We start from the raw sequence: 72,089 nt of genomic DNA, 5'->3' as shown, positions 1-72,089 counted from the left end.
ATTGATAATTATGCACATCACTATCACTTGTCTATTTAGAAACAAATATGGCCTGTTTGAATCCACTGAATTGCAATAGTATATATACATATCAGGAGGCACATGCTTTGATCCTGGTGTAATTGATTGTTTATAGTTTATATTCGTAGCCATTAATAACTTGACTCGGGCCTTAAAGGGCCACTGAAACTTGACCCCGGCCTCTTCAGTATGGCAAATCCCACCCTGAGCACAATTTAAGAGGGTTATTATTTGTTTCCAGGTCGTGTTACTTTGCGAACGTACCTAGCTATTAGAAGCTTAACAACTGCCTTTTCAAATCACTGTGCTGTTCTTGAGCCATGTTAAAACCCTAAAAGTGACAGGCCAGGCCCAGATTGAGCGCCTGAAGGGACGCGGGATTGCACTCACACATACACACACACACACACACACAGGCTGGAGGACTTTGCGAAGTCACGTCTCCCAGGCGTGTCTGTAATCCTCCGAGGCTGCGTGACATAATGCGGTGAGGAGATTATCTCTTCTGCCAGCTTTGCAGTAAAAGCGGGTGTACGGTTACCTGCAACGCTGCTTCAGCAGTCTCCTGTCTGTCCTGACGTCCGCCTTGTTACTCTTCCAACACTGGCCCAGCAAGACTAAGCTATGGTTTTATATGCTAACTCTGACAGTTGACTGTTATACTGCTGAGCTAGAACCACACGCGCCTAGGACGAGAGTGTGTACGATGCACACTGCGATTGTCAAACACTTTATGATACCACACAAGCACCTTTTTTTAAAATTTCGCATACGATTCACGCTGTTTAACTTATGTGAAACGCTTTATTCATCTCAGATGTTAGCTACGACATATGCCTTATTTTACGTTATTGCTTCGTTATCGCTTCATACATAAATCATTTGTTAATTGTTATGAAAAGTACAAGCTTTACGCATTCAGCATCAGGGATTGCGGTTGGCTTTTTTATCACATTGTTTAGGTTTGAAGGAACACTCCACTTTGGAAACAGGCTTATTTTACAAGTCCCTTAGGGCTAAACAGTTGAGTGTTAGTGTTTTTGAATGCATTCAGACGAGCTCTGCATCTGGCAGGATCACTTTTAGCTTAGCATAGCATAAGTCATTGAATCAGATTAGACCATTAGCATCACACTCAAAAAATGTTTTTAATTTTTTTATTCAAAGCATGACTATTCTGCAGTTGCGCGGTGAACTAAGATGTAAAATAAAAATGTAATAGATTGATTTGAGCTATACTCACATATACTCTCATTCCAGCGTAATAATCAAGGGACTTTGTTGCCATACCATAGCCATATCAGCCTAGAAAATAGAAACTTTTCCTTTTCCGTTGGACTTAGTATACGGTATAGAGTCAAGGTTTAAATAGAAAAATTATCAAATTCTGAGAGGCTAATGGTCGAATCCAAATCAATGATTTATGCTAAGCTAAGCTAAAAGTGCTCCTGGCAGTCCCAGACATCAGATGAACAAATTCAGAAATGGTAAAAGACAACTGTTTAACTCTAGCGGCCTATTTCCAAAAAAGTGGAGTGTTCCTTTACGTCACAATTTACAGTCTGCAAGTTAGACAAGGATGCCTGAATACGAAGTATATTCTAACTGGAATACGCAAGTGTGAAAGCGGATTCGCTCCGTCCAAATCAAGCTCAGTCAAAGGGTTTGGATGATGCTTATTTTCATCAGACTTGTGCTGTTGTGTGGCTCACATTTTATGACACGCCAAACGTGCATGTGAAATATTACCTTCCCTTCCATGCATTGTACCGTTTTGTGAAATTGGTGACTGTAGAGATTATTTCATCTGTGTGTTTGGCTCATATGCAGCTTTGTCTATTAGAAACATGCAAACAGTCACGCTCTTTTTAAGTATGTGAAGCCTAAAGAGAGGTAGTAGATCTAACACTGTATTAAACACCATCTATTACTATATAAATGTGGTGCGCTCCAAAACAGAATGAAGATGTTGTGCATAAAGTGCATATTATGCATATTCCCTCTCAACATGTACCAGTGTGAAATATTTTTAGCTTATATCGTGTTTTCATTTTTATGTCACAAATGTCTTTTTATAAAGAGTATATATTACAGTATTAAATTAAGGATGTCTACTGTTGTCTTTTCTCACTATTGATATGTCAAAATGTTTTTTTTTTCTTAGATTATAGATATATTTCTTTAGATTATTCATACTACACATTAAAAGAAAATTGGCTAACATCTGCATTACAAAATATGAATTTGAAACTTATATGTTATAGATACATTTTATTACATACATTATTAATTGTAACTGATTATTTTACAGCACTAATTATTTAAAGACAAACCCTCTAGTTTTCATTTAGTTCTGTGCATTTAGTTCTGACCTCTGCTGTAGTTTATAGTATAAACTAAAATCTGTCAATGCTTTGCAAGTTAAAGAGTAAAATTGGGCTCGTCCGGGATTTGAACCCGGGACCTCTCGCACCCTAAGCGAGAATCATACCCCTAGACCAACGAGCCTTGAAAATTGAAGGTTTTACAGTCTGCCACGTTGCACATGGACCACAGGACCAAGCATTAAAAACGTTGTAAGTTTGTGGTGTTTATTTTGGTGGAATCTGGCTCCATCTGGTGGCAGAATTATGCACATACTGATGTCAGCTTATTGAGTTTATAATTTTCTGAATATGGCACAAATTTATCTTTATATTGTGCTGATATGGCAACTAGTAAATACCATTTACTTTGATATGCTAGAATGTCTGAAAATATTTAAACCATTTATAGCCTACAGCTAACCGCAAACCTTAGTAAATTTTCTGAACGTTTAAACTAGTGCTTAAATACAAACGCTATTGTATCGTACAGTATTTCCTTTTTTAAACATAAATAATTACTATGGGACTACCTTAAATGTTAAGTTCGACACAAACATTAAAAAACATTAAATTATGTTTCTGTTAGAATGTTAATCCACATGTTATTCACATCCCCCTGGCCCTGTGACCTTTGTTCATCTTTGGAACACATTAAGATATTGGAGATAAAATTTTAATTTGTGTTCCGAACATGGACAAATATCTCAGGGAACATAAGGGTGAGCAATTTAACATGTTTTTTGGGGGTTGTAGACTTTTAAAACCGATAGAGATATCTTAATGCTCTTGTCCAGGGCCCGGTTTTTCAAAAGTAATCCACTAAGATTTTGGATAAAGGATCAAATCTTGAAAATGGGTTTTTCAAAAGAAAAAACGGATTACCTAATCGGATTAGATCACGTAATCTAGTCTTGGTTTTGATATGGATCAAACCTTTACTTTGGGTTTTCAGACCTTTTTTGTAGGATTTGGATCACTTTGATCTAAAAAAACTGGATTAAACTGATCCCATCAGAAGGGTGGATTTAGTGTGGATTTCATGACCAAAATGTAATAAAAACTTAAAAAATGTATTAAATAATACTACTTTTGGATCATGCAGTATCTTACGAGATGTACTATTTATTCATAAGGTTTTAATTATATTTGTTCATCTGTCAGGCTATAGTGATTATTGGCTTCAACGTATTTAGCCTTTCAGTATAGGCCTACAGCAAAGTAGAAATAGCTTGGCCTCATAAAAAAATCCCCCAAACAGCTGTCAAAATTGACCAAAAACAATACATTTTATTCTGTCAATAATTGATATATACATTCAACACAATGGAAATAATTTTTTGTTTTTAAAATATTTATTAGTGATGCATGCAATGATTACAGAGATGGCAATCACTGATTTTTGAAATCACCTTCAACAATTGCAAAAAGTGACTGGTCAGAAGCACTGCTTCATCTGGCAGAGGAACAACTGACTCTGACCACACTGCAACAAACCAAGGCCAGACTTGAGATTTGCTCAGACAAGCTGCTCTCTCCACATCAGATGAGGAAGTTTGAACTTATTGTTGAATTTTTAACATTAAGTCTTTTTTTTTTTAAATTTACATCTATATTTGAAACTTATTATAAATACCTCAATGTACCGTGTTTGTGTTGTAGGTCTCAGATGAGCGGACTGCTGGTAGAGGATGGGGTGGTGTTTTTATTGTTTTTAGATTTTTTTTTTTCAAATGTGTGTTTTCATTAAAAAAAAAAAATAAAGTTATATTGACCCCACACTGGCTATTCTACTTGTTGCTCTTTACATAGGCCTATCTATCCATCTACATTGTGATTGAGCACTGGTAAAACCAGATTTAGTGATCCTGAAAGGTCCTATCCGAATCAGATTGACCCAATCCAATGTTGCTTTGAAAAACTGGCTCAAAAAGTAAGCTGGATTACGTGATCAGGATTACTAAATCCGGATAAATTTAATACGGATTAAACCTTTTGAAAAACCAGGCCCAGGTCCTAACAATTCATCAGTGTAGGTCGCAGGCTCGCAGTGCCCTCTTTTGGTTTAAAAACTATAGACTAATTGCTTTGTGAGAGAGTTGGACTGACTAAACCAGGGGTGGGCAAACTCGGTCCTGGAGGGCTGGTGTCCTGCACAGTTTAGCTCCAGCTCTAATCACACACACCTGCTTATAGATTTCTAGTGATCTTGAAGACACTGATTAGTTTGTTCAGGTGTGTTTGACTAGTGTTGGAACAACTCTGCAGGGACACCAGACCTCGAGGATCAAGTTTGCCCATCCCTGGACTAAACCATACTTCTGAATAGATATTGTGTTTAATCTGAAACTGTAAACAATGTATTGTATAGGTCTTTAGAAAATATATTTTATTTTAATATTGCAATCATGTATCACAATTACAGATTCAATATTCAGTGTTTATATCTATAAATGATTTTAGTGAAATGTGCATAACATACTTGCAGTTTGCTACATAGCCAAATGTCTGCAAATGAAGCATTTAAAAAGTTTACATTTGCTTTTTTAATACTGTGTAATTACCTGGATGATATTTGAATGTTTTTTTAATTTTATTTTTAATAAATATATTTATTATTTTAATGTCATTGTGATATTAATAATAATAATAAATAATTATTATTATTGTTGTTGTTGTTGTTGTCGTTGTCGTTGTTGTTGTTGTTATTTTTGCTATTTTAAATTATTATTATTTGTACAAGGCTATTTTCAAAAAGTCATATTTGTACAGTATGGACATGAGCCTACTCTGTAAATTTCAAAGTGATACAGGAATATTCTAATTGTGCTTGGTTTATTGTTGTGAAAATCTCTCAATAGGCAGAGAAAAAAAATCTCTCCCTGGACAGTACAATTCACTGTATTGTTCTGGTTGGAGCCATACAATATGTCTTTCATGTAGATGTGTCCGTATACCATCTCTGCCGCAGATTTTTAAAACTAACTAATTACAGTAAAAGGGTTTTTCAAGCACAATGTAAACACATAAATATCAATATCAAGAAAGACACAAAACATCACCACATCAAGTTATGAGCTCAAAAAAAAAAAACAAAAAAAAAAACAATTATCCTTGATTTACAGTAACAAAAAAAAACCTAATTCAAATATTTACTGCATTCTAAGATGCTAGGGCTAAAAAAGGCCTTAAACAACAATCAATTATTATACAAAAGTGGTATTTATCATAATCAACTTCTATTTAAATCTTTAATGACATTTATATCCTGTCACAGATAAAATACGTTGGTGTAAAGATCCCCAATAAAGTAAATATGAATCAAAGAGAGAAGAAAGATACCATTTTATAATGTGTACTTTATCTTTATTCTAGCAGTTATCATCCATTTTGTTATTATTCCAGTATTTATTGTACCCGCACCCATTTTTTTTTTCTCTCTCTCTCTGGTTGACTTAGCTGACCCACAAAATTCAATAAACACAGTTTCATACTTTTCAAAAAATTATATATTTGACCACTATTTTTATATATATATTGACATAAGCAATGTGTATTTTTATAAAGCCCTCATTGATAATCTGAGATTATTATTATACAGATCTAATTCTGCCTAGAATTTTTTTTTTTTTTTTTAAGTTTATCTGGTTGTAATTATCAGTTAAAATGTGTTTCTTGGCAGTGTGGGAGTTTCTTGTCCATCATTTACATTGTGAAGACACTTTGCATAGAAGCACATGCTTCAGTGCTCTGGAGGTCTTTATAGATCTGTGACTGTAATAATTAATGACTGACAGCTCTTTTTCATCATAACAGATTCAAAAGCAGACATGACTGTAATAGCCATCATTATTTGGACACTCTCAGTCTGCACCTGGAGTAAGTAGCCTAGAAATTCATATCATTAAAGATCTAGAAATATAGCAATCCACAGAAGCTGAAATCCACATAAGCTGAAATCAAGTATTTACTAAGTTTCTGTGAACGTTTATCATGAACATGAGCATGTGAAGTCAACAAAATCTCAGAATTAAATGTCTTAGTATTTGTAGTGCAAAAGTAAGAAATATTGTGCTCAGTCTGTAAAGTTTAATTTTGTTTTACAGTGCTATCTTTCTCCTTTTCAGGTTGTGTAGGGCAGATTCTGACTCAATCTGAAGATCAAACTGTGCTGCCTGATCAGACTGTCACTATTCACTGTATTCAAAAACCAGCAGTGAATTGTTGGTATTCAACATATATTAAACACCTCTCAGTACTGCATGTCATGGTTTCATCAGATTCCTGGAGAAACCCCTAAACTCCTGATCTATTACACATCAAACAGAGCTTCAGGTGTTTCTTCTAGATTTAGTGGTAGTGAAAGTGGTAAACACACAGAGTCCAGCCTGGAGATTCAGGAGTTTATTACTGTCAGAGTCTACACAGCAAGGGAGTCTCTGCGTCTGGGATACACGACTGGTTGTTCACACACTGAAAAAGCCTCATACAATAACTCCCTTGGTTGAGATTTCAGAGCTTCTGCAGTTGTTGAGTTTGAAAATCATTATTCACCTCACTGACTTTACACAGACTCTTCACTGCACTGAACTGTTGATGTTCATTATTGACACACTAAAACATTTTATTGATAATTTATCGCAATGTCACAATTATGACTTACCGTATGCTTTAGTTACAATCCAATATACTATATAGATCTTAAAGGGCACCAATTTTACCCCTTTTCAAGATTTAAGATGTTGAAAATGTCTAACCTCTTTTGTGTGTCCAGAATGTGTCTGTAAAGTTTCAGCTCAGAACACCCATCAGATTACTTATTATACCTTTTTAAACCTGTGAAATATGAGCTGTTTTAACATTGTAGCTGTTTTTGTTGTCTGTGCCTTTAATGCTAATGAACTGATTCTCTTCGTCCACCGTTCCCTTGTGTGTGTCAGCCTTAAGCTGCAGTCACAATGGACTTTTCTCCCCATAGACTTCCATTCATATGTACGCGAATGCGTCAGACCGGAAACACAGGGTCATATGTCAAGATTTGCAGGTCGCTGTGGTGCAAAAATCAAGCTTGGTGAACTTTGACCTGCAAAATCGCATCACTTGACTGCGTGAGACCAACCAAGGATCAAAACATGACCTCTCTGGACAGAAATTTAAAACATGGAGCAATTGCTTGCTTTTTTTAATGCCTAATAATCTTGTTTAATCCCTCCTCTTTTCGCAGCGCTGTATGACATAAATTCGCATGATCAAACTCTAGTTTGACTGTAGCTATAACCTTCACGTAGACAAACAGCTCAGTGACAGACAAGAATGAAGCAGATCTCCATAACAACAGTTAGAACTTTCACAACGGTTATTTGATATATTTGTTGTGGAGTTAATTTATGCCTTTCTTTAGCGATGAGTCACACGCAACGTGCACACACACACATACACACACACATACACATTAGCTTTGCACTGTTTTGGCATGGCAAATGTGACAGGATACATGTATATCCACTGCTGTATGGACATTTGTCACATCCCTGGCTTGTTCCTGCTGCTCAAATCATTGCTCACCTTCACCAGCCACCTCTCACCATACCTGTACACATTCCTATTCTAATTAGACTCACCTGCACTAGTAATCACAGTCTTCTATAAAGCCTCATTGATTCCAGTCATTCATTGGCTGGAACCGAAGTCAGATGGTACACCGCACCTCACCATGGATGTTTCTCCTAAACCTGTGGATGCTCAAGCTGTGATTAAGGAAAGTGGCTTCATACTGATGGTTGAATGAAGATCCTTGTTTACATTGTGAACAGCACTTTATCTGCTCTCCATCTAAGAATATCACTTACCTGCTTCTCATGTTGATCAATCCATTGTGTGTTTTGAATAAATTGATGAAAAGAGATAACCATCCCTCTCTTTATTGTGTGACCGTGACAACATTGTTATGTTAATGTACAAAATGAACCTGATTTAAATCCACAAATCTTTATTACAAACATTTACTGTTTTAAACTTGTGAAACTCATTCTTGATCACATTTGATGATGATGATTGATGATCATAGTGAGCTGAACAGATCTTTTTATCCCAGTTACTTTGGGCACATCCTGTCTTGTTGATATGATTATACAAAATTCTAAAGAGACATTTTAATACATGGCTGTCAATTAATTCAGTGGGTGGGGAAACCGCACTCTTACGTGAAGTTGTGGTTGGACTCAAATTGAGAGTGATTTTAATCCTATTTTAATGTCAGAAAATGTGCCCTTTAAATTTTAGATACAAAAGCTCAGCTAAGCAACATCTAATTTAATAAAAATGATCAGTTCCTCATAAAACCAGGGCTGCCAACTCTCACGCATTTGGCGTAAGAGTCACGCAATTGATGGTATGCTCACCGATTGTCACTCCACTCATCCATTTTCTCACGCAGAAAACTCATCCCATGAAATATTTTTTTCCTTTGTGTTCAAGACGGTTTTAAAGACTTTTATCACTCTATAAAGATGTTATTCTCTCTATGTGCAACCGATCCAACGCTGTTGAAAGCAATGTAATCAAAAACAAACTGAAGCATGCATGCAGAAAAGATACCACGCATACCGTGGGCCTCTCGCACTGCTTCTGCTTGACACTGATGCGCTACTCATGTTCCCGCTCCAGATGTAGACACTGCTCATGTGCCGCTCATGTGTTTTGCAACAGATGTTGAGCCAAGAAATGCACCCCTGCCGTAAAATGTACCCCTTTCATAGACTTTTATTGGGGTTCTTAGACTACATAAAAACCAACAGCCATAAACGTAATGTAATTATTGTCTTGATGGATTAAGCAAAAACAATAAGTGAAACGCATTTTAAAATGCACTAGGTTTACAGATAAATGTAAAATAAAATTGTTATCTTCTGTAAGGGAAAGGTTCACTCTCATTAGTGTCAATGATGTTATTACAAAATTATCAATTTAAGTTAATAGATAGTTAATAGTGGGGGTGCATTTTATAATAGGGGTAACAGCCTTTAGTACAGGTGTCAGTGCGCAGTGAGTTTTAAAAGTCGACAAAGCTAAAGTTAAACTAATATAATGATGATCTTATTTTGACTAGCAAATCTCTTGATTGTTTTTTTTTTTTTTTGTATGAAGCAGAAAGGAGGGATAAAGTCAGGGAGTTTAAGCTTATTCCTGGCTATACGTCATGTCTAAGACAACAAACAACATAATTCTATAAAACATATATTTTTTGTGTTCTATACAATTTATATTTCATTCTAATGAAATTAATATTCATCCATTCATTTTCCATCAGCTTAGTCTCTATTTCAGAGGTTGACACAGCAGAATGAACCGCCAACTGTTCCGGCATATGTTTTACGGTGTGGATGCCCTTCCAGCCGCAACCCAGTACTGGGAAACACCCCTACACAGTCATTCATGCACACACTGATGCACTACACCCAATTTAGTTGATCAATTCCCCTATAGCTTATGTGTTTGGATTGTGGGGTAAACCAGAGAACCCAGAGAAAACCCATATCAACACGGGGAGAACATGCAAACTCCACACATAAATGCCAACTGGCCCAGCCAGGACTCAAACGAGTGACCTTTTTATTGTGAGGTGACAGTGCTATTTACTGAGCCACCGTGCTTTCCTGAAATTAATATATTTATGCAAAAGACTTGTTAAATGATCTTAGCATATCAGTTGTATCTTTACATTGTTTTCCAGTTACATTTAGAATTGGATTTTTTTCTTTTATTCATTCATAATAGAATTGTCTAATAGTAATAATACTAATATGTAAATATTTTATAAAAGTATTTAATATAATAATATATTTATCATTTTATATATTGTCAAATAAACGGGGCATGGCTTGGTGTGTGGGTATGACTTGGGATGTGAGGCTTAAATTCTCTCTCAAAGCTGAAGCCAAAAGTTGGCAGCCATGTAAAATATGTATTACAGTATTTCATTCTAATTGGATATCTTTTTTACTGGTTTATATAAATGTGGTAAAAAAAAATGTTTTATGACAATAAAAGATTTGGAGATTTGGTGTGTGCTTCTGCTGTAAAGATTTTAAGTTGAAAAAAAAGAAAAGAAAAAAAAAGCAAATAAATAATTTAGTTTGTTCCATGCTAAATTCCAACTAATCTAGTTCACATTGCAGAATGTTTTGCATATTATCTGAACATTTATGATTGTTAGTGTGACATTATTATAGTGATATTTAATCTTTAATTTGGATTAAAGTGAGGGTGTGAGGGGTAAATGTACAGCTGTATTATGGTGTGATTTGGTGTAAAAATGTACGTGTGTTATGTAATGCATGCGGTGACACATTAGGTTAAAATAGAAAATTCAGAATGGCTCAACATCTACTTTTCCTGAACTCTGAAAGAATTTATGAATCCACTTTTTATTCCTGTACCTCCTCTGTTAGAACATATATTATCCAGTATGCCATATAATTGATTGTAATCTATGAAACAAATAACAAATGCAAATAATGAAACAAATAATGCACTCCCAATTAATGATTCAAAAAGCTTTTATTTTGCAAAATAATTGTTTAATACAACTAAATCAAAGAATGTGTACAAATGTGGGAAGAAAAACTTTAAAATGGAACAAGAAAAATAGAACATAGAGCAAACTTGAAAACAATGTGGACAAACATTTGATTGAGTGTGTGAATTAATATTAAGGCATGTCTATAACCTGTGTGTGCGTGCATGCTTGCGTATGTTCAGTGCTGCTAATCATGGCACTGCTGTGTGTGTATCCTCTGGCTCACTGTGTGCTGGGACGGGTGTGTGGCGTCACAGCTGATGCTTGTTGCTCTGCTCCACTCACTCTCAGTGATGCTCAGGCTGCTGCTCCAGCTGTACAGTCCATCCTCCTGCAGCTCACTGGGACTCATATTCACACCAGAGCTCCTGCTGCTGTCGCCCACCTTCCAGCTCAGCGTCCAGTCAGAGGGAAATCCCTTACTGGCCACACACATCACTGTAGCCTGACCCTTCTGCAGCTCATCTCTGGAGGGCCAAAGCACCGCCACAGTGGGACGAGCCGCAGCTAGACAGTGAAAGAGATGAAGATGGAGAGAGTTTGATTGTGCAGAAAAAAACAGCTCTGTCAGTCATTCTGAGAGTCTTTCACTTCCCTTTAAAAGATTCAGAGTTAATCAAGCACATCTCCAGTGCAACAGCCCGTAATGACAGATTTTTTGACAGGAAATTTGTATTTTTAGCCTTAAATCAGATTTACATTTTTATATTCAGTACACATAGTTTTATATGCAGTATCTACAAAATCAAATAAAACTCTATTTTTAAGGTCTATGTGCTCACTAATCTTTGAAGTATTAGTAGATAATCTGATTTTGATCTTAACACTATTTTGATTTTCCTCCAACATACATTACTATAAGTGTATGAGTGTATGTATACATAGTGTACGAGTGTGAATTTGAGTTTGTATGGGAATTTCCAAGTGCTGGGTTGCAGCTGAAAGTGCATCTGCTGTGTAAAACATATGATGGAAAAGTTGGTGGTTCATTCCACTGTGGTGACCTCTGATAAATAAATGGACTAAGCGGGAGGAAAATAAATAAATAAAAGGAACTTTGCAAATACATGAAAATTTACACTATCAGTAACCCGAACACTAATCAGCCTACTAATACTCAACCAATGATTTATTAATAATTAATAATAATAATAATTCCTTACATTTTTATAGCGCTTTTCTGGGCACTCAAAACGCTTTACTCATAGGGGGGAATCTCCTCATTCACCACCAGTGTGCAGCATACACCTGGATGACAGGATGTCAGGCATTTCACGCCAGACCGCACACCACACACCAGCTGATTGGTGGAGAGGAGACAGAGTGATTAAGCCAATTATGGTATGGGGACGGATAGCAGGCCATGATGGACAGAGGCCAGTGGGCAGATTTGGCCAGGATGCCTGGGTTAAAAACCTACTCTTTTTCGAAGGACATCCTGGGATTTTTAATGATCACAGAGAGTCAGGACTTCGGTTTAACGTCTCATCCGAAAGACGGCGCTCACTGAGCAGTATAAAGTCCCCGTCACTATACTGGGGCATTAGGACCCACACAGACCGAAGGTTGGGCATCCCTGCTGGCCTCACTAACACCCCTTCCAGCAGCAACCTAGCTTTCCCATGAGGTCTCCCATCCAGGTACTGACCGGGGGCAGCCCTGCTAAGCTTCAGTGGCGACCATGTAAGAGTTACAGAGAGCTAGCTGACGGCAGTTAATGAGAGCTAGTTGATTTGTTCTTGCGAAGTTATCCATATAAGAAACAGAATATCTAAATTAATTAATGTTAATAAATATAAACTGTGAATCTCTATTTCTATTATTTAATTATGTTCAAATTCATGATAAAAATTGGTTTCAACCCTTTAACTACCCCACCAAGAACACATTTTTGGATTGCATTAGTTTACACACTTAATGCATTTTTTTTCAACACATCCCATAATTTCTAAAATATCAACCTCTACCAAATTGTTGATATGTCTATGATAAAAGTACCAGAATTAATACACTGAAAAACCCAACAGTCAACGTTATCAAATGAAATGAGTGTAGTAATTCAGAATTTACTGAAGATTAATTCTATTCATGTGAAAAGAGTTTCGAACTCAGTGTTGAAGATAATGAGTTAATTAAATACTTCATTACTTCAACTTAAATGGAGTAAGTTCACAGTACTAATATAAATTAGTTTTTTTTAAGTGTACATATAAAATAGAAAATCTAAAAATAAGAAAAAAAATTAGAACAATTTATTTAAAAAATATATTAAAATAAAACATTTTTAAATACTAAATCATCTTTATTTTCTGAAGTATGCCTAAAAATAAAATAAAAATGTGATAGTGCAACAGGATTGTGCTTTTTTGAGTTTTTTCTTGTAAACCAACAATGCTGTGTTAGTAAACCATTATTTAAAACAGCCATTCTTTAAATGTCTTAAAAAGTCATTATTTAAAACTGTCAAAATGGTCAACCATTTGGTAGAGCTGGCAGTTAAAGGGTTCAAATGTATCTGTGAGCTAAAAATGCATTTAATTGTTCTGTAAATAAGGGACAAATGTAAGAATGTGTTTAAATTTATAGAAATCTAAACATATTTGCAATAATGTATTCAAAATTTACTTGTTCTCAGAATTTTTATATTTAAAAATAGACTTTTTTGTCAGACATCTTATTAATGTTAGTTCATATGTTTATTAACATAGGAATGAACAATACTTGTACTTTATTAATCACAATCCAACATTTAGTGACGCGTTATTAAAATACAAAGTCGCTCTTGTTTACATCAGTTAATGCTCAGTGAGTTAACAAGAAATAAAAATGAATTTGATTTTTATTAACTAATTTGAACAAATATGACCAAGTGCTGTAATAAATGGATTGTATGTTGTATGTTAATTTTAGTAAATACATTAACTAATAGAATCTTATTGTGACTTTCTAATTAAATATGCTATTCTAAAAGTATTTGAATATACAAATAACTAACATGACTTTAAACTGATTTGAAACATGACTTTGATATTTCATTAAATAATATTTGTAAAATATAAATATAAAGCCAACAAATATCAGCCTCTCAGGCAAAAGCTTAATTCATTTAACCTTTTACACATGAGTTCAGCATAAATGTTTGGAGCTGAAACTCAAATTCTGCAAACACACTAAAAGTACAAATCTAATATTTTTATTTTTTTGTTTACTTTTAAGATAATTTTACATTTCTAAACACAACATAGAAAGAGATTTACTTACTTCCAACTGAGAGTCGAGTGCCTCCACCAAATGTGTACCACAGTGATACAAAGCCAATCATCAGCTGTACAAAAACCTCCTGCACTAAATCATGCTGACAGAACACTAACATTCATAATAACACTGATTCTGTATCATAGTTTAGTTTTGCTCAGTCTGATGAAAGTAATAATAATGATAACAAAAATGTTATGTAGTTACTAATAAAATGTTGCAAATCAATTTTTAATTTTTTCCCCAGGCTAAATTACAAGATACATCTGAATGCAATTTTGAGTTTGGAGTGTTTTGCATATGAACAGAACACTGAGTCCTTATAAGTGTGCTGATGATTATTAGTGTGTGACATCTACAGACACACAACAATGATTTATTTTATTCTACTGTTGGAGACACTTTTTCTGCTCACTCAAGGTTTGGATCATTTTTATTGAGATGACACATTTTTTAAAATATACATTTTTGCAGAAATGTTAAGCTTTTAGTTATATTTTTATGGATTCATTTCAATTTCATTTCTTGTTATTAATTTTTTGTTCTCTCTCAGTCTCTCATCAAGAGGTTCAGTCTCCTGAGTCTCTGTCTGTTAAAGCAGGGGATTCTGCCTCTATCAGCTGTACTGGGACCAGTGGAGTTGGTTATGACATGAGCTGGTATTTGCAGAAACCTGGAAAAGCTCCTAAACTCCTGATCTATGGAGTAAGTTACCTTGAATCTGGAGTTTCAGATCGATTCAGTGGAAATGGATCTGAACCTGCTTTTACACTGAACATACGTGGAGTCCAGCCTGAAGATGCAGGAGTTTATTACTGTATGGGGTACTATGGTGGTGGAAGGTGCACACAGTGAAACAACATCAAACAAAAACCTCCATCAGTTAACTTGTGGACTGAGCTTGTGGATATATACATATACATATATATATATATATATATATATATATATATACAGCTGTATATGTGTATATATATATATATATATATATATATATATATATATATATATATATATATATATATATTTTTTTTTTTTTTTATAAAATGTGAAGTTAATATTCATGTTATTCAGATCACACATGTACATCTGAGCTCAACGACCATTTAAAACAGACTTTAAAGAAAACTTTCATACATAGGCCTAAAAAAAATCATACAAAAACCTCCATTAGTCTGACGGCACAATAAAAACGTGTCCTGAAATATTGCTTCAAAGATCATTTCATTTAGATTAGAAACTAATTCCTTATTATGAACATAACATTTAATCGATCTTTACATTCTGTATGTAATTCTGTATTGACCAGTTTGTTATTTTTGAGTTATACTGTTTAAATCAATTAGCAATTCGACTATTGGCTCAGGCTGCTGCTCCAGCTATACAGTCCATCCTCCTGCAGCTCACTGGGACTCACATTCACACCAGAGCTCCTGCTGCTGTCGTCCACCTTCCAGCTCAGCGTCCAGTCAGAGGGGAACCCCTTACTGGCCACACACACCACTGTAGACAAACCCTTCTGCAGCTGATCTCTGGTGGGCCAAAGCACCGCCACAGTGGGACGAGTCGCAGCTAGAGAGAGAGAGAGGGAACTTGAACTTTCACTTCTCTTTAACAGGTTCACAGTTAATCAAGCACATCTCCAATGCAACAGCCTGTAACAACAGATTCATTTTACTGACAGAAATTTGCATGTTTATTTAAAATCTCAGTATTTATAATTAATATCAAAATCAATATTTATCAACATGATGTAAATAGTAATGTATTTCTTAAAATGCTGCGACACTTTTTTAAATAACATAAGCTTTGCTTTTGAACTTAATTTGTCAATAAATTATATCTGAAAATTACATTTCTGAATGTATTTACATATTTATAGCAATAACATATTCAGAATTTAAACACTTTATTCATCTTAAACAAGCATATTACAGAAATCTGATGTTGCATTTTGTTCTAATTCATTGAAAGAAAAGTTTTTATCCTTTTTGTTACTATTATAAAACATCTAAAAATAAAATGCTTGAAACTTTATATTTTTATATTCCTGTCTAATGTGAAAACTTAATATCAATAATAAAACTTAATTCATCAATTCAATAAATGACAGTGAATATAAATTTAAAGTAAAATGTTAGCCCTCCTGTGAAACTAAGTACTTCCTACTTAAACTAAATATGAAACTAAATATTTTCCAAGATTTCTTCATCATATTTTAGTATACATTTCCCCATATGATAGTTTTAAAAGCTTATTTCTAATAGCTAACTTATTTTGTATTTGCCATGACTACAATATATATTTTCCTGCTTATTTTTGCAAGATACTCATATTCAGCTTAATGTGACAATTAGTCTTACCCAAGTTATTTAAATTGGGTAGAGAGGGTAAAATAATAAGGCAAGTTATTGGACAACAGTGATTTGTTCTGTAGACAATTGAAAAAAAAATCTTAAGGGACCTAATAATTTTGACTTTAAAAATGTTTTAAGTATATTTAAAACTTTTATTTATTCAGTCAAACCGAATGAAATAGGAATAGGTAATATTGTGAAACACTCCTTGCTGTAACAACGGGGGATGACACACAACTGGAGGTAGGATCCAAATGCAGGTTTAATCGTGGTCAGGCAAGCAGTGGTCAATACAGGTGCAAACGGGTATGGCAGTGCAGAATCTTAATCAGTACACTGGCTATAGGTCGTAAGGCTAAACAGGAGAACAAGCAGGGGCGGACTGGGACAAAAATTCAGCCCTGGCACTGTAGCCACACCAGCCCACATGACCACACCGACACAGCCCCACCGACAGAAACGCACATTTACTACTTATATTGGTGTACAGATAGTGAAATAATATAAGCAGTACCATATATGTAATAGATATTTAAACATTTACTGTAATGTATGTGACTGGAAGAAAAACAACCCATTTATAACAAATTCATACATACAGTAAAACGAAATTAAAATAATTTAAAGTCAGTGTGCTGTCTGTTTACCATTTGTCTGCTATTTATGATAGGAGTAACCTGTGAATGTGTATCACACACACACACACACACACACACACACACACACACACACACACACACACGCGCACACACACACACACACACACACACACACACACACACCTTTACACACAAATGGACATGCAGCACTACATTCAGCATACTTTTATTCACAAATAACTATACTTGGCATTCTCTGAAGTGTTGTTCTTTATTGCCAAGGTCCATAGACTATGTTAGCGTCTCCTTGTTTCTATGTTGACAGTAAACACATTGTCTGATTCTACATCTTCTCATCCATTTTAACTCTGTAACTCTGCAATTTTAATATGCCTGTATGGCTGTCTGAGAGTATACTTGTTTCTCACCCTTGCCTGACTCTTATTGTGTCAATGCTTTTTGCTGGTCTCTGGAGTCACTGTGTCATCATTATTTGAATCACTGCTTTTGCTAGGCTTGACTCATTCTAGTTTTTAATAAATATGTGCTTATAAAACAATTACAGGTGACCTAAAGAATAAATATTAACAATTATGGCCTATTCTACAGTTAAGTTTAAATGTAACTATGTAGACTTAACTACATTTTTTGTCATGTGTTCACCTCTACTGTAGAGTTAACTACTAACCAAAAGTACAGTGTGTAATGTTTTTTTTTTTTTTTTTCTACCTCTACGACACTCCTCCCTGTCTCTGCTAGGCCTACCGTAGCATCCTTTCTCACAGCACTGGTATTGGCAACACCCTAGTTAATAAACACAGTATAGGATGTAAAGATTGCAGCACAATGTTCTTACTGACTGCTCTGAACATTTGAATACCAGGGTTTCTGCAGGTTTATTCAAATCAAATTTAAAACATTTCAAGACCCTTTTAAGACCATTTTAAATAAAATTGTAGACTTATAGAGGGCTAAACACAAAGGATTTTTTCTAATGGTCTGGTAACTTTAGTAAATAGATTTTGTATTAATTGAAGATAATGTAAAGGGATGTGTTGCTTTATTTTTTCTTCCATGATTAGGGAATTTAATTTGGAGATTTTGCTGAAAATAATGTAACAGCTTTTTTAAACTGAATCTCTTTGCAATAAAATAACTGATTTGGCCAGATTGGGTAGCTTTACTTGGATAGAGGGAAATTAAGAACAGTTTAAAATGATTTAAGACCTACAACACAATATTTCAGTGAACTTAAGACTATTTAAGGCCTAATATTTTGTTTTTCAAAATTTAAGACTTTTTAAGACCCTGCGGAAACCCTGTATACAAATTAATACAATTAAGTAATAACAGTAGCACCACAAGCAATAGAATATAAAGCAAAAATTAAAAAAAGCAGCAATATTTGTGTGCACTAGCAGATTTGTTCATTTTTAACCCTTCATGATATATAGTTATTTGTGAAATTATGCTGAAGTGTTGCTAGTGCTGCACCTCCATTTGTGTGTAAAGGTGTGGTTGTGTGTGTGATATACATTCACAGGCTCCTATCATAAGGGTTAATTTATTTTTAAATAGAGCCACAGTGTTAAAAAGGCTCCCATGAGCTTCTATTTTGAAGTGTTTCTGGCAATCAGTGATCTCATACACCTTGTTGATTGTACATGGAAGTGTTTTAGTATCTTTATTTTTATTTATTTTTTTTCTGATTCCTTAATTTGTTTATTTTAATTTGTTGTAGACTACACCAACCCACAAGGATACCCAAAGTGATTGCTAGCACTTGCATACTCAGTGCTTGTTGGAAACTTTGTGGAAAGAATAAAGAGTCAAAATAATTCTGGATAGATTGAATCTCATTTTCCCTGACAATGAGATGATTATGTACTGTAACCTATGCATGTATTTAATGTATTAGTTGAAAGACTAGCTATGTATTCAGAGTTTACAACAAATGCATACAGTACTGTGGCTATAGCTTTAGGTTCTTTTGCATGTTAGAATATATTCCTAGTAGCATACAGCAGTCTGTATACCAGAAATCACGTTATCTGCTGACAATGACATTAAAATGTGCGGGAGTTCTAGGCTAAGCTGACAACTGTTAAACACAATGTAGTCACTGTTTAATGCACTGTCACAAACTGTCAGAAGTAGCGTGAATGGTGATACATTTACTTGGTATGTTTTAGTATAATGACTTAGAAGTACATTTTTTGTTTTCTTACCTCCTCTACCGCGCTACTGTCCTCCGACGCAGCATCCGAATGTTCGAGAATATTTCAGTAACCTTATGCATTTGGCAGCGTCTGATTTTAGAGCCCTTTTGCGCTCTTTCTCTGAGCTTTTCAGCACCGCCTTTTATTTTTACGGTACATCTCTGACAAATAGCTTGTGTGGCACTTATTGTTTGTTTTACATTCTTGCTAGATTTTGATTACGTCTGCGTAATCTCAGGTTGGGTCGGCCCCTCTCGAAACCAGCCGGCCGTCGCCGATTGGACCAAATGCGCAACATTTATTATTATTATTATTATTATTATTATTATTATCATCATCATCATCATAATATCACATCTTGTAAGAGATAAAAGCTTGTAAAAGCATGTAAAAACAATACATATTTACAAAAAAAAAAAAAAACCTGACCGGCCCACATTTAAAAAATGGTTCAGCCCTTCTGGCATTTGCCAGAATTGCCAGATGGCCAGTCCGCCCCTGAGAACAAGGATAAAAAAGGCTGGGTCGAAACACAGGAAACAAGACAGGGAAACCACGTTGTAGTGTTATCAACAGATTAACAAGACTCGGCCAACTGAGAGGGTGAATGTGTGGCTTATGTAGTGAATGCAATCAGTCTCTGATAGTCCTCACGTGTTGCAAGTGTAATCAGTCTAGATGAGTGAGCATGGGTCTCTGGGCGAAGTGCATGTCTGAATATGTAGTCCAGGAAAAGGCGGAAGTGTAGTCCATGGTTATTGTGTGGGAACCAGCGATCTATGGAGAACGATCGCTGGTTATTGTGACACTTGCTCTGTGAAATCATTTGATTTTTTTTTATAAAGTATAAAATTACACAGGAGGGCTAATAATTTTGACATCAACTGCATGTATATAATTTAAATGAATAAAATCTTATAATATAAACATTTGCAACATTAGTATTCTGCTCAAAGTGTCACTGAAAATTTCACGGGATGATTGTTTTTATTCACTCTCTATATTTAAACAGAACAAAGATTAACTTACTTCCAATTGAGAGTCAAGTGCCTCCACCGAACGTGCGCCACTGTAACACAAACACAATCATCAGCTGTACAGAAACCTCCTGCACTAGAACTGATGCTGAGACAGTTATTTTAGCATCAAAACTAACACAAAATAACAAAAACACGTCTCTTACCAAAACTGTCTCAGCTTCTTAGATGGGGGGAATGTTTCTTAAGAAAATGGTTTTTTATTAACCTAAATTTTATTTAATTGATGTGCTAAAAGTTTTATTTTTTAATTTTTTAAAATAATAATAATAATAATTGTTATTATTTTTATTTGTCAATTCCAGAAAGCATTTCAAGAGTGTTTTGCATATTAACTGAACAGTGTGCTTAAAACTGCATTCACAAATTCACACACACACAGACACGACACACAAACACAGACATTTAAAACAATGTATTCTCTTATTCTAATGCTGCATGGAGACACTCTGTTTTCTCGCTCAAGGTTCAAAATAATCTATTTGTGAAGATACATTTAATTTATTTTTTTGAAGTTGAGCTCTTAGCTTTATTTCTATATTGTTTTTAACAATGTCATAGCAGAATTAAACTTTACACTTTCATTTTTTATTCTCTTCATCAGTGTCTCATCAAGAGGTTCAGTCTCTTGAGTCTCTGTCTGTAAAAGCAGGGGATTCTGCTTCTATCAGCTGTAATGGGACAAATGGAGTTGATGACATGAGCTGGTATTTGCAGAAACCTGAAAAGCTCCTAAACTCCTGATATATAAGACAAGTCGACTTCAATCTGGAGTTTCTAATCGATTCAGTGGAAGTCAGTCTAGACTTCATTTTACACTGAACATGTGTGCAGTCCAGCCAGAAGATGCAGGAGTTTATCACTGTATGGGGGCTTACAGCTACGGGCGCACACAGCGAAACAACATCATACAAAAACCTCAATTAGTTAAACACTACAGAGAACACATGAATCACTTCTGGCAAGTTAAAACTGTAATGTAGAATTTATTCATGAAACAATAACACTATTCAACAGTCTGATGACTTTTTGGATTTTTTGGACCATTTTGGATTTCAACATAAACTATTAAAAGAAATGGTGAGCTTCTTCTAGATTTATTTCTTGTACAAAAGGAGATGTTAGTATTCATGGTATTCAGATCCACTGTATCGCACATGTACATCTCAACCAACTGTTTAAAACTGATTTTAACATAAAAACATGGTAACTGTAAACACAGGCCTAAAATCCTTCTGCACATAATTACTTGAGCATTACCTTTCATATTTAAATTAAGTTTTTAACAAAAAGTAATTTTCTAATGTCTGTAATGTAAGTTAATAAAAGTCAATAATTCTGATTGTAATATAATGTAAAATAATATAATATAATATATAAATAGTTTGCTTACTGCTTACACCACAAATGCATATTTATGTAAGATAAATTGGCATAATTACACACATAAAAACAATAATAAATTATTCAACTATATTTATAATTTCTATACATACTAATTTCCCCAAAGGCAAACCATACACAAATTACTTTTGCTGTGTGTATAATTGAAATACTGAAAAAAAGAAGTCCCCCACTATAGGAATTTCAATTGAATTATATTTATTTATTTATTTCACAAGTTTCTCTTTCTAAACAGGACAGATCCAAAAAAGTGTGCCTGATTCTTTTCCCAAAACCCAAAATAATTATCATGTTTTTAGTTTATAAAACAGTAAACAAAAAAAATACTTCTTTTATTTTGTGTTTGATCACATGTGGTGTAAATCCAGCGAGCACTGAATGAACACACACACACACACACACACACACACACACACACACACACACACACACACACACACAAACATAAGGGTCATTATCACTATAAAGTGCCTTTGAGACGTCAGAATTACAAAAAAGAAAAAAGAAAAAAAAGCTTTTTTTTAATTAAACACACAGCTGTTGCAATAATTAGACTTTAGGCTGTAAGAAATGAATGTTTTTTGAGCTCAGGCCTTTTTTATAAATAAACTACAAGCAGACAAAGAGTCAACAAACCTCAAATTGTGTCAACTCTGTTATGGACAAAATCAAAGTAGTTTAAGTATGTTTTCATTGCAGTGTGATTCTAAAATGTATCTTTTCAGAAAGGTAACGTGTCTCTTTACCAGCACACTAAAAAACACAGGGTTAAAAACTACCCAAATTGGGTTGTTTTTAACCCTACTGCTGGGTAAATGAACACATCAGGGGTTAAATTAACCCAAGTAATTGGGTTATTATTTTTAACCCCACAATTGGGTTGTTTTTTCTACCCAATAATTGGTTATTTTTACTTAAATAATAGGTTGATTTGATTTAATAAATAGGTTATTTAAATGCATTTTTTTTTTCTTTTAAAATCATTAACCACATAAAAACAATCAGGTCAATATTTTATTAGCTTTATTTTTTGTTCCTTTAAAATTGTTCAGCACATTACACTTAGTAAATCAACTAAAAATTCAAGAGATCATACAAAAGTAAATACAAATTATAAACTGCACTCAAAACTATTTGTTTCATATACATGGGTTGCCTGAGGTTTTAAGTTATTTCTCCAAATTACCTCAAGGTAAAACACTTTAAACAAATTACATGAATTCACATGCACATGCATGTAAAATCCCAAATGTTTTAACATTTAACATTTAACAAAATTCATTAACTACAAAAAACCTCAAGGTTTGCTAAAGCTGTTTGCACATAAATCCATATGCACACCAAAATACCTCAACAGTTGTTTGTTACAAAGCAGTGTTTTTAGTCTATATTATGAACCATATATTCATAATATATTAATTTGTGCTGGACATATGTGTGAACATAAAGTAGTACTCTTCCTCAAGCAATATGCTGTTTACATACAAAAAAAAAACAAAAAAAAACTGTAAAATGAAAACAAATAAAACTAAAACTATAATGCTACCTCAAGACGGCGTAGTAGTTCAGTGGGTAGCGCTGTCGCGTCACAGCAAAAAGGTTGCTGGTTCGAGTCCCGGCTGGATCAGTTGGCATTTCTGTGTGGAGTTTGCATGTTCTCCCTGTGTTGGCGTGGGTTTCCTCCGGGTGCTCCGGTTTCCCCCATAAGTCCAAAGACATGAGCTATAGGCGAATTAAATAAGCTAAATTGTCTGTGAGCGTCTATAGCTCCGAAGCTTTTCCTGGCAGGATGACAAATGCCTGGGGGTCAGAGTGTCCATTTTGAAGTGACAAAAGTAAAAGGTCTTGATGCTCCAGTCTGCTGGAGATACTCCACTATATTTGTTCCAACCTAAAGGACAGATAATGCAAATGAAAAGATGCACGGACCACTTGATTGGCCTACGAAGCATGGCAAACGTTGTTAATGCATTGTGAAACAACATAAACCAATGAATGACATTAACTTTAACATTAACAAAAATTAATAAAAGCTGTAACAAATTTGTTGCTCATTGTTACTTTATGTTGGTTGAAGGAATAGTATTAACAGATGTTAATAATAATATTAACAAATACAAAATATTGTAAAATGTTACCAGATTTCTTGTTACATGATCTTACATTATATTTACATTTAACAGACATATTCATCCAAATTGATTGTAATGAATCTCAGCAATATTTAAAATTACACTGTTAACCTATCACTTATATCTTAACCCACTATTGCATCTACCCAAGTCACCAAACCTGTCCCAAACTTTACACATATCTCCCCTCAATATCGACAAAAGAATAAAAAAATATGAACACAAAAAGTACATTGTACTGATTGTTTTTTTTTATATGAGTATTATTTAAGGGCGCTGGCTACTTAATATAATAAATGTAAGCTAAACAAAATAGTATTTTCCCTTGACATCCTAAAGTTATGGGGTATAAAGATTACATTTTTTTTTTTTTAAACTACTGTTTTAAAAAATTAGGTCTACCCATTACCTGGCATGACTGTCCTGCTTGGTGCATCTTTTTTCTCTCCTTGTGGCATTCTCAAGTGCCTCAAATGCTTTCGTATGTTCCTCAGCCTCTCTTCAAAGTACCCAGGACTGGTCTGTTATTTCAACTTTGCGCATACCATGTTTCCTGCAAATACATTTAAAAAAAAAAGTATGAACACACAATACACATGAATTAGACCTGAATTAGACTATGAGTATTGTAAAACATTCTACACATTGATCTTCATCTACACATTGTCAATTATCCACCTTTTTTTGCAACAAGAAAGTATGCTTGTTTCTGTGAATGTGTTAGACTTACACATTCATGAGCTGTTATGGGTAAAAGACTAGAAGAATAACAAATGGTAGTAAACTAAATTACTTGCACAACAAACTAGTTTTGTAAAGTTTTATGCTGAAGACTATACATTAAATACTATTAATTTATAGGTTATACATGTCAGATTTGTGATGATCAATTTGCACAAAAGCACAAGACAAATAGGACATAACAGGAAAACTTACCTTCAAAACTATACGTTCTGGAAGCTGCCATTCATTGAACTTATGTAGAAAGCAATCCATCAAAGCACACAGAGATCACCTAAAACATAAAAACAGAACTTCATTTCAGCAAACAGTTTTATTTATGATGCATTATTTAACCATCATTTCTAATTTCAGTATCCCACAAAAGAAAGTTAATCATTAGCCGCATTTCCACTATCAGGCCAGTACGAGCCAGGGCTTTTATCGGGCCAGGCCGTGCCAACCAACCGAGTGGTTGAGCAGTGAGGCCGAAATCATGTCGCGTTTCCACTGTCGGGCTAGTAGCTCGCAGCGCGTCACGCAAACCCAGGCCCCAGAACATCCCCCGAATCGAACGTCACACAACCCGCCCACTTCAGCGGGAATCAGGCAGATAAAGCACACCATCACATCATCACGAAACTATTAAAATTAGGACTACCAAAACAAACAAATGACACGTTACTTTAGGAGACACAATGGGATACAATCCCTCTCTTATAACCTCCTGAAGCACAGGTGAAATCAATCCAATTTAATTGGCGGGACCGTGTGTGACGTCAGACAGGGAGGAATAAAAGCACCACAAAATTCAATTCAATTCAATTCAGCTTTATTTGTATAGCGTTTTTACAAAATAGATTGTGTCAAAGCAGCTTCACATAAATGGTCATAGTAACTGGAACAGTGTAGTTCAGTTTTTAGTGTTTAAGTTCTGTTCACTTTAGCTCAGTTCAGTGTGATTTAATCATTACTGAGAGTTCAAACACTGAAGAGCAAATTCATCGATGCGTAGCTCTACCAATCCTCAACCATGCGAGCCAGTGGCGACTGCGGAGAGGGAAAAAAACTTCACCTGATGGGAGTGAAGAAAAAAAACCTTGTGAGAACCAGACTCAGTTCGGCATGACCATTTTAATTTCTCCGCTGGCCAAAAGTCTTGTGCAGAGCTTCAGTCACCGCGGTGGGCTGGAAGATGGCCTCAGCGAAGACTCGTCTGTCCCTGGAGCGTCGCTGGAATCAGTCTCATATTCTCCACTTCCCATGACCATCAGCGCAGCAGCAGCTCAGGATATGGCCTGGTCCCGGATATGGAAACCTTGGGATCATCTCGTCGCTGGTCTTGGATCCAATCAGTGACTCCGCATAATCTAAGGACCTCGGGATGAGTATCCCCAGGTGAAAATAGAGAATAAAGAGAATAATTAGCGTAGCTGCTGTTCATAGTGTATATAAGCAAGATGCAGAAGCCTGTGTGGAACCCGCTAGGTGATGCATTGAGTGTATGCTTTACTAAACAGATAGGTCTTTAATCTAGTTTTGAACTGGGAGAGTGTGTCTGAGCCTCGGACGTTATCAGGAAGGCTATTCCAGAGTGTAGGAGCCATGAAAGAGAAGGCTCGACCTCCTTTACTCGATTTTGCTATTCTAGGTACTACCAGAAGCCCTGAGTTTTGAGATCTTAAAGAGCGAGTTGGATTGTAGCGAGACAGAAGGTTGGTTAGATAAACAGGAGCTAGATTATTTAGAGCTTTATAGGTGAGAAGTAATATTTTAAATTCAATACGAAACTTAACAGGCAGCCAGTGGAAGGAGGATAAAATTTGGGTGATTTGATCATATTTTCTAGACCTGGTCAGAACTCTGGCTGCTGCATTTTGTACTAACTGAAGTTTGTTAATAGAGGATGCTGGGCAGCCAGCAAATAGAGCATTGCAGAAATTCAGCCTCGAAGTCATAAAAGCATGGACTAGCTTTTCTGCATCTGAGATGGATAGCATATTTCGTAATTTAGCGATATTTCTCAGATGAAAGAAGGCAGTTTTTGTGACATGGGATATATGATTTTCAAAAGTTAGATTGCTGTCTAATATGACACCCAGATCTTTTATAGTAGAGCTAAAGCTAACTTTGTATCCCTCTAATTGTAGATTGAGTTGCGAGATCTGCTGTGTACAAGATTTAGGCCCAATAAGTAATAATTCTGTTTTGTCGGAGGTTAAGAGAAGAAAATTGTTGGTCATCCAGTCTTTAATGTCTTTGATACACTAAGTTAGTTTAGACAGTTGAGACGTCTCGTCAGGTTTAGTTGAAATATATAATTGAGTATCATCTGCATAGCAGTGAAAGCTGATCCCATGTCTTCTAATAATGTCTCCCAGAGGTAGCATGTAAATTGTAAACAGTAAAGGGCCTAAAACTGATCCTTGAGGCACCCCATACTTTACTGGGCTGACTTGTGAAGGCTGTCCATTAATATTCACAAACTGGTAACGGTCAGTTAAGTATGACTTAAACCATTGTAGAGCCTGTCCCTGGACACCTGTAGACTTTAAGCGATTTATGAGGATATTGTGGTCAATGGTGTCAAATGCCGCACTAAGATCGAGTAAAACTAATAGCGAGACGCACCCTCGGTCAGCAGCTAAGAGTAAATCATTGGTTATTTTCCCTAAGGTGGTTTCTGTACTGTGATGAGCCCTGAAACCTGACTGAAACACTTCAAAAATATTGTTCGTCCGCAGAAAAGAGCATAATTGAGTAGACACAATTTTTTCTAGTATTTTAGACATAAATGGAAGATTTGAAATAGGCCTATAGTTAGCTCAGTTGTTGGGGTCTAGTTGCGGTTTCTTAATAATAGGCCTAATAACAGCTAGCTTGTAAGAGTTTGGAACATGGATTTGGAGTATAAGCCGGTGCAGAAAGTTTGGCATCTCCTATTTTCTGTCTAAAGCCTTCTATTTTATCACTGAAAAAATTCATGAAGTCATCACTACTAATTTGCGGTGGAACAGTTTGTTCCAAGGATGACCGATTATTTGCTAATTTAGAGATGGTGTTAAATAAAAATCTAGGATTGTTATGATTATTTTCTATCAGTTTGCGCAGGTGCTCGGTTCTGGCAGATTTTAGAGCCCTCCTATAGCTGGACATACTGTCTTTGTACGCAATTCTAAAGACCTCTAAATTAGTTTTTTTCCATTTACGTTTCAGGGCGCGGGTTGCTGTTTTGAGCGCACAAGTGTGACTATTATACCATGGTATAGCTTTAATCTCTCTAGCCTTTTTTTAAAGGCTAGAGTGCCACAGTATTTAGTGTGCTAGTAAAGATGGCATCCATACTGCTGGTTACTACATCAAGATCATTTGAGTTTGCGTGTGCATTACGAAATAGAGAAAGATCAGGTAAGTTATTTATAAATTCATCTTTGGTTGACGGAACAATAGTTCTACTAGGGCGGAGTATTGGAGGGGGTTTGCTGATTTCAGGTAAACACAGCTTATATAGTAAGAGGTAGTGATCTGTAATATCATCACTTTGTGGTATAATGTCTACGTCAATAACCTCGATTCCATAAGACAGAATTAGATCTAATGTATGATTTAAGCGGTGGTTTGGACCCACAACGTTTTGCTTTATCCCAAGTGAGTGTATTAAATCCATAAACGCGAGCCCTAATGTATCGTTAGCGTCATCTATGTGGATGTTAAAGTCACCTACAATTAGCATTTTAACAGTTTTGACTAGTAAGTCAGAAATAAAATCAGAAAATTCTTTTAGAAAATTGACATAGGGTCCTGGGGGTCTATATATGGTGATTAAAGCGAGAGATAACATAGGTTTTTGCATAGTATCTGGAAGCTGAACATTAAGCGCTAATACTTCAAAGGAGCTAAACATAAGACCGTTTCTCTGATTAACATTAAGGAAATCACTAAAGATTGATGCAACTCCACCACCACGACCAGTTTGACGAGCCTCATGTTTATATAAGAATCCTGGAGGAGTTGCTTCATTTAAGCTAATATAGTCATTTTGTTTCAGCCAGGTTTCAGTAAGACAGAGTGCATTAAGATTGTTTTCTGAAACAATCTTAATCTTAAATCTGAAACAAAAGCATACAACTTCAGCTTTTTCTCTCTTAACTCAGACGTATGAGTCTTTTTCCTCCTACTTACAAGCACTGAAAACGCACTACATTGAAACAATGACTGACTCGCACACACACGCTCTCTATTTGCATCACTATTAAAAATAATAGGCTATTAGAAAAAAAAAATTTAAATCCTGCGGTGTCCTTGTGTAATCATAGATAAGGACACGCATGATTTATGTGTGTGCGCAGTGCCTTTGACCAGAAGCAAGTACAATCAGTCCACGAGAGGGGCACGAGGAGGAGGCTTTTGCTCCTCGCAGGGGCTGCCTGAAGAATTTCCTAATACTAGAACTTCTTTGGAGACTATAGTCGTTTCACGACAATGGTTCTTGGCCACAGTACATGACGGACTTTTCTCCTGAGGGCACTGCCTCACTAGCATCACCACTTTTGGGATAAAACACTGGTGGACAACACCAGGGGTCTTCGCACCCTGAGGCACCAGCGGTGGGAGGGTTGGCGGATGGACCCCCTGTGGGGCATGGAAAGGTAGCCCTTGCTCCTCGCAGGGGCTGCCCGAAGAATTTCCTAATATTAGAACTTCTGAAACGATGCCTGTTTCACAACAATGGTTCTTGGCCATAGTACAAGACGGACTTTGTCTCCTGACAGCGCTGCTTCCCACCCCGCGGGGAATCAGCTTGAGAAGGAGACAAAACTCGAGGTTTTTCTTCTCCTCTTTATCCTCCAGATCGGCATCCTTTCAGCGCGAGCCGGACGCCTGCTACGGCTGCCTTTCCTCTCGCACTGTGGGATTGTGGCTCCGACTCTGCTTCCGAGGGAGTTGAGAGTATGGAAGGCCAAAATAGTTGTTTCCCCATTATGCCCCGAATATGATGAACTGGCTGAGATTAAATCCCCTATAAAATTAATCCCCTATAAAATTAATGTTGCTTGAATTAATCCCCTATAAAAAGTATTATTATATAACATACATTATAATATAGAACATAATAATGATAATAATTATTATTATTATTATAAATATAAGGGGTCTAATTTTAATGAGTACCTGCACAGGGAAGTATTGACCTGAAGCAGGTCTCACATTGCTTGTATGATTAGCCATTTATTCAGCTATGGCTTGCTTAGATTACTCTGTTGCAGAGTGAGGTTTCATATCAAAGAAGTTATCATCTGCAAAAACTCTGCTTTGCCATCAAAGCCTGTAAAAATAATAACATCGGCTCTGATTGGTAAAGTGTATGTGGCAAAAGGTCAACTGGCCAGTTGTTGACATACTATGTAATTATACAATCATACCAAATAGACCGTCTGAAGGACGTCTATGGGAAGGGTGAGGCCTGTTATCGTTCAAGAGGAACTGCTTCAGGCTTTAGACCTGTCTCTCTGTGCCATAAAAATGGATGTTCACAGGGACATTTGTGGCCAAATCCATCCGATATCAAGAAGGAGGACAAATGTCTCTTCCTTGACGCCCCCATTTTGCCCGCTGGTTTATTAGAGAATCTGTTGAGCAGGCAGAGGGGGGTGGGGCTCCTACGGGAGCTTCCTTCCCTAAGAAACCGTTCTTCTGGGGCGGCTAGGCGAGACTAGCCCCAGCCGCAAGCCAGTTTATCCGCTCAGCATTGTGTGGGGCAAGAGAGTGCGTTGCATCCATTCAGCCCCCAAAAACAGTTGGGGTGGGAAGCAGCGCTCTCAGGAGACAAAGTCCATCTTGTACTATGGCCAAGAACCATTGTCGTGAAACGGGCATCGTTTCAGAAGTTCTAGTATTAGGAAATTCTTCGGGCAGCCCCTGCGAGGAGCAAGGGCTACCTTTCCATGCCCCACAGGGGGTCCATCCGCCAACCCTCTCACCGCTGGTGCCTCAGGGTGCGAAGACCCCTGGTGTTGTCCACCAGTGTTTTATCCTAAAAGTGGTGATGCTAGTGAGGCAGTGCCCTCAGGAGAAAAGTTCGTCATGTACTGTGGCCAAGAACCATTGTCGTGAAACGACTATAATCTCCGAAGAAGTTCTAGTATTAGGAAATTCTTCAGGCAGCCCCTGCGAGGAGCAAAAGCCTCCTCCTCGTGCCCCACAGGGGGTCCATCCGCCAACCCTCCCAACGTTGGTGCCTCAGGGCGCGGAGACCCCCAGTGTTGTCCACCAGCGTTTTTTCCCAAAAGTGGCGGTGCTAGTGGACTCACTCCCTCTACGGAGGGTCTGAAAGAAGTTAACTTAGTGGCCTCCTATCGTGAGTTCACTTCAGTGCTCTGAGTTAGCCACTTAGGGGAGCATAGAGGCCAGTCTTGAGGGACTGGTACCGCTGCTGTATTTTCTGGCAGAATGGGAGCGGCTGCCAAACGTTTCGCAGTTGGGTTCTGCTAACCTTAAAGAGGAGCTATATAATGCAGTTTGGTTCACACCCCTCTTGCTGTAATAATTTGCTTTACAATTTTAGTAAAGTTAAAGCAGGCTCTAGAAATGGAAATGAAGTAGACTCCCTTCTGAGGAAGGAAGTCATAAAACAGACATGGAGTCGGGGTTTTTATAGTATTAATTCATTGTTCCAAAGAAGGATGGACGTTATATCCTATATATATATATATATATATATATATATATATATATATATATATATATATATATATATATATATATATATATATATATATGTATATATATATATATATATATATATATATGTATAAAGATGACTAAATCACTCTGATCAAACGCTGAAGTTCAAAGCAATGACTATCAGCACCATAGTGTCACAAATACAGTCTGAGGGCTGGTTTGTCACATATCCATCCTTTAGTCACAGAAACTTCCTGAATTTCGCCTTCAGGGGCAAGGCGTACAGGTTTCTTTCATTTGGTCTGGCATTCTCACCCCACACGTTCACCAAAGTAGTTAACGTACCATTGGTTTCACTTTGGCTACAAAGGACTTGTATTCTCTATTTTCTCGATGGCTGGCTAATTTAATTCCAGTTTAGGGAGTTATCAATTCCACATAGAGATGTTGTTCTTGCGTACATAGAGAAGTTAAGGTTGCGGCGAATCCTACAGTAAAGTATTGTGGAAATATAAATTTCTATCAACTAATTCCAAATGAACAATAATCTATGTATAACTGAAAAGTTATATTCTTTGGTTTTTAATTATATAATTTCATTAACATCCCAGCTAGGAGGGACATTTAACCTTTATCTCTCTGACTACAGGCTAAGCCAGTGATGCAAATGCTTTAAACGACTCTGTCTTTGTCTTCGGGTGTTGCTTTTATGCTACAGAAACCCTATGTTGATTAACTTGTGTGGTCAGTAGCTGGGCCGTTTTTTAACACCTATGCCATGCTGACTCCAACTCTTAATTTGCATGCTCTGTTTAGCCATATCCCCTCCTCCTAAGAACACAATATAGACATGAAATCTTTGTCTTAATTCAGACTAATTCAGACTTGTGAGAGACTTGTGAAAGAACTTGCAGACTGCGGACCTCTAGTAGTCTCTTGCAGACACATTGGACACCTTGAAGACGCTGTATGACTGCAGATTAACCAACACGTCTCAATAAAGGAATTCTGCTTGTTCCGAGTCTCCTGGACTGGGTTCTCTCTCTTCTTTTTCACTCATTCATTTATTTTTTTACAACAGTATTATTGTGCCAGTTTATGTTGAGACAGAAGTTGGTAAATACTTTTTAGGTGTATTATGGAACTCCACAACGATGTTCGTGTGTCTGTTCCCCTACTCAAATAGAGTTAATCCAGATCGCCGTAAAGAGTGTCAGGCTGGGCCTAGCCATCACTGTCAAACTGTTAAGAGGCTGGTTAGCAGCAGCCATCAACATGGTTGAGTCTGCTAACATGACATTGTTACAGCAATGGCTCAAATCCAGGGATTTCGCATAATCAAAGCCTTGTGACATTATCTACAAGCTTTATCGATATAGTGACAGCCCTGGTTTCTGTCCCAAAGCCCTACATTGGGAGTAATCTCTCAGCGCATGGCACTGACTTCAGAAGCCGCTTGCGAGGGCAAAGGAGGGACCATCTTCTCCACATGCATATCGATTGCTGGGAGATGTTATCAGTGTTTAATGCTCTGAAACACTTGTTTCCCTCCAATAAGAGGTCACCATGTGTTAGTGAAAACCGACAACACATCGGTGGTCTTTTGTCAGCCATTAGGGGGTCTGAATCCGCACCCTCTGTGCAGGTTGGCGGAGCAGATCCTTCTGTGCGCTCAGGTGAAGCTGCACTCACTGAAGTCAGCTAACATCTCAGGCCCAGGAATGTAGGAGCAGACCCCCTGTTGAGACAGGGGTTGGCGCCTGGGGGATGGCGACTGCACCCAGAAGTGGTAGTGACCATTTGAAAGAGATTCGGCAGAGTCGACGTGGATATATGCACCTGTCAAAACACACAATACCCATAGTGGTTTTTTACTGACACACCCAGCACCATTTGGACTGGATGTCATGGTGCAGACATTGCTGAGGCTTTGTCTGTATTATTTCCCCCTGATCACTTTGCTCCTGGGAGTTCTGGAGAGAGTCCATTCAGGGGGCTCGACCTACTATCGGTGGCCCCTACTCTGGTTTACTGTCAATTCTTATTCTCCTGGACTTGAGTGCAGCCTTTGACACGGTTTTGCACGAGGTTCTTTTGAATAGGCTTGACTCACTAGGGATCTCTGGCACCCCTCTTTTATGGCTGAAGTCATATCTTGCAGATCGTACTAAGTTTGTTCAAATTAAAGATTTTAAGTCAAGATCGCAGATTGTCACTACTGGTGTTCCACAGGGTTCTGTACTGGGTCCACTCCTGTTTATCATATATCTACTGCCTCTTGGTCACATTTTCAGAAAATACAACATACAATTTCACTGTTATGCAGACGACACTCAACTTTACCTGTCCACCAAGCCCTCCTGTTCTTTTCCTCCTCCTGCTTTGAGCAGATGTTTAGCTGAAAAAAAAATCTGGCTTTCAGCTAACTTTTTAAAATTAAACAGCAACAAAACAGAAGCCCTTCTCATCGGCACTAAAAGTGTTTTGGATAAAGCTGATAATTTCACTATAGACATTGACAACAGTACAATTTTTCCCTCCATGCAGGTAAAGCGTTTGGGTGTCATCTTGGATAGCACACTCTAATTTGAAGTTCACATTAATAATATTACACGTACAGCATATTTCCACCTGCATAATATCACTCGTCTCCGCCCTTCTCTCACAACTAATAACACAGCCATTCTTATCCACGCATTAGTTACTTCACGTCTTGACTACTGCAATGCACTTCTTTCTGGACTTCCTTTTAAAACTTCTCCATAAACTCCAACTGGTTCAGAACCATGCAGCTCGTGTCATCTCTAGGACCCCATCTCACGAGCATGTCATACCACCCCTCTATCAGCTTCATTGGCTTCCAGTAAAGTGTTGAATTGATTTTAAAATATTACTTCTAACTTTGAAGGCACTTCACAATCTCGCTCCTCAATATCTCACTGAACTTCTCCATATCTACACCCCTTCTCGTACCCTTAGATCAGCCAACAACTTCACACTGGCACCACCTCGCACTCGATTGAGCACAATGGGAGACAGATCTTTTAGCTCTATGGCTCCTAGGCTATGGAACTCACTTCCAGTAGATCTTAGGAGCAGTGATAGTCTTCACAATGTTAAATCACGTCTAAAGACCCATCTTTTTATCAGGCTTTTACTTAACAATTTTTTTATCATGTTTTTATTATGTTCTTTTATATTCGCTATTGCGTTTTAACTTGATTGGTCAATGATTGTTTTTAGTAATGTTTAATTTGTTTAGCATGTCTGCTGATGCTTATTGTAAGGCGACCTTGGGTGTCTAGAAAGGCGCCATTTACAAATAAAATGAATTATTATTATTATTATTACTTCATCGTACCCAAAAAGAGCGGTGGGTCACGACCAATTCTAGATCTGCGCGTTTTGAACCGCTGTCTGCACAAGCTGCCGTTCAGAATGCTCATGCAGAGGCGCATTCTCCAATGCGTTCGTCCTCGGGATTGGTTTGCAGCCATAGACCTGAAGGACGCGTATTTCCATGTCCCCATTCTTCCACGCCACCGCCAATTTCTGCGGTTTGCGTTCGAGGGTCGAGCGTGGCAGTACCAGGTCCTCCCCTTCGGGCTCTCTCTGTCTCCACAGGTCTTCACCAAACTCGCGGAGGGTGCCTTAGCGCCCCTTCGGCTCGCGGGCATCCACATACTCAATTATCTCGACGACTGGCTGATTTTAGCCCACTCACGGGAGCAATTGATTATTCACAGGGACAAGGTGCTTCGGCATCTCCGCCTACTGGGGCTTCAGGTCAACCGAGAAAAGAGCAAACTCGCCCCCGTGCAGAGGATCTCTTTTCTCGGGATAGAGCTGGACTTGATCACCATGGTAGCGCACCTCTCCGAGGAACGCGCTCGCTTGTTGCTGAACTGTCTGAGAGAGCTCGACAGCAAACTAGTGGTCCCACTAAAGTTCTTTCAGAGGCTCCTGGGGCATATGGCATCCGCAGCCGCTGTCACGCCGCTCGGATTGCTCCATATGAGACCACTTCAGCACTGGCTTCACGATCGGGTCCCAAAACGCGTATGGCACGCTGGCACACACCGGGTCTCTGTTACTGCGCTGTGTCGCCGCGCCTATAGCCCTTGGAACGACCCCTCGTTCCTACAGGCCGGTGTGCCTCTAGGACAGGCGTCCAGCCATGTTGTTGTTTCAACGGGATGCTTCCAACACGGGTTGGGGGGCCGTGAGTCGCGAGCATGCAGCAGCGGGCCTGTGGAAGGGTGCCCAGTTGCATTGGCATATCAATCGCCTAGAGCTGTTGGCAGTGTTCCTCACTCTCCACCGCTTTTTACCGGTGCTGGAGCGCAACACGTGCTGGTCAGGACGGACAGTACGGCGGCGGCGGCATATATCAACCGCATGGGGGGTATGCGCTCTCGCCGCATGTCTCAGCTCGCCCGCCGTCTGCTCCTCTGGAGTCACCCGCAGCTGAAATCGCTGCGCGCCTTTCACGTTCCAGGCACGCTCAATCGTGCAGCCGATGCGCTCTCACGACAGCAGTTACGCCCTGGAGAACGGCGACTCCACTCCGAGTTTGTTCAGCTGATATGGGCGCGATTCGGGGAGGCCCAGATCGATCTGTTTGTTTCCCCCGAGAACGCTCATTGTCAGTTGTTTTTTTCCCTGACCGAGGGCTCTCTTGGCACGGATGCACTGGCCCACAGCTGGCCTCGGGGCATGCGCAAGTATGCGTTTCCCCCAGTGAGCCTGCGCGCGCAGTTACTGTGCAAGGTCAGGGAGGACGAGGAACAGGTTCTGCTAGTTGCTCCGCTTTGGCCCAACCGGACCTGGATATCAGATCCCCTGGCGGATCCCTTTGAGAGAGGACCTACTCTCTCAGGGACAGGGCACCATCTGGCACCCTCGCCCCAATCTTTGGAACCTCCACGTGTGGTCCTTAGACATGAGGAAGACTTAGCTAAACTACCAACTGCAGTGGTTAATACCATCAATCAGGCTACAGCCCCCTCCACGAGGCGCGCCTACGTCCTGAAGTGGAGTCTATTTACTGAATGGTACGTCTCTCGCAGAGAAGACCCCCGAAACTGCCAGATCAGTGTTGTGCTCTCTTTCCTTCAAGAGAAGTTGGACAGCAGGCTGTCGCCCTCCACTCTCAAGGTTTACGTGTCCGCCATCTCTGCTTATCATAACGCGGTAGCTGGCGGCACCGTGGGAAAGCATAGCCTCATCATTCGGTTCCTTAGGGGTGCTAGGCGAATTAATCCATCTCGCCCCCCTCTCATGCCCTCTTGGGATCTCGCCCTCGTTCTCACGAGTTTGCGAGCAGATCCCTTTGAGCCACTCAATTCAGTATCTCTAAGATTTCTGTCCCTGAAGACAGCTCTGCTGGTCGCGTTGGCCCCCATCAAGAGGGTCGGGGACCTGGAGGCATTTTCGCTCAGTGACTCGTGCCTGGAATTCGGGCCGGATTACTCTCACGTCATCCTGAACCCGGGTTATGTGCCCAAGGTTCCTACCACCCCCTTCAGAGAACAGGTAGTGAACCTGCAAGCGCTGCCCCCGGAGGAGGCAGACCCAGCCCTTTCTTTACTTAGTCCAGTTCGCGCTCTGCGCATTTATGTGGACCGTACTCAGAATTTTAGATCATCTGAGCAGATCTTTGTCTGTTATGGCGGTCAGCAGCAGGGAAGTGCCGTATCAAAACAAAGATTATCCCACTGGATTGTGGATGCCATTTCACTCGCTTATTCGAGTCAAGGTCAGCCATGTCCCCCGGGAGTACGTGCACACTCCACTCGGAGCGCTGCATCCTCTTGGGTGCGTGCACGCGGCGCCTCTCTAACAGACATCTGTAGAGCTGCGGGCTGGACGACACCCAACACATTTGCAAGGTTTTACAATCTGCGAGTGGAGCCGGTTTCCTTAAGGGTATTAGGTAACCCTTTGGTGATTGAGGAAACAACTCGGTAGGGTGTTGAGACACGCTTGCTGCGCCATTCTCCCTAACACAGAGATACGTGCGCCTTTTTATCTGTCAGTAAAGTTCCCCGTCAGGTGAGCCCTGCAGATTCCTCCGTGGCCCCCAGCACTGACTCAGCGGAGGAGTCACTTGCTGGCCCACTACGTTGTAGGTCTGCCCACTGGTCAGCCCGCGTTTTGGGTATAGGTGCCTGCTATGCGTGATCCCCACTAGGCGATCCCATATGCTTATTCCGCCACGGTTAAGTCCCCCCCCTGGGTGGACCCGTGTCTTCCCTCTCCGCTAACCACTTTTTTTGCTATGCGTACTCCCCCTTTTTAAGGGCTAGTCCATATGTAAATTCTGCCATCTATCCCCCCTTGGGTAACGGATGGCCTCCGCAGCATCCTCCCTATCGGGATTGCACGCTTCCCAACGTACTGTCGTATTTTCCTAGAATTATCTAGATGCTCACGACTTCCCCAAAAATATATCTAAATCCATAAGACTTCTGTTGAAGTAGGATAAATTAGGGCCAGGGACACGTTGGAGGACCGCGCCTCCCATGATGTGGGTGCGTCACGCTTGCTTGACTATCCCCTCATCCGGGGCGTTGGTAAGGTGCAGTCATTATGGCGCTTTACATAGTTCTCCCATACGTGGATTTTCCCAAAGATCAAATCCACTGTATAGCACTGAAGTTCCCCAACCGAAGGGGATCGTTCGAGGTTACAGAAGTAACCCTTCGTTCCCCAAGGAGGGGAACGGAAGTGCCATACTCTGTTGCCATAATGACTGTCCCTTAGCTGTTTGAAAGTCTCTTCAGCTTAAAAGGATGGCGTTTGCTCGCTCCAGGTGTGCTTATATGTTGGGATAATTGGCAATGCAGCACACCTGCGCAAGCTTACGCTGCCAATTCATTTAATTCATTGGCCCGTTCAATACTCTTCAGACAAGCGGCTTCTGATCCGAATCCTCCCATACGTGGATTTTCCCAAAGATCAAATCCACTGTATAGCACTTCCGTTCCCCTCCTCGGGGAACGGAGGGTAACTTCTGTAACCTCGAATGTTACATACGTAACCTGAGACGTTCTCATTCATCATATTCATTTACCCACCGACTGACTGTTGGCATCGAAATCCAGTGGTCTTTCCACTAAGGGAGGGACCCAGCGATACATCCATAATATAAAACCACATACATAAAATTCTCCGTTAATAACTCGATATAAAATGTATTGTATCCTCAGTTAGACAGACGCTGTCCGGAGCATTCAGCCTAAATGCTCCGGAGAGAACTGAAGCCTGAATTTTTTTCCTATAGGCTTTATGACACTTAATAGGCGATTCCCTTTATTTAAAGATGTTGCTTATTAAATCTTAAGTAAAGGAAAGTGTTAAGTGTTTCAGCACATAAGAGCAGCAGGTAATAAAATATAGCCTATGTTTTGTTGCGCTCAGCAGCTATGCACCAATAAAGCTCTTTATGTATTTAAAATTTCCTTTTTTAATTTTACCACATCATATAAAAACATACACACTTGTTTGAGGACACAGAACACATTTTAAACTTGCAGTTTTTGTCTGTAAAGTGCTGCGCAGCTGCACACAGAAAAAAAGGTTGCCTAGTTTCTTTAGCTTTCACTCACCCCAAAAATGCTATTTTTGCACGATTTGATTGATATCATGGTATCCAAATACTTTATAAATAATATTTAAAACCTTCTCTGGTGTTTATTGTTTTTAGAAAATATCTAAAATCTTTTTTTTTCAGAGAGGCTTTTGAAAATGAAAGTTTAATGGCTTTAAAACAGTTTGATATAGTACCTAATTTTTATAGCTAGCTTGTGTTAGTTTTATATTGGTTTATTTATTTAATGTGATTTTATTATATCAGATATTTGTAATTCTTTAAATTATTTCAATATAGCTTGGGCTATTTTATCTAGATATGACACTATTGTTTTGAGCCTACAAAAGTGGACACGAAATTTGTAAAGTTTAATGTCTTTCTGTTGTATTCATATAGTGTATTATCTCCAAAATAAATAAAAACAATAAAAAATAAAAGAAAAAATCCTCTCGCGGCATCAACAGAGCTATGAAGGGAGCGCTCTTTTCCTCAGTCTCACACACACAGACAGGCATCTAAACGTGCACAAACACACCCTTTAAACTTGACATGGTTGATATGGTGTAATGATTATAGTGCGTTATTGAATCATCAAGGAGGATGCAGCAAAGTCACTTATAAATAAAACTACTTTATTATTTTATGCAACAGCCTTACATTTAAAAGAGAAACATAAGGCCGATCAAACGCAAAAGACCCCAGCCTATAATTTGTTCCAGATGTTTTCTTCCCCTTATTTATTTTTTTGTTTATGTGTTTGGCACTTGTACTCGTGTGCGATCGGAAAACTGTGCCCACCTCTACTTTCACTCCGCCACGAAGCTCCGGCTGGCCCTCTTTCGGCCAAGGTATTTGGCAGGCCGAAAAAGGCCGGCCGCTGGTCCCAAGAAAGCCCCGATTTGGCCCGATTAGACCCCGGAAGTGACAGTGGAAACGAGACTGGCCTTGGCTCGCCCTGGCTCACTCGCTTTAGGCGCGATACTATAAACGCAGCTATAGTGTAGTATCCTGTAATAACTGAAAACTGTTTAAAAGATTATTGTATAGGGACACATGCAGGACAAAGACATGTGAAATCATTATTTCCTAGATTAAATACAAATTCATCCATTGTCATCAAAAAATACTGTCACACAAACAAGATAAAGAGATTTAGAAAGTACAAATAGTCAGATAAAGAGTTTTTTTCAAAACAAATACGTCTTTAAAAAGGTTACATTTTTAAACATTTACATATTTTAAAATAGCTTTTATCCATATTTTAAATAAAGTGGAAACAATTAAACATCACATGATGACCGTTAATGAAACACTTTCATGAATTAATCCAGTGTCATAAAATCCACACATATTATACTGAACACTTACAATTCAATGAATTAACCAATTACTCATTTAATTTGTGACGTACATAGATCACTATTGCTAAGAACTAGTGATTTAAGAAGATACTAATATTGTACAGCTTATTTTTAACACAACTGTACATGTGACAATACAATGTCTTGTTCATGTTCAAGATGATACATCTACATAGGTTTTACTGCTCTTCTACTCCCAGGGGATGTGTAGAGCCCCATGGAAAAGGAGAAAGTGTTCACATTTCAAACGGCTATAACTCGAAGTCAAATTAGAATATATTGACCTTATTCTAAAATGCGGAAGTGCGCCTGTTTTCGCGATTGTCTTAGAACTTCTGTTTCAGTCGCCTATGGGAGAAATGACAAGGAATAATAAACGGCAAAAAACAGTCAAACTACTTGCTCTACAAACAAATGTTTGCATGACTATACAGACCAAGTAGTATAATATAATATAACAAGGAAATATCAGTTTACAACAACAAACAGCGAAACGAGCAGTTTTTAATGTCTAAAAATAAATGGAAGTGAATGAGACCGGAAGTCTCGTGCCAAAAAGATTCAAATCGCAGCGCCCGCTCGTCTGCGGAGAATAAGGTCAATAGGAGAAAATCTGCAATACTATAACTTATGCTATGTTAATAAATAGTGTTGGATAGTTTTCTGATATATACTGAAAGTCAATAAAAGCTGTTTAAAAAAACACTCATTGTAAAACAACAAATTTATGCCTGGCTTACATGTATGTCATAAATATATGCACAATGATCTTATATAGTGTAACGCCGGGGAGTAACACCACAACAGAAGGTAGGATCCAATATGCAGGTTTATTCACAGTCAGGCAAGCAGTGGTCAATACGGGAGCAAACAGGTATGTGAGGACAATCCAGAATCATAGTCAGTTTAACAATCAAGAGGTTGAAAGGCAGGCGGCAGACAAGGATAAATAAACAAGGCTAGGTTCAAAACACAGGAAAACAAGACAAGGAAACCGCGTTGTAATGCTACTTTACAGTGAACAAGACTCGGCAACATGTGTGTGGAACAAAGGGGTATAAATAGTCCAAACAATCATTGTGTGAGTGGCTTCAGCTGTGAGAGTGCAATCAGTGTTGATCTGGAACCGGTTGTGTGTGTGTGTGGCATGACTGGGTGTTGTAGTCAATAACATGGCAGATATGTAGTTCAATGAGTGTGAATGTTTGTGAGTGAATGTTTACCAGCGACATCTGGTGGTTGTTCGCTGGTGAACATGATAGTCGCATGTTCATTAAAGATAGTATTTATTCCATTTTATTACAAAAAGGTTTTAAACTACATTACCCACAAGTCTTTGTTGCTTTAAAGATGGGACAGGAAAACATGGCGCTACAAATTGTAGTTCATTGAAAGGTGTAGTTAGGGTTAGGTTTAAGGTTACGATCTCGGTTAATCGGTAACTATTTGAAACATAGCGATACCTCATTGATAAAGGACACTGTTAGTAAAGTGGCAAAGTTAGCAAAACATAGTTAGCAACACAAAGCATCTTTTAATTTGGCTTTAATGTTATAGTCCAATCACAACGTCGCAATCTACGTCACACTTGTTGTCTCCATTTGGTAATCTTCCGTCTGAAGGTAGATTACAAACCTATAACTTAAATATTAAAATTTATATTAATATTACAGGTTAAATAATATGTCTTATTAAAAATACAAATGTATATTTACAGTGAGATTCCTTTGTAGGGGTAAGTTGATGTGCAAAATGATCACAGTGAAACCAGATCATAGGCATTCATTTGAAATGAATAATAAAATAAATGTCATGTTTGAAAACATATATGGTTCTGCATTCCTGTAAATTGACCCTGTATCCTGTAGGTATACAAATACAAATATATGGCAAACTTCAATGACCAATTTAGTGCCCATTAAATAGTAAAAATAGTCGTTCATTGTAAATGAGCATGCAAATAAACACAATACATTTTAATGAAACATTTATAATTTATTTATAATACCAAAAAAAAAAAAATAATCACACAAACATGCAAACACCAAAAATATATATTTTATAACAGTTTTTATTGCAATATTTCAGTACCATACATATATAAATAGCTAAAAACCTATAAAAGAAGGAAATGTATATTTTGTATAATTGTTATTATTATTATTATTATTATTATTATTATTATTATTATTATTATTATTATGTTTATTTTGTGATATTTATTCATGTCATACATCTGGTATGTCAAACTCAAGAAAAACTGCACTGCAAAAAAATCTTTTTAAATGATGTCTTTATAAATGCCATTATAATAAACTTTCACAACAACAACAAGTCAAGTTCATGACAAATGCAAAAATGTTTATAATGACAACTTTCTATACTCATACAGCAAAAGCACTTAAAAGCTATGACACTTTTCAAAAACATTTTTTTACAAAACACTGAAAACCAAAGTGTGCTTGGTGAGTCCAGGTGTTTATAGTGACTAGACTGTCATATTGCAAACCGGTTGGCATGAGGAGACTTGGGCGTAAAGTGTCGGGAAGTCCTGGAAGGCTCCCATGTGTAATCCCCGGTTTTGCCACTGTAAAGTATCAGAAGTGCACAATATCATTAAAGAACAAAGAATCAAGATGATTGTTAGGTTTCATTTAGAAAGTTCAATGATATTTATGTATAACTGTAAAGTGTCATTAAACCTGGCTCTCTTGAATTACTCCTTGAATAAGTTCAACATTTTCAGCATGTTTTCATGTATTCCAAGCAGGTCTGTTAGTTCTACAGACTCAGGTATGAGGATAGTGACTGTGTTGATCACTTCTTGCTATTTAAAACACACTCTTTGACTCTTTGACTAAATTATATGAAAACTACAACAGCATACAGTGCTCCACCCTTATAATATTGCTAAATTATGACAAGTGTAATGCTTGGACTTACAGTAATATTTTAATTCAAGTAGGGCTGTTAAGTTTTATCTTGTATATAATGTAAAGAGTTTAAGGCACTGGGTTTCTATACAATTTTCTAGTAAAGTCAACCTGATTGGGTTAAAGGAATAGTTCACAACTTACTTTCCCTTGAGTGGTTGTAAATATTTTTTTATAAAACATGCAATTTATTTGTGTTAATTATGAAGGAAGTTTTTTAAAGAAAACTGAAAACCTGAAAATATTGACATACATTGTAGGAAAAAACAAACACTATGGAAGTCAGTGTTTACAGGTTTTCATCTTTCTTTAAAATATATATATTTTTTGTGTTTAACTGAAGAAAGCAACTCAGACATATTTGGAACAAGTGAAGCATGAGTCATTAATGACAGAATTTTCTTTTTTTGGGTGAACTATCTCTTTAAGAGTAAACTGAAAGAAATGTCCTACTCAATGTAGCTAATTTTAGCTACGTGTGTAGGCCCTTGAGTACTTACCTAGAAATCAAAACAATGATCACATCAGTCCCATTTTTGGCCCTATATATTATATTGGCCACATAATGGACTACTTGGTGTTGTAATGAAATAGAACAATGAATAAAGCTATGACTTACCACACAATACAAGACAACCAGTGGATTTTCAACTCTGCCTTTTATGTACACAAGATGAGGTTCCAGCTTCAAAATGGCACCACAACACTGATTCTGAGTTGGGCGGTTTTGCAGCTCTGTGAGGTTGTGACTGTTCAGATGCAGTGCTGTGGTGAGTTCTTTATTAAAAGAAAGTACATTCTTTTCGAATCTGTACATATTAACAAGGAAAATACAATGATTTTAAATAATGATTAATTCTGAACAAAAATCTTACCCTTAGTCAAGATTAATTTTTATGGCCTCTGCATTCTTTTGCTACAAGTGTGGAAGACAAATAAGTAATTACGTCTGCAACCCACTTATTTGCAGATTTTTCTACTGTTTTCCAATAAATACATTGGACTTAATCCAGGACATTAATCCAGTGTCTAAAGTTTCTGCATCTGAAATGAATAAAAACAGATGTCACATATTAGTTAAACCCACTAAACTACTAGATACATCAGTACTGCATTAAGCAATTGTAATGTCATTTAAGTGTAGTCTAAATGAGCCTTAATCTGTTTAAGATTATGATTTAAAAAGCATTCCTGCATTTAAAAAATCCTGCCTTGTAATACATATGATCAATGGTAAGTTTATGAGAAGGTGCAAGGTAATCCTTGAGTTTTACCATTAACATCATGACTGACATAATAATTGAAAGAGAAGACAGCTTGTGTTGTTGTGTTTCTTTTATTAAATAAATTGTTAAAGGCCAATTTATACTGGTAATAATGTATGATATCCATTGTGTGACATATGTCAGCTTATGTTATACTTGAGTTTATGGTATACTTGAGTTTATGTTATACTTGAGTTTATGGTATACTTGAGTTTATGTTATACTTAAGCTTATGTTATACTTGAGTTTATGGTATACTTGAGTTTATGTTATACTTGAGTTTATGTTATACTTGAGCTTATGGTATACTTGAGTTTACTTGAGCTTATGCAATACTTGAGTTTATGGTATACTTGAGTTTAAGTTATACTTGAGCTTATGGTATACTTGAGTTTATGTTATACTTGAGTTTATGGTATACTTAAGTTTATGTTATACTTGAGTTTATGTCATACTTCTGTTTATGTTATCCTTGAGCTTATGGTATACTTGAGTTTATGTTATACTTGAGTTTATGTTATACTTGAGTTTATGGTATACTTAAGTTTATGTTATACTTAAGCTTATGTAATACTTGAGTTTATGTTATACTTGAGTTTATGGTATACTTGAGTTTATGTTATACTTGAGCTTATGTAATACTTGAGTTTATGGTATACTTGAGTTTATGTTATACTTGAGCTTATGCAATACTTGAGTTTATGGTATACTTGAGTTTAAGTTATACTTGAGCTTATGGTATACTTGAGTTTATGTTATACTTGAGTTTATGGTATACTTGAGTTTATGTTATACTTGAGCTTATGCAATACTTGAGTTTATGGTATACTTGAGTTTAAGTTATACTTGAGCTTATGGTATACTTAAGTTTATGTTATACTTGAGTTTATGTCATACTTCTGTTTATGTTATACTTGAGTTTATGGTTTACTTGAGTTTATGTTATACTTGAGTTTATGTTATACTTGAGTTTATGGTATACTTGAGATTATGTTATACTTGAGCTTATGTAATACTTGAGTTTATGTTATACAAGAGTTTATGGTATACTTGAGTTTATGATATACTTGAGTTTATGTTATACTTGAGCTCATGTTATACTTGAGTTTATGTTATACTTGAGTTTATGTTATACTTGAGTTTATGGTATACTTGAGTTTATGTTATATTTGAGCTCATGTTATACATGAGACTATGTTATACTTGAGTTTATGTTATACTTGTGTTTTTGGTATACTTGAGCTTATGGTATACTTGAGTTTATGTTATACTTGAGTTTATGGTATACTTGAGTTTATGTTATACTTGAGCTTATGGTATACTTGAGTTTATGTTATACTTGAGCTTATGTAATACTTGAGTTTATGGTATACTTGAGTTTATGTTATACTTGAGCTTATGCAATACTTGAGTTTATGGTATACTTGAGTTTAAGTTATACTTGAGCTTATGGTATACTTGAGTTTATGTTATACTTGAGTTTATGGTATACTTGAGTTTATGTTATACTTGAGTTTATGCAATACTTGAGTTTATGGTATACTTGAGTTTAAGTTATACTTGAGCTTATGGTATACTTAAGTTTATGTTATACTTGAGTTTATGTCATACTTCTGTTTATGTTATACTTGAGTTTATGGTTTACTTGAGTTTATGTTATACTTGAGTTTATGTTATACTTGAGTTTACGGTATACTTGAGTTTATGTTATACTTGAGCTTATGGTATACTTGAGTTTATGTTATACTTGAGTTTATGTTATACTTGAGTTTATGGTATACTTGAGTTTATGTTATACTTAAGCTTATGCTATACTTGAGTTTATGTTATACTTGAGTTTATGGTTTACTTGAGTTTATGTTATACTTGAGTTTATGTTATACTTGAGTTTATGTTATACTTGAGTTATGGTATACTTGAGTTTATGTTATACTTGAGTTTATGTTATACTTGAGTTTATGTTATACTTGAGTGTATGGTATACTTGAGTTTATGTTATACTTAAGCTTATGTTATACTTGAGTTTATGGTATACTTGAGTTTATGTAATACTTGAGTTTATGTTATACTTGAGCTTATGGTATACTTGAGTTTATGTTATACTTGAGCTTATGTAATACTTGAGTTTATGGTATACTTGAGTTTAAGTTATACTTGAGCTTATGGTATACTTGAGTTTATGTTATACTTGAGTTTATGGTATACTTGAGTTTATGTTATACTTGAGTTTATGTTATACTTGAGTTTATGGTATACTTGAGTTTATGTTATACTTAAGCTTATGTTATACTTGAGTTTATGGTATACTTGAGTTTATGTAATACTTGAGTTTATGTTATACTTGAGCTTATGGTATACTTGAGCTTATGTAATACTTGAGTTTATGGTATACTTGAGTTTAAGTTATACTTGAGCTTATGGTATACTTGACTTTATGTTATACTTGAGTTTATGGTATACTTAAGTTTATGTTATACTTGAGTTTATGTCATACTTCTGTTTATGTTATACTTGAGTTTATGGTTTACTTGAGTTTATGTTATACTTGAGTTTATGTTATACTTGAGTTTATGGTATACTTGAGTTTATGTTATACTTGAGCTTATGTAATACTTGAGTTTATGTTATACAAGAGTTTATGGTATACTTGAGTTTATGATATACTTGAGTTTATGTTATACTTGAGCTCATGTTATACTTGAGTTTATGTTATACTTGAGTTTATGGTATACTTGAGTTTATGTTATACTTGAGCTCATGTTATACATGCGATTATGTTATACTTGAGTTTATGTTATACTTGTGTTTTTGGTATACTTGAGTTTATGGTATACTTGAGTTTATGTTATACTTGATTTTATGTTATACTTGAGCTTATGGTATACTTGAGTTTATGTTATACTTGAGTTTATGGTATACTTGAGTTTATGTTATACTTGAGCTTATGTTATACTTGAGTTTATGTTATACTTGAGTTTATGTTATACTTGAGCTTATGGTATACTTGAGTTTATGTTATACTTGAGCTTATGGTATACTTGAGTTTATGTTATACTTGAGCTTATGGTATACTTGAGTTTATGTTATACTTGAGTTTATGTTATACTTGAGTTTATGGTATACTTGAGTTTATGTTATACTTGAGCTTATGGTATACTTGAGTTTATGTTATACTTGAGTTTATGGTATACTTGAGCTTATGTTATACTTGAGTTTATGTTATACTTGTGTTTTTGGTATACTTGAGTTTATGGTATACTTGAGTTTATGTTATTCTTGAGTTTATGTTATACTTGAGCTTATGGTATACTTGAGTTTATGTTATACTTGAGTTTATGGTATACTTGAGTTTAAGTTTTACTTGAGCTTATGGTATACTTGAGTTTATGTTATACTTGAATTTATGGTATACTTGAGTTTATGTTATACTTGAGCTTAAGGTATACCTGAGTTTATGTTATACTTGAGTTTATGGTATACTTGAGCTTATGTTATACTTGAGTTTATGTTATACTTGTGTTTTTGGTATACTTGAGTTTATGGTATACTTGAGTTTATGTTATACTTGAGCTTATGGTATACTTGAGTTTATGTTATACTTGAGTTTATGGTATACTTGAGTTTATGTTATACTTGAGTTATGTTATACTTGAGCTTATGTTATACTTGAGTTTATGGTATACTTGAGCTTATGTTATACTTGAGTTTATGTTATACTTGAGTTTATGGTATACTTGAGTTTATGTTATACTTGAGTTTATGTTATACTTGAGCTTATGTTATACTTGTGCTTTTGGTATACTTGAGTTTATGGTATACTTGAGCTTATGTAATACTTGGTTTTATGTTATACTTGAGCAAATGCTATACTTTGAATAATGAAAAGTTGCATTTTTACTTACTGAAATAAGAGCATAATCAATTACATGCCCTGCAATTTTCCAGCCTACTTTTTTTAACAGACTTATCCCCCCCCCCCCCCCCCATATATATATATATATATATATATATATATATATATATATATATATATATATATATATATATTTGAAGTCTTTCAGTGAAGAATTTTTTGCCCCCCTGTGTATTTTTTCAACGTTTTCTGTTTAACGGAGAGATTTTTTTCACTCATTTCTAATAACTGATTTATTTGATCTTTGCCATGATGACAGTAAATAATATTAGACTAGATATTCTTCAAGACACTTCTATACAGCTTAAAGTTACATTTAAAGGTTTAACTAGGTTAATTAGACAGGATAGGGTAATTAGGCAAGTTATTGTATAATGATGGTTTGTTCTATAGACTATCGAAAACAAATATATAGCTTAAAGGGGCTAATAATGTTGACCTTAACATGATAACCCATAATATCATACTGTGAAAATTTCCAGAATCTGTTAAACATCATCAAAATTATATATATATATATATATATATATATATATATATATATATATATATATATATATATATATATATATATATATATATATATATATATATATTAATAATTTTTTTTTATTTTATTTATATTTATATATATATATATAGTAGATTAATCATTTTTGGAAGGCTTAAAGGTTTTTTCCAGGTTTTGGAAGGTTAAAATGTAATGTTAGCCTTTAAACTTTTGAGAAACACTTGATTTGCTTTAATATTGATGCAGTTATGAATACAATTGTATTATTAGAGGTAATATTTATTGCATATTGTATCATTTATATGGATTTTGGACGATTACTGTTGTGTAAAACAACAGATCTGGTAACACTGTTCCTCATCTTCAAATATATAACTATATTGTTCTGAGCTATGGACGACTATATGTGGGGAAAATATATGTTTTATTAAATGAACTTGGATGTAGTTTAGATAACGTCGCTAGTTTACGGTACATGCTTTATTTATATCAAGTCTGCAGTCTTTTACTGCATCAGGAGATAGCTACCCTTCTTTTATAAAATTTCTAAACAAACCCTAATCTGAATCCACAAATCGTCTTGATTTGTTTACTTTTTACTTACCAAGTGGAAAACCGCAGTGGACATTGGGATCGCAATGAATCTTGGGATTGAGACCATAGACTGTAAAAAAATAGATCGCGACATACAATGACCCCAAAGCCTCCCGTTTACGTTGTCGGTCAAAAAGTGTGGCTGTCATCTAAAAACATTCCTCTCCGCACCGTTTGTAATAAGTTAGCTCCTAAATTTATTGGCCCTTTCACTGTCACTAAAATCATTAATCCTGTGGCAGTCCGCCTCAAATTACCTCCAGCGTACAGGAGAATTCATCCCGTGTTTCATGTATCTAAAGTAAAGCCCGTTTTTCATACGGCAATTAATCCGCATGCACCAGTTCCCCCCCCCCTTTGTCAGGCTCTCCCCGTTGAGTTTGCTGGTTGTGCGCTGGTTGAAGTTTTTCCTCGATAAACTTTTGATTTGCTCTGTTGACGGAGATTGAAGATCTCCCCGCTGAACTTTTGATTCGCTCTGTTGACGGAGATTGAAGATCTACCCGATGAACTTTTGATTCGCTCTGTTTGTTCCTTCATCTGCCACTTGTGATCACCTGACTTCCAGCCAGCCAGCTTCTCTTGGTTCTGTGTTCTCTCTGAATTGTAAATAAACTGTCACTTGCATTTGGGTCTCCACGTCTTCTTTGCACAGTGTGACAGTACGGGATGGGTTTTGGCCCGTATTTTTATAATTCTTTAAAAGTAGCTTCTCATGCAAATCAACCCACACACATTTACCGGATATGCCTCATGTCCTACTTTTGATTGGGTAATACTTGATGTCATCGTTAGTTTGATTGGTCTTTGGGCGGAGGGCGGGTCTTCTAAGCAGAGTCTGTCAAGTCTTGACAGAGAGTAATGGGAGATGCTTCTCCAGGTAACCCCTGCGTCTGAAAGTTTCACAGTTTAAATGCAAGCGACTGCAAAAGTACAGCAGAGAGTGGGAGAAAACAGATATCTTGCTGCAGAGTGTTAGGAATTATAATTAAGCTACTGCATGATTTGTCGGAGAGTGTTCTCTGTGGCTCATTGTGGTCTGTGGGACAACACGCCTCTGGAGAGCAGCATTCCTGCAATTGAACAGCTCGCAAAAATTAAAGCAGTCTGACTGTTCTCCCAAAGCAGACATGACAGTGACCCAGTCTGTGAAAATCTAGCTGGAGTCTTTTTTTTTTTACTTGTAATTTACTGTTTTCTACATGAAATAAAGAACAGTATGTGTAAATAATAATAATATATGTATTTAATATTAACTGAGTAAAACTATGTCAACAGCTGAAATCACAGGGAAATGAATGGCTACTGTCAAACATTATCTCACAATAAGATTTGGCCTGGTTTTCACACTTGGTCACAAATTGTAATTTGTAAATATTCTGTAAATACAATGTAAGTGGATCATATTCCAATGTAATATTATGATTTGTTTGTTAAGGTTACGTCAGTCAGATAAGCATTAATTTATTACATGAAGCATTACATTTAATATATAAATAAACAACATAATGCCCATGTAAAGAAAATAAACAAGTAAATTGCAACTTTCCATATTTTAAAATGAGAAATAGGCTATATGAAAACTTTACTACATTGTAAAATTGAAGGTCAATAGTTCATTGAACTTTTATTACGTTAAACTGACTTAAAACAGCTTGCATAACTTATCAAATTAACATAGAACATGATTAACTTAGTTCAGTAAATTAAAATTACCTAAAAACATATGCTGTCAGGACTAAATGATTATATTATTTTTTACAGTGTAGCTAATGTTTATTTATGTGCTGTTTCCATGTTTGGATAGTTATTACTGCAAATAATGACAAACATTTTAGCCAAAATCTGTTATCAATTCTACCCTTTAAAATTAGGTTCATTAGTATTTTATTCTCTCGTCTAGGTTACAGCAGCTGAGCTAATGCAAGTGTCTATTAAACATAACATCAGCTATATCAGTGCTGCAGAGTTGTAAAAGAGAAAGACTGACTGCATCGGTTTACACCAAGAAAGGCAGTTTATTTTAATGTCCAAGTGTTCATACTTCCCTGAAAACATATTTTAAATTGCAATTTACCCAGTGGCGTAGCGTGACCAGGGGGCGACCCCCCCCCACCCCACCCCAAATTGGTAACCCTATGTACATGTGTAATGACAATAAAGTTGAATCTAATCTAGTTTAATCTAATCTAATCTAATAAAGAGAATGAATGAATGGATGAATGATTCAGCATTTTTTTTTTTTTGTCGCTGTCACTCTCTCTCGTGTGCACATAAACCCAGCGTGTGTGTTAACAGTGAATCTGTATGAACAGATGCGCAGATGTACAACTCTACATTTGTTGACAGACAGTTTGAGCTACTTGTCAGAATTATGGGAATTGTCAGCCTGTCAAATTTTAATTGGATGAACAGTTTTAAATTGTATGCCTTACCAAGAACATAAAAATACATATAAATACATTTAGATAATTTACTTTGATCATTACTATTGTCAAAATTTCAACCAGCAAAACAAAACATGTTTCTAAGGGCACAATCACCTACAGCACATTTAATCTTTGTTAATGTTAATAAAACATATATAACTGTGATAAATAATGAACAACAATTAGGTTTAGCACTACCAATGCACAACATTTTTTTTTTTTTTTTTTTACTTATTCACTAATGCATACATATTTGGTAAAGCTTAGAGCAAGTTTAAAGTTCCTGATCATAGTAGTGGACAAAGGTTTTCTGTATAGACAAATAGCAATTTTCTGAAGTATATTATACTCTAAAGCGCAAACCCCAGCTTCAACTTGCATGTTATTTATATTTGTGGACTCTTTAGTAGCATAATTTATTTCTAACAAAGCATTTTTAAGGGAATAAGGGAGCTTATTGTAGAGTGAGCATCACTCCAACTTTATGTCAAGTGTTACCAACATTTGTTTAAATTAACTAATGCATTAACTAATGTGTGAACGAATATTAATTAATTACCAGTAGTATATATTTAGTTAACATTATCAAAGAATTATTGTGGTATTGCTTAGTAGACATGTGGTTTATTCTTAGGATATGTTATCTAATCTATAAGAATAAATATATGTGTGTATATATGTACAGTGTTTAGCATAAATGAGTAAACCCCATTTTGAAAATAATATTTTTTCCATTTCTCAGTGAATATAGATCATATATTTGGTGCATTTGAACAAAACATATTTAATAAGCAGATATGTTTATTAAAATAAAATTTAATTCACTGAAAATCTTTAGAAATAGAAAAATTTTAAATTTAAATTCATGCAAAATATAAAACAAAATTACAAACTGCAAAATTTCAACAATTATATTTATTTTTTGTTCTGTTTTGTTTTTAATAGTATTTCATACTTTCCCTAACATATAAATTTGACCTACTATTTTTTTGACATTATATTGTTAGATTAGCTCCAGATTTGGCTTTATACTGATTAGTCTAATGTATATGCACAAATAAAATATTTTAACACATCCTATAGAAAATATAAATTTAAATAAAAAGATTGTATGGTGTGTGCTCATATGCTGAGCACTGTAAGTAAACAGTAATTAATGAAGCTGTAAATGTAATCAAGCATTACAATATGTCCAAGTTAAAGTGATCAAGGATTATGTAAAGCTGAAGTTAATGTGTTAACACATTAATACATATTTAGTTAACAATAACATGAAATGCTTATCAGATGTGTTAATAATTTTTAACTAATGCATTAATTAATATTAACTATAATACAACCTCATTGTAAAGTGTTGCCTTTAATTCTAGAAAAATTCTACAATACCCATACTTCTAAATAAACAATACACAATTAATGATTCAAAAAGCTTTTATTTGAAAAAAAGCATTAACTGTAGATTAAACGAAAGGTTTAAAGAGCAAGCCGGAAAAAAAAGCAGACTAAAAGTTTATTAAGATGCGACTGTGTGTGTGTGTGTGTGTGTGTGTGTGTGTGTGTGTGTGTGTTTCGTGCTGCTAATCATGGCACTGCTGTGTACGTATCTTGTGGCTCACTGTGTGCTGGGACGGGTGTGTGGCGTCACAGCTGATGCTTGTTGCTCTGCTCCACTCACTCTCAGTGAGGCTCAGGCTGCTGCTCCAGCTGTACAGTCCATCCTCCTGCAGCTCACTGGGACTCACATTCACACCAGAGCTCCTGCTGCTGTCATCTACCTTCCAGCTCAGGGTCCAGTCAGATGGGAATCCCTTACTGGCCACACACAGTACTGTAGCCTGACCCTTCTGCAGTTCATTTCTGGAGGGCCAAAGTACTGCCACAGTGGGACGAGCCGCAGCTAGAGAGAAAGATATAGGGACAAAAACAGCTCCTTCAGTCATTCTGAGAGTCTTTCACTTCCCTTTAACAGATTCACAGTTAATCAAGCACATCTCCAGTGCAGCCTGTAAACATTTTTTTCCCAGAAAGACACGTCTAAACTTAGATTTACAGAAGTTTCATTATTCTTAATGTTTTATATTTTTTATTATTATTTTTACTTTTTGGGTTTCTGTCTTTCATTTGATCAAATTATTGATATTTACTGTATTTTGTGAACTTTTATCTTTGTTTTAGACAAATTACTGCCCCATGTGACATTTATAAAAAACCCTTTCATTAAAGAATGCATTCATCCAACATTTAATTTAACATTTTATCATTTTGAAGACACTTTTCCTCTAGCCAAAATTACTTGCAATTGAGAAAAGAAAAAAAAAAACTAAGCAATCAAACTAGTTCATCAATAAATATTTTTAAAAGTAGTAGTCAGTAAAAACTGTGAAAAAGAGTAAAATAGTTTACCCGTCCTATAGTTTCTTTGTTGTCCTATCTTTAACATAATAAAATATTGTATAATCTTATTATTATTATTATTATTATTATTATTATTATTATTATTATTGTTATTTGTAAAATAGATTTCTAGAGGTGAGTAAAGATGTCATAGTCATAGAGACATAAATTTTTTACATACAAGATTTATCATTTTGGTTATACTTTACAATACAGGACACATACTGTAGGTAAATGTAGTTAGCGTAAACAATTAACAATGCTTATACGCCATTTAATAATCATAGTTCAATATTTACAAATGCATTATTAAAATTCAATGCTAAACCTTGTTAAAACAATGATGTAGCTAATAGACCATGAGTTAACATCAGCAACTTTATTTTCATTAACTAACATTAACCAACATGAATAAATGCTTTAATAAATATATTGTTCACTGTTTGTTCATGTTAACAACAACATGAACTAACTACGTGTCTCGTATTGTAAGTGTTACTATAATTTTATTAAACATGATTTAATTTTCTGATAGATACAATTCTGAATAAAAATTATTTTAAAGAAGAATAAAGAAGACAAAAATAAACTGTCTAAAGGAGGGCTGTGCAAGCAAAAATATGTGCATGTATCTGTAACAGAAAATTGTAATATTTATATTTATTCTTATATTAGTCATAGGTATGAATGTTTAATGCTTTTCAATGCTAAATAAATATAAACAAATACCATCAAAAATAGAAAGAGATTTACTTACTTCCAACAGAGAGTCGAGTGCCTCCTCCGAAAGTCCACCACAGTGATACAAACCCAATCATCAGCTGTACAAAAACCTCCTGCACTAAAACTAACACCTACAAGAGCCTACTTGCCAAGTTATGACTGAAAAATAAATATTTAAACTAATAAATATAAATTTATAAAGCTGCAATATCCAGTTTCATTTTGATATTTAGTCCTTTTTACTACTAGGAGAATTCTTATTAATAAAAAATACTAAATATGACAATCACTAACTTATAGGCTTATTTATATATTTTGCTCCACAACGATATGTTTGTTTAAAATTGTATTTTGCATTTTAACCTGCTTTTATTTAATCTATTTGTTTATTTTATTTATATTTATGCATTATTATATAATTGTTCTGCTTTTCTTTTTCTTGTCAGTTTTACATTCCTCTGTTACTTATATCGTAGCAACGCTAATACATTTTTTTAACAAAATAAAATAAAAACAACAGCAATATTTAATCAATAAATAAAACAAATAAATGAATGTGTCTAATAAAATTAATCTCTACCTATGATCATGTTCACATCGATAGTTTTCAATAATTTTAGCAATTACATTTGCAATCTTTCAATCTGGCAAAAAAATACAACACATTAAAAAAAATTAAAAATAGGCTAACATTTGCATTACAAAATATTAAACTTATATAAAATTAAACTATATTAAAATAATACAATGAAAACATTTTATCATATATATTATAATTGTTAACTAATTATTTTACAACACTAGTTATTAAAGACAGCATACTTCAGTTATGAATTCCAGTATTGACTTCTGCTGTAGTGCATAAAATCAAATCTGCCAATGCCATACAAGTAAATGAGTAAAATTGGGCTCATCTGGCATTTGAACCCAAGACCTCTTGCACCATAAGCAAAAATCATATCCCTAGACCAGGCATGTCCAAACTCTGTCCTGGAGGGCGGGTGTCCTGTAAAATTTTGTAACAACCCCAAGCAGACACACCTGGGCCAGCTAATCAAGCTCTTACTAGGCTTTCTAGAAACATCCTTGCAGGTGTTTTGAGGCAAGTTGGAGCTAAAATCTGAAGGACACCAGCAAACCAAGACATAGTTTGGACACCCCTTCCCTAGATCAGGGATTCGCAACCTTTTTTATTCCGGGACCCACCTTGGCAAGTCATTCAATCTCAAGAACCACCATAATTTTTTTAATATGGAAAAATTGGTAAAAAAAAATGTATCCATTCAAAGCAGTCAAAAATATATGGTGTGTGGCTTTTTGGATTTTGCGATTTGATATGCACAAAATGAGGTTTGAAGTGCTTTTTGTAGGATGCTGGCGGTAACTGTGATCATTTTTTTGTTGAAAAAGATATTCTTCTTTTTTAAGAAGAGAATATAATCAACCTTTGATCAAGCCCTGTCACATCGCAGTAAATTCCACTGCTAGTGATAAGAAACTAAATAGCTTTTTGATCGACTACTACAAGCTGGGAAAATGTCAGATAAATATGCCAATGCAATTAACGTTATTGCTGAATAGATCTAGTATTTACACATTTGCTTGAGGAAGGAATGAAGGGGGTAGTTACATTACTATTACTATTTTCCATAACATCCATGCCCTTCCATAACATTAGATGAAGTTAAAACTAACAGATAGCACTATAGCTATTTATTGATTAGCAATCTGTCAATGTTGGGATGTAAAAATATGGGACAACAAATAGCTTCAAATGATAGAATACATAGCAAACATTAGAAAATATTGACAATAAAATAAAAGATTTAGCCTATTAAAATCAATGGCCTATACAGAAATTAAATAAAGCTATACAATCTACTTCACTTTTAATTGTATTTGCATATGAATTGAAGCTACTATAGTTTAGTGAAGAGCAGCAAATGAATCTCTCATTGCGTTTTGTTTGATAACAGAGGTTATAATGTAAGAATGCATGGATCTATAATGAAGCATTTGACTACTTTAGTAACTGTTTGTGCTCATTTAAGAGAAAATTAGTAGTCTTTAAAATAAAACACGCAGGATGGAGCAAAAAAACAAAACAAAACAAAAAAAATTAAATAAAAAAATAAGCACTTTTCCGACGGTCCCTTACTAAAAGCTCCGCTCAGCGCAAGCTCTACTGGCTAAACGCAGATTGCGAGGGCTCAAACGGAGCAGGGCTCGTAATGTCAAGCGAAAAAAAGAAAAAGACAACTGTGAAACATAACCAGCTTTGTCTATTTGTAGGAAACACACTTATATGTTATTATATTTTTAGGGTAAGAGGTTTAACATGCTCTTCACACTAAGTTATGGTGTATTACGATAGAAATCTGTTGTGGCGGTAGCACACGCTGACGCTAGCAACAACGGCACATCTGTAACGTTACTGGTTTATTTACTTCACGTCAAGCGATCTTTACATTGTTTTGCATAAGGCTGCTAAGCAACACAAGGCACCGAATGGCGACATAGCACACATCGTGCGAGCCTCAATTCGGTCATGGCATATCGTGGTTCGTCCAGTGTGATACTCAATTCATCACCAGAGCTGCCCACACAAGATTTTACCTCAGCAGCCCTGTTCTGTGTGTCTGTTGTAAATGAGGGCGATGCCAACCCTCTTGTGCACCACCAGAGGGAACCATCGCCAGAATTCTGATTCGACTCACGGACTCAAAATCCCATAAGCCCTGCTACCTGGCACTGATTGCGGTCCAGGTGCAACTCATCAGCTCTCGTGTATATATACCGCACTCATGCTCCGGTTCGTTGCGAAGTCTTGATTTGCCTGGCTGTCATTTCTGAGCGTTCCTTACTCCCTGCTTCGGACTGATCTGTGTTTCTGACCCTGTGCTTGTTCTACGATTACGAAAGACATCTGCCTGCCCCTGATCTCCAGCCTGTTATTCTGACCAGTAAGATATCTGCCTGCCTTTGAACTTTTGCCTGTCCCACGTTCTGTCTCCTGGATTGCCCCTTTGTGTTTGTTTGTATGTGTGCTCTTAATAAAGCTTGCAAATGGATTCAATGCCTTCTGACTCATCACAACAGAAGACTTCGCCACTACAGAATCCAGCAGCTTTAGCACAAGTCTCGACTGAACTTTCCGCTCAAGCCACTCAGTTAGCCACCCATCATCAACAACTCACCCATCTAACTTCTCTCACGGAGGAACTGGTGAGAGCTATGCAGCAACTCCGTCATCCGAATCCTGCAGTTACCCCGCCTGCTACCATGACAGCTTCTCAACCAACGCATGTCTCCAATGCTCCGGCTACCGTAAGTCCCCGATTAGCTTTTCCTGAAAAGTTTGATGGGTCACCTTCTCGCTGCAAAGGCTTCTTATTGCAATGCAAACTATTTGTTAACCAACAACCTGCATTATATCCCACTGATTCTAGTCGGGTGGCTTTTGTATGCAACCTGTTAACGGGGAAAGCGCTGGAATGGGCTACAGCGATATGGAAGGAGGAGGAATGTAACTATCCCACATTTGAAATTTTTCTCAAGCAATTTCGAGAAGTGTTCGAGCACCCAGCAGATGGGAGAAGCCCCGGTGAGCAGTTACTTTCTCTTACACAGGGGCGTAACACAGCTGCAGAATACGCCCTGTCATTTCGCACTCTCGCCGCTCAAACTAACTGGGTTGAGGATACACTGAAGACACTATTCAGACGGGGTCTGAATACCAATCTACAATCTGAATTGGCTTGCCGTGACGAAGGAAAGAAATTGAACGAACTCATTGAACTTACCATCCGTCTTGATCATCTGATTCGCAGCCGTAGAAATCCTCGCACACAGTTCCATGTTTCAAGTGACACGCCCCCTGATGAAACCATGCAACTGGGTTTCACCCGTCTCACCCATGAAGAAAGAATGCATCGATTGCAAAACCATCTATGCCTGTACTGCGGTCAATCAGGGCACAGGAAATCCACCTGCAGCGTACGACCTCAGACACCAGTTCAATCGGTGAGTCCTTCCCATGTTCCTGCACTTTTCAGTGTACTGATTCCTGTGATTATTAAATTTGATAAAAGAATGATTAATACTACGGCTCTTGTCGACTCTGGATCTGTGGGAAACTTTATATCTAAGAAATTTGCTTTATGTCACGAACTATCTCTAAGCTCATATGATTCCTGTCTTGCAGTGGAAGCACTAGACGGTCGTCCTGTGGGTGAAGGACGCATCCGTATGATTACGAATAAGCTACAGTTACAAGTTGGTGTTCTACACATTGAAGGAATGCAATTCTACATTATTGATTCAGTTAATCATCCACTGGTGTTGGGACTGCCGTGGTTAAGGCGACATGATCCTCATATCTCCTGGAGGGACGGACAGATATTGCAGTGGAGTGAGTCATGCATGAAACAGTGCATCCAGCCCATTCACAAAATTCCATTACGAACCACCAATGTGTTACCTGAACTCGTTGATGAACTAATCCCCATGGAGTACCATGACTTACATGAAGCTTTTAGCAAACAAAAAAGCTACTCAACTTCCCCCACATCGACCAAGTGATTGTGCTATTGAGTTAATTCCAGGTTCAAGTCCTCCAACGGGTCGAATATTCCCTCTGTCACAACCTGAGCACAAGGCAATGTCTGAATATATCGACGAGGAATTGGCCAAGGGTTTCATCCGACCTTCTACATCTCCCGCTTCAGCTGGATTCTTCTTTGTAAAGAAGAAAGATGGCAGTTTACGTCCCTGTATTGATTACCGAGGGCTCAATGAAATCACCGTAAAATTCCGCTATCCATTACCCCTCGTACCTCCTGCCCTGGAACAATTAAGAAAGGCTAGATATTATACCAAGCTTGATCTTCGCAGTGCATATAACCTTGTCAGAATCCGTGCTGGTGACGAGTGGAAGACCGCGTTTTCCACCACTAGGGGGCACTATGAGTACACGGTAATGCCCTTCGGCCTGTCAAACTGTCCATCCGTGTTCCAATCTTTTATGAACGATGTCTTTCGGGATATGCTGGATCGCTGGGTCATCATTTACATCGACGACATCCTCATATATTCAAACACGATGAAGGAACATGTTGAACATGTACGTATGGTGTTGCAACGCATGATTCAACATCGTCTGTACGCCAAATTAGAGAAGTGTGAATTTCACCAGACACAGATCGCCTTTTTGGGATACGTCATCAGTGCAGAAGGGATTACCATGGATGATACGAAGGTACAGGCAGTTCAACGATGGCCGTTACCCCAGAATCTCAAGGAGTTGCAGCGATTTCTAGGTTTTGCCAACTTCTATAGACGGTTTATCAGAGGCTTTAGTTCAATAGCCGCACCATTAACAGCCATGACCAAACGAAATTCCCACAAACTATCCTGGTCCTCTGAAGCACGCCAAGCATTTAGCGATCTGAAGACTCAATTCACCACAGCTCCTATTCTCCGTCATCCCAACCCAGACCTACCTTTCATTGTGGAAGTGGATGCATCCAACACAGGAGTCGGTGCTGTGTTATCTCAACGTCAGGGTCAACCATCCAAAATGTATCCATGTGCCTTCTTCTCCCGTAAATTGACCAGCGCAGAACGAAACTATGATGTGGGAAATCGCGAATTACTGGCAATGAAATTAGCCCTGGAAGAATGGAGACACTGGCTGGAGGGGGCTAGTCAACAATTCACCATATTAACTGACCACAAGAATCTGGAATATCTTCGCTCAGCCAAACGTCTAAATCCCAGACAAGCTCGTTGGGCTTTGTTCTTCACCAGATTCGACTTCATTGTCACCTATAGACCAGGGAGTAAAAACAGTAAGGCAGATGCACTATCCAGGCTATCAGAGGATAAAACCCCAATTAGTGATGAAACCATTATTCCTACGAACTTACTAGTGGCTCCAGTACAGTGGGACATACTTACCGAGATCCAAGAGGCCAACCGAGAAAACAACCCTCCAGTAGACTGTCCGAACCACCTGATTTTTGTACCCAATAACATACGTACCAGATTACTGACCCATATTCATGACACTCCCAGTTCGGGGCATCCAGGCATCACTGCAACTTTGGAGTTAGTCAAAGCCCGTTTCTGGTGGCCGTCCCTCACGAAGGATGTAATTAATTATGTTCAGAAATGTAAAATTTGCCAAAGCACGAAGGCATCTCACCAAACCCCTGCTGGCCTGTTACAACCGCTACCGGTTCCGCAACGGCCCTGGTCCCATATAGCGGTGGACTTCATTACGGATCTCCCTGTTTCCCAGAACAACACAGTCATTCTCACGGTGGTTGATCGTTTCTCCAAGGCTTGTCGCCTAATACCGTTGCCCAAATTGCCCTCTGCCTTTGAAACCGCAGAAGCTCTGTGCAATCATGTATTTCGAATGTTTGGCTTACCTGATGATATCGTCTCAGACAGGGGATCCCAATTCACTTCCCGGGTATGGTCCGCTCTCTGTAAAAATCTAAATATTAATGTTAGTCTCACCTCTGGGTACCATCCTCAATCCAACGGCCAAACTGAACGTATGAATCAAGAAGTCATTCGATTTTTACGTTCCTACTGTCATCAGCAACAGCACGACTGGAGTCGCTATCTAATGTGGGCAGAATATGCACAAAATTCATTAATAAAGCCAGCCACGGGTATTACGCCATTCAAATGTATTCTTGGCTACCAACCACCCCTGTTTCCATGGTCCGGAGAACCCACTGAGTTACCTGCTGTCACAGATTGGCTGCAGCGGAGTGAGGATGTCTGGAACCAGGCTCACAGACATCTCATGAGGGCAGTCAGGAGGAGAGAGATTCAGGCGAACCGTCACCGACGCCAGGGACCCACGTATCAACCGGGGCAGTGGGTGTGGTTGTCGACACGAGACCTTCGTCTGAGATTGCCCTGCCGCAAACTCAGTCCCAGGTATGTAGGTCCATTCAAAATTGTACGCCAGATTACTCCAGTGTCTTTTCGCTTAGCCTTGCCTAATCATTATCGTATTTCTCCTACTTTCCACATGTCATTACTCAAACCCGCTGGTGGTCCACGAGAGGAGGCGGTTGAGGAGGAATCGGAAACCAGGACCCCTCCACCTGTCATGATCGAGGGCGAGGAAGCTTACCTCGTTCGAGAAGTGCTGGACTCTCGACGTCGGGGTGGCGCCCTCCAATATCTGGTGGACTGGGAAGGGTACGGTCCAGAGGAACGGTCCTGGGTGAATGCTAGAGATATTCTAGACCCAACTCTCACGGAAGAGTTTCATCAAAGGTTCCCAGAGAAACCAGCCCCCCGACAGCGCGGTAGACCCCGGCGTCAGGTGCCTTCTCGCTTCAGGAGCCGCTCGCAGGAGGGGGGTTCTGTTGTAAATGAGGGCGATGCCAACCCTCTTGTGCACCACCAGAGGGAACCATCGCCAGAATTCTGATTCGACTCACGGACTCAAAATCCCATAAGCCCTGCTACCTGGCACTGATTGCGGTCCAGGTGCAACTCATCAGCTCTCGTGTATATATACCGCACTCACGCTCCGGTTCGTTGCGAAGTCTTGATTTGCCTGGCTGTCATTTCTGAGCGTTCCTTACTCCCTGCTTCGGACTGATCTGTGTTTCTGACCCTGTGCTTGTTCTACGATTACGAAAGACATCTGCCTGCCCCTGATCTCCAGCCTGTTATTCTGACCAGTAAGATATCTGCCTGCCTTTGAACTTTTGCCTGTCCCACGTTCTGTCTCCTGGATTGCCCCTTTGTGTTTGTTTGTATGTGTGCTCTTAATAAAGCTTGCAAATGGATTCAATGCCTTCTGACTCATCACAACAGTGTCTGAGAAAAGTCTCCACTGCAGCAGACCCACAGAGACGCGCTGGACACCTGCTCTGACTTTAGCTTTGAGAAGAGAAAAAAGCCTACAATACCTTTTTCCCGGACATGTCCTCTATTTGGGACTTAAAAAATTGCATTCAGCCAAGATTTAAATCGCAGAACATGTCCCGGATTCTGCTTTCTTTAGCTGCGTTTCTACATTATTTTATATGCAAACTTTCAATCTCAAACTCTCAGCAGCACCAAGACTAGAGAAGGAGCAGATTTGACCTGTCAGTGGTGCACATGGATAATAGGAGTGAAATAGTGGATTTATTATTCTTTATTTCATTTTTTTTACTTCAACACTCTGAAAGGAACAGTGTCATGTAAAATGCTAAACATTTTTGTTTTTTCATTGTCTATTAAATAAGAATAAGAAATCATTCTGCTGCTGATGGTCATTACAGTTTAAAAGAAAGAATGGTATTACTTTTGGGGCAGAAGGAAAATTTAATTAGAGACATTCCCATGTTTAACTCTTCTTTAAAAAGCTCAGAAAGATAAAGTGCTCTGATAAACAGTGTCAGCTTTGCACATCAGTTTGCAGTTATTTACATTGTCTAATTTTCCCATGTGGGCAGTAGGGTGGAATCTGTGCAAATATGCAAATATAATGAATTTTGATAAATAAAATTATTCTTAAAAGTCACATTATTTCAAGTGCTGTGGGGAAAAGGTAAGTTTCAATCTAGCCTCTGCAAGTATTTTTATGTTTAATATAATATGTGCAATATATATTATAAAATTAATAATGTTTGGGAATATTTATACAGCCTTAATCATACAAACACAGATGAAATAGTTCTGATCATGTAAATGTTTGTACTAACCATACTGCACATTTTTATTAACTTAACAAGAACTTATTTCTGCTGCCCAGTGTGAAAGCTATTTTTCAGCTCAGCTGGATCAAAAATTTATCAAAAAGCTGTGTGTGAAATTTAAATTTTGGACACTGAACCTTTAACAGTTGTTCAATAAACAATATTTTTTTTTCTAAGGTTCCCGCTCTCAGCAGTTTCTACTTTTTGCTGATGGTAAAAATAAATAACTGAAGTGACCTTTAATTAGCATTTTGCACTTTAAAAATGTATTTTTGTTTATTCAATTAAGATATTTTTCTGGGTCTTAATATTTATTCTTTAATTAATTTTATATATTATTATGCAAAAGGTTTACATTTATGCAACCAATAGTTAATAAACTGGTTGTTTTTTTCATACTTAGTGTTGCTGACTTGTTCTCAGTTTGATCTAGCCTTTCATACATTCAACTCAACAAAATAGGTAAAAATAAAGTATTCATAATATGTTCTGATATCGGATTTATATCGGTATCGTATCGGACTGATGGCTGCAATATCGGTATCGTATCGGAAGTTAAAATGTTGTATCGGGACATCCCTAGTGGAGGGCGACAGCCTATGCTCCAACCTGTCCTGAAGGACGTCACAAGGAGGAAGAGTTCTGATATCCAGGTCCGGTTGGGCCGGAGAGGCGCAACTACCAAGACCTGCTACTCGATCGTTCTGACTTTGCACAGTAGCTGCGCGAGTAGACTCACTGGGGAAACGCGTATTTACGTACTGGCAATGGGCGTTCTCGGTAGAAGCAAACAGGGAGACCTGGGTCAGCTGAACAGACTCGGGGTGTAGTCGCCATTCTACCGGTACAAGGAGCTGCCGTGAAAGCCCGTAGGGCGCATGGTTGAGCTCGCCTGGAATGTGAACTGCCTGCAGCAGTTTCAGCCGCGTATGACTCCAGGGGAACAGACGGCAGGCGAGCTGAGACATGCGGCGGGAGCGCGTACCCCCCATACCGATGATATGTGCTACCGCCGCTGTGCTGTCCATTCTGACCAGCACATGTTTCCCGCTCAGCACCGGTAAAAGGCAGCGAGGAGCAAAAAACACTGCCAACTGCTCTAATCAGTTGATATGCCAATGCAGCTGGGTTTCCTTCCACAGGTCACAGCAGCATGCACTCGGTGTGTGCCCGTGTGCCATACGCATCTGGGGAACCAATTGTGAAGCCAATGGCGTAGTGGTCTCATATGGAGCAATCTGAGCGGCGTGGCCGAGGGTACGGATGCCATATGACCCAGGAGCAACTGAAATGATTTCGGAGGGACCACCTTTACTCTGTGGAACTCTCTCAGACAGTACAGCACTAGTTCTTCATGATGATCGAGTCCAGCTCCAACCTGAGAAAGGAGGTGCTTTGCGAGCTTGGCGAAGACTTACGGAGACAGAGAGAGCCTGAAGGGGAGGACCTGGCATCGGCTGATGCACTCTGCGTAAGCATTTCGAAGTGCGCCTGTGAAGGCAGCAGACCAAAATGCGCAGATCTAGATTGGTCGTAGCCCACCGCTCTTTATGGGCATGATAAAGTACGGGCTGTGAAACCCGCTCTCCATCTCGGCTGGAGGGGCCGGCTCGATTGCATCCTTCACCAGGAGGACAGCAATCTTTTCTCGCAAGACAAGGGCGGACACAGGACTGACCCAGGTGAAATACACTCTCGTAAACTTGGGAGGCCGTTTCTCGAACTGAATTGCATAGCCGAGTCTGATCATACAGATGAGTCATTGCGATGAGCTGGCCCGCGCTAACCAGGCAGGCAGAGCCCTCGCAAGTGAACCTGCCTGTACAATCGCTGACATGCCAGAGGTGAGGCTTTGCGGAGTGGGTGGGCTCGCCCGGGGAGCGCTAAGGTCCCGTGGGAGATCATTCTTATTCCGCACCCGAACTCCGGAGGAGGGGCTGCGATAGGGAGAGAAAGGAGATCTTCTCGCGCTCTGTGAGCCATTGGTGAAGTGCACTGATCCTGCGAGCTGGAAAGCATAGCATCCCAGACTGGCAGTGTTCAGGGTGTCACATGCGGGGAAGGAGAAAAGTGCTCTTTCTTTGATGATTTGATGTTTTTTTTTTTTTTTACCCTTTAACTGAAGAGCCCCGCCATCCAGCAGGGAAAGAGCAGATTGTCTCCTCTCCAGATAGCCTGTCTCAGGGATGCTTTGGGGTCCATTTACCAAACTTAGTGGCACCCTGGGGTGGGGGGGGCGCGCTGGTTGCCTACGAGATAATTGGCGTAGCTGCTTGGCCAGAGGCACAAGCGGTGCAGCGGAGCAAAAAGCTACAGGTGAGCTCCCTCGGCGAAAAGCAGTGGATGTGGATGGCTTAGTGGGAGGGAGCGGTCTTACAATCCCGCCGAAGATTATATACCCATTGCTTCCGACTGCTCCTTTACCGGCGTGAATTCCTGGGCCAGTTCTCTGACGGTGTCGCCGAACAGGCCAGCCTGGGATATGGGTAAGTTAAGAAAGTGAACTTTGTCAACATCACGCACATCACCAGGTTTAGCCTGAGGTGGCATTCCTGGCCCCTAATGTGACCATCGTTCCTCCCAGGGTGCGGAGCTCATGCCCAGATCTGGGTCGGAACCATCCTTACGCAGCAGGGCCAGCACCTGCTTGCTAGCGCTGGTAGGTGGCCATAGCATGCAGGGTGGAGACGCATGCAGCACACTGCGTAAGCCTACTGTGTGTATCCAGGAAGAAGGGTTTTCACACCCCTCTAGTCGGTCCGGCTGCGGGGCTGGGGGATAAACCATCTCCAGAGCCACGGCCGAAACAGCCTGAAGAAGTTCGGCCACAAAGTCTGTTCTAGATTTGACCCCGCTCTCATCAACCCAGAGGGAGGAGCGGGTACGAATCCTCATCAGACATTGACAGCCCACCCTCCAAGGATGGTGAGGATGAAAGCACATGCAGATTGAGCAGAAAAAAGTGCCCTCAAAACTGCGTGAGCTTATTGTGCTCTTCCGGGAAGAAGAGGACGGAAGGCTTTGAATCCTCCACATAACAACCATCTAGTCGGTCCTGTCGCGGGGCTGGGGGATAAACCTTTACCAGGCCCATGGCAGAAGCAGCCCGGGAATGACAATGACAGCCCATCCTCTGATGCAGCGATGGACATCTGATCCTCGGTGTCATGAAGTGAGAGAGCGACCATCCGAAGAGGGAGCTTCTCTTCACCTGAAACTTGGATGGAGCGCGTGGAGGAGCGAGAGGTCTGCAGCACGAAGGAGGGGGATTTACTCCCACTGTAATCCTTAGATTTGCCGAGTGCCAATCGAAGTGCGTGGGACAACTGGGGTGGGTTGCTCTTACACAACAGACATGACATCAAAGAGACGGCATCCACTGCCAGTGCGTATATGCGCTTTGGACCAGGAGAAGCTACTTCTTGATCACTCTCTGTAGACACTGGTTGGAGATACACTCAAAGACTCTCTCAGAAGCTTGTGAAAGGCTCTGAAAGCGAAAAGGATGTCGATCATTGCAAAAGATTGCCGAAAAGAGCGCGTGCACGTCTAGTACGTGCTGACGTGAGACGTCTACTTTAGCCAATCAGAACAGTCAGACGCATTCACGTCCGTGCGGTTTATGAAAATTTGAATATTTTTTCAGACACCTTTAGCTGCTAGATGTTAGTCAGATAACATTTATATGTTTCTTAATGCCAACAGTGTAAATAATTATCGATAATAAGCTTATGATAAGCCGTTGTTTGTTTACCTTCAAGCTCTGCGTCGCGTGTGCCCGTGAAGCAGCTGGTGAACCAGCACACACATACACACATACATCATGAACATCTCGACATGTGAAAGTGTTTCTCTATATGTTTTTATCAAAGTTGTTCACAACACTGATCCATCCAGAGTTTGTAACGTAGTCAAATGTTTACAAATACAAGCGCAGCCATTTAGAGGTCATTTCTGGTTAATGATGTCAAAATTGTCTTTTCCAGAAAAAAATCCGTAACGTCCTCACCTGTGTGAACAGCGCTTTTTTGAATCTACCGGCAAAGTTGTTCCATAAATTTTCCGGATATTTACCGGTATCACTGTGTGAAAGGGGCTATTGATGCCTGCTGTGCATGCTGACGCTGCCAAATTATTGTCATTCATTGGCCCGAATTTTTTACTCTTTCAAATGATTGGTTTCTGACAAAAACCTGATAGTGGAAGTTTCCACATAGCATTGGAGTTCCCCATCCGCAGGGGAACTAAGTACCAGAGATGGAGTAAGTTTGGGACGTTTATTTTGGTGGAATCTGTCTCCATCTGGTGGCCAAAACCTGCAATCACAGATATCATCCGCTTTTGTTGAGCAAATGGCGTATTTGCCTGATTAAAAAAAAAAATTCTAATTCTACATACCTTTAAACAAGTAATTTCATAAAGCTTTCATATTGCTAATTAATTTAGCTTGATTAAAATATTAGAAAACTTTCATTTAAAATAACAGCAAGTAGGTCGCTGGTTCGAATTCCAGCTGGGTCAGTCTCCGTTTCTGTGTGGAGTTTGCATGTTTTCCCCGTATTCATGTGGGTTTCCTCTGTGTGCTCTGGTTTCCCCTGGAAAAAAAAATAAATTAAAAAAAATACTCAAAAGATAACTTCTCAACAAGTCGTAGAGATTTCAAAGTCCAATGGATTTTAGAAATGTAAATATTCTTGTATTTATCAGCTTTCTAAAACATGTTACACACATTGCCAATTTCACCAAATAAATAGACATAAAGCAGAGGGAGAATAAAAATATTATTTTAGAGTATGTTTTCAGAAATTACAGTATTAGAATTATTGGATAATTGTCATAAAGTTTATGTTAATTAAAATAATTGTAAACTAAACCTTATAAATCCACTAGACCTAGCTATATACATAACTAAATGTGAAACTCTGAATACGTTACCTGAAATTGTGTCAGATCCAGATTTCTAAAACCTTTTAAAACATTGCCACTGAACCTGCAGTTTCTAAAACCTACAAGCAAGAATTGTAACCCTAAACCTGAGACCCTCAAGAGATACTAAGGGTGCTTTCACACCTACACTTCATGTTCGATTGCAATGAGAAAGCTAATCGATCCGATCGCGGTTATATCAAAGTGTTTTAATGAAGAGAGAATTATGAGTATGGTGGGAAGTTTCGCGAGTCTCCGGATGCCCGCAAACGAGTGATGATCTCCCGGTAATGTCGCATCTCCCTCCCGGTCCTCAAATAGGCATCGTCGCGCACCCTTCTCGCGCACTCTGTCAATCACCACCAAACCACCACCTCTCCTGACAGTTTAGCGGGACGCTGGAAAATAAACCCTGACACTCTGACCAATGTGAGGAGAGTTAACTCACACATCACTTGTTTTAGCTCTTTTGGTCCGATTAGAAACTTTACAGTGTGAAAGCAAACCGCTCCAAGAGCAAAGAGCAACAATGTAACATTTGTAATCTCTGTTTCGAAACAACTGAATCGATTCACAGGTGTGAAAGCACCTTAAGCCTCATGAATGTCACTCTCTGAAATGCATTTACGGAAAGATCTAGAGAGTTCTTCGGTAAGCTTATTTTTTATTTAGAAAAGATGAGTTATTGGTCACACTTTACAGTAAAGTTTCATTAGTTAATGCTAGTTTTAATTAATTTGTATTTACTATCATGAATTAAGTATGAGAAATACATGTAAACCATTTATTAAATGTAACATTTACTAATGCATTATTATAATCCACGATTGTGCTTGTAAACATCAGTTAATGCATTGTGAGTTAACAAGAACTGGCAATATATGACTGTTTTTTTCGACTAACAATAATAGCTATGGATAAATACTGCAATAAATGTAATGTTCATTGTTTGTTCATGTTAGTAAATGCTTCAAATAACATTAACTAATACAACCTTAAAGAGTTACTGGGGTATTTAATATTTAATTTAAATTCATTTGTAAATGTGACAGTGATGGATAGATGTAATGCTGTAATGCTGTGTGTACACTGTAAATAAATTAGCAAAAAATAAAAGTTCAAAATGGCTCAACATCCAAAACATAAAGCTCTCATTTGTAAATATTTGTTGATTAAACACTAGTTATTCATTCATTTTTTTTTCATTTAGAAGATTGTCAGGGGGAAAAAGGTTTATCCAGATGAAATTAGCAGTTAAAGGGTGGCACAGTGGCTCAGTGGTTACTGTCACCTCACAGCAAGAAGGTCGCTGGTTCGAGTGCCAGCTGGGTCAGTTGCCGTTTCTGTGTGGAGTTTGCATGTTTTCCCCTTATTCGTGTGGGTTTCCTCCGTGTGCTCTGGTTTCCCCCACAGTTCAATGACATGCAATTTAAGTGACTTGAATAAACTAAATTGGCTGTAGTGTGTGAATGAGTGTGTATGGGTGTTTCCAAGTACTGGGCTGCAGCTGGAAGGGCATCCGCTGTGTAAAACATATTTTATGCTGGATAGGTTGGCAGTTCATTCTGCTGTAAAAATAAAGAGATTAAGCTAAAGCTGTATAAAGAGACTACCCAAAGCCGAATATAGGAAATGAATGAATTACCAGTTAAAATGTGTTTCTTGGCATTGTGGGAGTTTCTTGTTCATCAACATTTCCATTGTTGAAGATGTTTTGCATTAGAGCTCATGCCTCAGTGCTCTGGAGGTCTTTATAGACCTGTGACTTTATGATTTTATGACTGACAGCTCTTCTTCATCATAACAGATTCAAAAGGCAAACATGACTGTAATAGCTGTCATTATTTGGACACTCTCAGTCTGCACATGGAGTAAGTATATAAAAATTCACATCATGAAATTACAGAAGCTGAAATCAAGCATTTACTATGTTTCAGTGAGCATTTACATGCATTATGTTGTAAACATGAGCATGTGAAGTCAACAAAACATTAGCATTAAATGTCTTAGTATTTGTAGTGTGAAATAAATATTGTGTGCTCATTCTGTGGAGTTTAATTTTATCAGGTTCTGTAGAGTATACATGATTTACTAATACAAATCATATATTGTTTATGATCTGTGCATATATGTTTATTTGATTCAAGATCTTTATTGTCATCAATTAAGTTGTACATTATATGCAAAATAAATAAACTTAGTATATAGTGCAAGAGTAAGATATATTGAATGTTCAGTCTGTGGAGTTATTTTACAGTGTTTTCTTTCTTTTTTTTCAGGTTCTGTGGGGCAGATTCTGACTCAATCTGAAAATCAAACTGTGCTGCCTGATCAGACTGTCACTATTCACTGTAATCATAAACCAGCATTGAATTGTTGGAGTTTAAAAAACACCTCCCAGTACTGTATGTCCTGGTATCATCATTTTCCTGGAAAAACACATAAACTCTTAATCTATTACACTTCAAACAGAGCTTCAGGTGTTTCTTCTAGATACAGTGGCAGTGAAAATGCAGACCACACAGTTTTTACTTTGACCATCAGTGGAGTCCAGCCTAAAGATTCAGGAGTTTATTACTGCCAGAGTCAATACACTAAGGGAGTCTCTGAGTCTGGGAGACATGACTGGGTGTTCACACAGTGAAAAAACCTTGTACAAAAACACCCTTGGTTGAGTTTTCAGCCCTGCAGTTTTGAGCTTCTGCAAATGTTGATGTTGATCGTTATTTGCTTCACTGATTTTACACACAAACATACAGATACTCTTTAGGCTGCTGAACTGATGATTTTCATTAATGACAGACTCCAACAGGCTGTTGGTAGTGCTGTCGCCTCACAGCAAGAAGGTCACTGGGTCGCTAGTTCGATCCTCGGCTCAGTTGGTGTTTCTGTGTGGAGTTTGCATGTTCTCCCTGTGTTTGCGTGGGTTTCCTCTTATTGCTCTGGTTACCCCCACAGCGCAGTACAGGTGAATTGAGTAAGCTAAATTGTACTTAGTGTGTGAATGTGTGTGTGGATGTTTCCCAGAGATGGGTTGTGGCTGGAAGGGCATCGGATGTGTAAAATTGTGCTGGATGAGTTGGCAGTTCATTCCGCTGTGGTGACTAAGCCGACAAGAAAATGAATGAATGAATGAATGACACACTCCAACACATTTTACTGATAATATATCCGAATATGAATATTACCACCTCAAAAGTTCACACTTAGCAGATGATTGATAATAAAATGTGTTTGCCATGCTGTTCCGGGACAGAGCCCTGTGCTCAGACAACGCAGTCTCACAGCAATTCGTAACTCTTTGATTTAGTGGCTAATTCGTATGAATTTGTACAATCTAATTTGTACAATTTAGTA

The 72,089-nt window shown here is 37.7% G+C and overlaps 2 protein-coding genes, 1 long non-coding RNA gene, 1 other non-coding gene and 1 gene segment (V, D, J or C); 1 reads left to right on the top strand and 4 right to left on the bottom strand.

Moving 5' to 3' along the window:
- grb10a (growth factor receptor-bound protein 10a) overlaps nucleotides 1–2,126 on the top strand; it is a 117,559-nt gene extending 115,433 nt beyond the window's left edge. For all 7 annotated transcript variants that reach the window (XR_012394551.1, XR_012394552.1, XR_012394549.1 and 4 more), the window contains one exon: nucleotides 1–2,126. This exon is cut by the window's left edge and continues 1,583 nt beyond it. The gene's annotated coding sequence lies outside the window, so the exon portion shown is untranslated.
- Nucleotides 2,127–2,457: 331 nt separating this feature from the next.
- trnap-agg (transfer RNA proline (anticodon AGG)) lies at nucleotides 2,458–2,529 on the bottom strand. Its single transcript has one exon. It is a non-coding gene; the product is annotated as a tRNA-Pro (tRNA).
- An 8,395-nt stretch (nucleotides 2,530–10,924) lies between these two features.
- On the bottom strand, nucleotides 10,925–14,567 carry LOC101885964 (Ig kappa-b4 chain C region-like). The segment is given in 2 exon segments: nucleotides 10,925–11,469; nucleotides 14,224–14,567. Coding segments are annotated over 2 exon segments (432 nt in total).
- Nucleotides 14,568–15,258: 691 nt separating this feature from the next.
- Nucleotides 15,259–64,834, bottom strand: LOC141379156 (uncharacterized). Its single transcript, XM_073931829.1, has 8 exons — nucleotides 64,546–64,834; nucleotides 55,121–55,204; nucleotides 53,645–53,866; nucleotides 24,902–24,980; nucleotides 24,375–24,518; nucleotides 23,380–23,724; nucleotides 20,422–20,461; nucleotides 15,259–15,789 (listed from the first exon to the last, which is right to left on the bottom strand). Exons 1-4 carry the CDS (start codon nucleotides 64,832–64,834, stop codon nucleotides 24,961–24,963), a joined length of 615 nt encoding a protein of 204 aa, XP_073787930.1. The 3' UTR covers nucleotides 15,259–15,789; nucleotides 20,422–20,461; nucleotides 23,380–23,724; nucleotides 24,375–24,518; nucleotides 24,902–24,960.
- On the bottom strand, nucleotides 42,608–48,019 carry LOC137488437 (uncharacterized). The gene is made up of 3 exons (XR_011007467.2): nucleotides 44,133–48,019; nucleotides 43,877–44,034; nucleotides 42,608–42,911 (listed from the first exon to the last, which is right to left on the bottom strand). It is a non-coding gene; the product is annotated as an uncharacterized lncRNA (long non-coding RNA).
- Nucleotides 64,835–72,089: the final 7,255 nt, after the last annotated feature.

The sequence above is a fragment of the Danio rerio genome, chromosome 19 (genome assembly GCF_049306965.1).
Source record: "Danio rerio strain Tuebingen ecotype United States chromosome 19, GRCz12tu, whole genome shotgun sequence".
In the NCBI taxonomy this organism is placed as follows: Eukaryota; Metazoa; Chordata; class Actinopteri; order Cypriniformes; family Danionidae; genus Danio; species Danio rerio.
The sequence above is the reverse complement of the archived record's forward strand: the minus strand, read 5'-3'. Positions and strand labels throughout refer to the sequence as shown.

Coding starts and splice junctions, on each gene's coding strand:
- LOC141379156 (XM_073931829.1), bottom strand. CDS start 64,834: ATGGACAGCACAGCGGCGGTAGCACATATCATCGGTATGGGGGGTACG. Junction 55,205..64,545: donor CGTAAATACGCGTTTCCCCA/GTGAGTCTACTC, acceptor TGTTAGTTTTAG/TGCAGGAGGTTTTTGTACAG. Junction 24,981..53,644: donor CAGCCTGAGCCTCACTGAGA/GTGAGTGGAGCA, acceptor TTTATGTTTTAG/GTGATCTCTGTGTGCTTTGA.